The sequence below is a fragment of the Callospermophilus lateralis genome, chromosome 6, assembly GCF_048772815.1.
Source record: "Callospermophilus lateralis isolate mCalLat2 chromosome 6, mCalLat2.hap1, whole genome shotgun sequence".
Taxonomy (NCBI): Eukaryota; Metazoa; Chordata; class Mammalia; order Rodentia; family Sciuridae; genus Callospermophilus; species Callospermophilus lateralis.
This window is the reverse complement of record NC_135310.1, coordinates 13,486,386-13,558,474: the sequence shown is the minus strand read 5'-3', so window position 1 is coordinate 13,558,474 and position 72,089 is coordinate 13,486,386. Positions and strand designations below refer to the sequence as shown.

General features: G+C 38.5%; 1 protein-coding gene across 1 annotated transcript; it reads left to right on the top strand.

Annotated features, from left to right (window-relative positions):
* Positions 1–34,646: 34,646 nt before the first annotated feature.
* Positions 34,647–71,868, top strand: Oprm1 (opioid receptor mu 1). Its single transcript, XM_076858106.2, has 4 exons — positions 34,647–35,114; positions 67,697–68,049; positions 68,825–69,345; positions 71,824–71,868. The coding sequence occupies exons 1-4, from the start codon at positions 34,825–34,827 to the stop codon at positions 71,866–71,868; spliced, it is 1,209 nt and encodes a 402-aa protein (XP_076714221.1). The 5' UTR covers positions 34,647–34,824.
* Positions 71,869–72,089: the final 221 nt, after the last annotated feature.

Here is a 72,089-nt window from a genome sequence, read left to right as displayed (position 1 = left end):
ACCTGTCCTGATGCTTATCTACCAGAGGCCCTCTAGTCACCAAGGAAGTGACCGGGCATGCCATGGACCATGGAGTCATCAGGAATGCTTCCCAATGGGGCAGTGACAGAGGACCCCGCCATGCCAGGTGGGCACACGCATGCCTGGGTGCACCTTCCGTTGCGTCTCTCCTTCCCGGCACTGGCTATGTTTCCACAGCTCTGCACACCCTCCTCCTTTGTCCCTGTGCTGAGTCCCTTCACCCCTGCCCAGGACCCTTCAGGCAGGCCCACCCTGCCCGCTGTCCCATCTCCCTTCCCTGCACACAGTATCATGAAGACGATGCCATAGACCACTGGGGTCTCCCAGGCCTTGTCAGAGGTGATTTCTCCAAGAGTTGCCACCCACCCTGTGGAGAATGCTCATGGTAGAGACTCCCTCTACACAGGGACAAGGAGAGCCAATATGTCTGAACGAACTCAAAGCACATGAATGCTTAATACTGATTCAAGGACAGTGAGCCCCTATCTACACTGCAGAGGGAGGCACAGAGGTCCAGGCCTTGGAGAGGATGGCTGATAGGCCCCTGCACTCAGCCTGAGGCTCCACCTTTCTTTTCATCAGCCTACATTTTAATCTTTGGAACAAATGCTATGATCCAATTTGTCTGAACCCAATTTATTAAGAAACATCTGAGAAGAATGGGGGAGAAGAGAGAGGGGCAGGGCGAAGTGCCCCAGGCAGAACGGTCTCTGAGGTCTTCCGCAGGTGGGGGCAGAGGAGAGACGGCTGTCCGCTGGTGCTGTCTGTCTGTCTGGCTCTCCACTTCCTTGGAGGCAGGCCTTCTATGGATGTGGCATATCTCTTCTCTGTCACATTGGAGCCACATTATTGCTGACACGTGGCACGCAGCAGCAGCACAGGGCTCGGACACAGGCAGCGATCCTGCTCCTCACCCGTTCCCAGCCATTGGTGTGGCCAGGGCCTTGCCTCCGGGCTGTGTCCTGGGAGGAGGAGCTGCTGTGTGCCCTGGACCACCAGACGAGGACCCTGGAGGGCTTGGGGCTGGGGAAGCCAGAGTCAGACCGGGAGCAGCTGCGGAGAGTGGGGGCCCCTGCAGGCGGGCAGCGCAGAGGAATGGCAGGCAGGCTGCCACCCCTGATGGCCCTGTGCCCTGGCTGTTGGGCGATCTCGGGCAGCGGGTTCTCAGAGGGCAAGGGGAAGGTGCGCAGGGCAGGCTGGCTGGCGCTCCTCTGCGGGAGGACAGGCACACTGGAGAGATTCTCGGGGCGCTGGCGAGGCCTAAGCCACTGAGGCACAGGCTGCCCCTGGAGGCGCTCCCTACCCCCTGGCCTTGCTGGTGCTTCAGGATGAGGTACGTGGCCATCACCACATCAAACCTCCTCTTGGCCAGAGACACCCAGGTTTGGTAGGGATCAAAACCCAGGTCAAACAGCATGGTCAGGATGGCAGGGTCTGGGCGTGTGGGGAGGGCCTGGCTGGAAGGATGGGGTGCACACGGCTCACCCTGCCGCAGCCATGGGTGCTGCAGGATCTGCTTGACTGTGGGTCTATGGGTATATGTTATCAGTATGAAATTTTTATTTTTAAAGAAATAATACAATGCTGAAAGCCCAGAAAAACATCAACTTCATAGCCATTCTCCAAAGAAGAGTTTTCTAGTTTAGTTAAAAGTTTGTGCAAATGTCCCTAGGCAAGAATATGCAAGAAATATTTTATTTAATTTAAAATGGCTGGTATAGTCTTAGCAAAGTGTAGGTGTAGAAGTGGAGCTAGTCAGGTATACCATAGAGGAAGGACACAGGTCCTATGATAGCTCTGGGACTATTGAGGGTAGGGGGAAGCTGAGGAAAATTAGTAAAATTTTGAATGTGTTTGAAGGTGGAACCAACAGGGTAACCTGATAGTTGGGAGGCAAAGTGTGAGAGAAAATCAAGAGTTAAGAATTCTGGACCATGGAAGTAAAAGACTGGAGATGGGAAAGGGACAGGTGTGGGAAAAGAGAAGTGCAGGCTGGGCTTCCGATGCCCAGCGCGTACCAAGGAATGATGTTTATTTGGTGGATACATGAGTGTGAATTAAGAGTAGACGTTAAAATGAAGGAATAAATTTGAAACCTTGAATGTACAGAAACTGTTTAAAGCAGCCTAAAGTTTAAAATTAATTTAAAGGCTGAACCATGTGCAGAATTATGAAGATATGAGGCTAAACAAAGAGAAGTAAAGTGTCAGGTACTGAACCCAGGGATGCCCAAGGCTCAGGAGCTCACAGAGAAGAAGAAAAGAAGCTGATAGCGAAGACCAAGAACCACAAATACAGTAAAAGGAAAATGAATTGAGGGAGACAAATTGAAAACACTTTGTATTCCCAATGTTTTTAGCAAATCAGCAAAAAAGAATTGGAAACAAACTTTGAATCTGAATAAAATTCTCAGAGTTGGAGAAAAGCATCTGTTGGGTTTCCATGTGCCCTACATGTCCCAGAAAAGGAAGGTAAAAGGAGGAAGATGGAGCTTCCATACACAGAGGGGTGGCCGTGCAACCAACAGAGTGTGGAGAGTTGAAAAAGTAATCAGCAGGAGAAAGAACACGAGGAAGTTAATGCTTCAACAAATAGTGGATGTAGAGGAAATAAAGAAACATTGGTTAAAACACAAGGGAAGCACAGTGAGAGGGTGGGAGAGACTGAAGATGCAGTGCTGGGTTAACATTGAGGAGGTTAAATGCTGGAAGAAAGGAATGATCGAAATAGTCAAAACACCAAAAATCAAATGAAAAAACATGGATTTTCTTTAGTTAAAAATAAACAAGTAACAAACAACAAAACAAAAGTCATCATTTGTGCCGAAGGCAAAGAATAATTTTCAGTGGACTTAGAGCCAAGCAAAATGTCAGTGTGCTGCCATTGAAAAGAAGGTGGATCTCCTGAGAAAGAGAAAGCTCACAAGTGTGTGTGTGTGTGTGTGTGTGTAGGCAGAGGGGAATAATGAGGGAGGGAAAAAAGGTGAAGAAGAAAGAGACAGAGAGAAATTTCTCAACTTTAAAGAATCAGATGAGAAATTAAAATATCAGAACCAATAAACTCTGAAATAAGGTCTTAGAGCACGTAGGAGAAGACAGAATGCAAAGAAAAATGGATTTTGGAAGGAGACGGAGGAAAAAAGTCACAATATGTTCAAATAATAATAAAATGAGAAGGAACCATTCTATCATTCTGAAAAAATGAAAAAAAAAGCAACACAAAAAGCTAAAAATTTAGAATAGACACGTGGGAAAACTTTAAAACAACAACAACAAGATTTGAACATGTCTAAGATTAATTGAGGAGTACTCAAGTGACAAAGGACACTGCATCCCAGCACCACTGCCAGAACACTATTTGAAATCTTCCAGCAGAATTTCAGAGAGCCTATATGCAGATGCAAAGAAACTAGGGTTGTGTGTGACTCCCCGAAAATAAATTGGGTAGACAATTAAATATGGCCTACCACAAGAACTGCCACTAAACCCAGGTCCAAGCTGTAGGGGTGAAAAGTCCCTGTGGGCCATTGCTACAGGGTCATCCAATTTCCCCAAATTCCATTTCCATCTTCTTTCTCTCATCTGTGATCAACCAGAAAGCCATTTGCTTGAATTTTATTTTAGCTTCCAATTTTATTTCACCTCATGTCATCTCCATTACACTTTAATGTTAACCTAAACCCCACTGAAGCCTCCATTCTTAGTCCTCAGAAATAAAAAAAAAAAAAAAAAACAATATCCAGAGAGCACAGGCACCAACAGCAACCACCAAATGTTCTAATGAAACTAGGAGTCTGAGGGGTCTCCACCAAAAGCTTCCTGTACTTATGGACAAAAAACTCAGTCATCTACATGCACCTACTGTTTGAGATTTTCCCACAATGCTTTGTTGTGAGGTCAGAGCTAGAAATGGCTCAGTCATGCCTGGACATAGCCCCAGTGGTCCTCTCTCTCTGGGGCCTCCAGAGCATTTTCCGTTTTCAGAATAAGAATAGAAAAGGACTCAAGAAGTTATTTGCTTCAGTGGGGGTGTGGAGACTGATATTCACTTGTTTAGAAATTACCATTTCTAAGTGGTAGCGCACTTGCCTAGCATGCATGAGGCACTGGGTTTGATTCTCAGCACCATGTAAAAATAAAGGTATTGGGTCCACCTAAAACTAAAAATGAATATTAAAAAAAGAAATTGTTATTTGTGCACTAGTTTAAAGGACTTGTCATTTAAAGTCTCAACATTTCTACTTATTTTGGGCTTTGGAAGACCCTACCTACCTGCACTCAAGGCATTCAATTCCTTTTTTATTCAAAGAGTTATCAAAAGTAGGGTAACACCTCACCAAACTTATGATGGTACAACGGAATGCTCTTCACTGAGAAAATGTACAGCACAGTTTTCAAAACTATAGGTTGAGAGTGAAGAGGCATCATCATTTCCACTAGGGTCCTCATAGATTTCTCCTTGGAATGCAAAACACAGTGGGTTGGTAGATTCAAAGTGAAAAAGGACAAAACGTGGAAGCCCAGGCAAAAGTGTCCTTCCCAAAGGAGGAGTCATTCCAAATAATTGGGAGCCTTCATGCTGCTATAGCAAAGTACTTCACTCTGGGTAATTTATTAGCAGGACTTAACTTCTCCAGACCTGTAGACCGAATGCATCACCCACCGTAAAACCAGGGGAGCTCAGTATTTACTCACATTTTTGGGGGCCGGCATCTGTCAGCCAGTGTAGTGAGGGCAGGTGGCCACTGAGGCCTCTGAGCTTGCAGATGGACTCCCTGCCTGATCCTCATAGTGGTAATTCTGGGAGTCTGTGCGCGGATTTCCTCTGCCAGACAAAAGACAGGGCTCACATCTGATTAGGGCCATCCAGATGCCTCATTGAACTTAGTAACCCCTGCGTAGACCCGGTCTCTCCATATGGGCACACTTTGAGCTCCTGGGTTAGGACTTCAAAACAAGGACTGTGAGGGGCTAGGAGTTGGCTCATCACACAGATGAGGCGGATTCCTCCCCAAACATCAGGCCATTGTGAGAAGATAAGTGATCCCAGCCCTTATTTTCCAGAGGCCTTCGAGTCACTAAGGAAGTGACCAGGCATGCCATGGACTACTGGAGTCACCAAGAATGCTTCCCAATGGGGCAGTGACAGAGGACCCCGCCATGCCAGGTGGGCACACAGGTGCCTGGATGAACCATCCCTTGCGTCTCTTCTTCCCAGCACTGGCAATGCTTTCTACAACTCTCCACACCCTCCTTTGTCCCTTCCTCCTTTGTCCCTGTGCTGAGTCCCTTCACCCCTGCCCGCTGTCCCATCTCCCTTCCCTGCACACAGTATCATGAAGACGATGCCATAGACCACTGGGGTCTCCCAGGCCTTCTCAGAGGTGATTTCTCCAACAGTTGCCACCCACCCTGTGGACAATGCTCAGGAAGGCACTCCTGAGCATTACAAGGTCACCAAGTAAAAGTCATGTCTACACTGGCTCAAGGGGAGAGCCAGTGTAGAACAAATCTGTCTGAACCAGCTCAAAGCAACCCAATGCTCCATGATGGCTCAAGGCCAGTGAGTCTCTACCTGCACTGAAGAGGGAGGCACAGAGGTCAGGCCTGGGAGAGGAGGGCGGGTTGGACCCTGTGGGCCCTGCCCTCAGCCTGAGGCCCCACCTTCTTTTCATCAGCCTACAATTTAATCTTTGGAACAAAATGTTAGGATCCAATTTGAAACCAATTTATTAAGAAACAGCTGAAAAGAATGTGGGAAAGGAGAGAGGGGCAGGGCGAAGTGTCCCCGCAGGGCGAAGTGTCCCAGGCAGAACGGCCTCTGAGGTCTTCTGCAGGTGGGGGAAGAGGAGAGACGGCCGTCCGCTGGCGCTGTCTGTCTGTCTGGCTCTCCACTTCCTTGGAGGCAGGCCTTCTATGGATGTGGCATATCTCTTCTCTGTCACATTGGAGCCACATTATTGCTGACACGTGGCACGCAGCAGCAGCACAGGGCTCGGACACAGGCAGCCATCCTGCTCCTCACCCGTTCCCAGCCATTGGTGTGGCCAGGGCCTTGCCTCGGGGCTGTGTCCTGGGAGGAGGAGCTGCTGTGTGCCCTGGACCACCAGCCGAGGACCCTGGAGGGCTTGGGGCTGGGGAAGCCAGAGTCAGACCGGGAGCAGCTGCGGAGAGTGGGGGCCCCTGCAGGCGGGCAGCGCAGAGGAATGGCAGGCAGGCTGCCACCCCTGATGGCCCTGTGCCCTGGCTGTTGGGCGATCTCGGGCAGCGGGTTCTCAGAGGGCAAGGGGAAGGTGCGCAGCACAGGCTGGCTGGCGCTCCTCTGCGGGAGGACAGGCACACTGGAGAGATTCTCGGGGCGCTGGCGAGGCCTAAGCCACGGAGGCACAGGCTGCCCCTGGAAGGCGCTCCCTACCCCCTGGCCTTGCTGGTGCTTCAGGATGAGGTACGTCGCCATCACCACATCAAACTTCCTCTTGGCCAGAGACACCCAGGTTTGGTAGGGATCAAAACCCAGGTCGAACAGCATGGTCAGGATGGCGGGGTCTGGGCGTGTGGGGAGGGCCTGGCTAGAAGGATGGGGTGCACACGGCTCACCCTGCCACAGCCATGGGTGCTTCAAGATCTGCTTCAGTGTGGGTCGCTTCTTGGGGTTCAAGACCAGGATCTGGCGGACGAGCCTTCGTGCTTTGACGGGAACAGAGCTGGGCACCTGGAACCTTGCCAGAAGGATCCTCAGCAGCATCTCCTGAGGGGTGTCCCCCCTGAATGGGTGGCTCCCCGTCAACATAAAATAGAGAATGACGCCCAGGCTCCAGATGTCCGCTGGGGGGCCCTCATACTCTTGCTTCAGGACAACTTCTGGGGCGATGTAAGCCAGAGTACCCCATAAGTCATTCAGCTTCTGCCCGGCCGTGAACCTGGCGCTGAGGCCGAAGTCGATGAGTTTCACGTGTCCTCTGGCATCCAGCACGATGTTCCCTGGCTTCAGGTCTCGGTGCACGATGCCCTTGTCGTGGCAGTGGGCCAGGGCACACACGATCTGCCTGAAGAGTCTGCAGGCCTCCTCCTGCTGCATGCCACCAGGTGGGATGTGCTCAAGTAGCTGTCCCCCACCTGCGTACTCCATCACCATGTACAGGTTCTCCCTGGTCCTGATCACCTGAAAGAGCTGGATCACGTTGGGGTGCTCCAGGCTCTTCAACATTAGAGGTTCGGAGAGGTCCGAGATGTTCTGCGTCACCGTCTTCAGGACTTTCACTGCCACCTCTGCCCCCGTGAGGCGATGGCGGGCCAGGTGGACCTCACCAAACTCGCCATGCCCAATGGCCCTCAGGACCTCATACTGGTCCAGGAAGCCTGGCTCCTGGCAGGAGCCCGGCCCCCACAACGCTACTCTAGACTGACTACTCTGGCTAACCATGACACCCTGAGCAGGAACACCCACTAAGGATGCTAGCTGAAAAACAAAAATAACAAACCAAAACAACAAAACAAAATCAAAAACCAAAACCAGACAAAACAAAAAACCCAAATCAAAAAACCAGTATCCACAGACCACAACCACCGACCGCCAACCACCAAACGCACTAACTATCTGGGAGTCCGACAGGTCACCACCAAGAGCTTCCTGTACTTGTGGACAAAACCCCAGCCTCAGCCGCCCCCTTATATACCGGCTGTTTGAGATTCCTCACAATGGCTCCTTGTGAGGTCAGAGCTAGAAATGGCCCAGTCATGGCTGGACATAGCCCCAGTGGTCCTCTCCCTCTGGGGCCTCCAGAACTTTTTCCATTTTCAGAATAACAATAGAAAAGGACTCCAGATGTTTTTTGTTTCCGTGGGGTGTGGAGACTGATGTTTGCTTGTTTAGAAATCAACATTTGTACACTAGCTCAATGGACTTGTCATTTCAAGTCTCCACATTTCTACTGACTTTGGGCTTTGGAAGACCTTGTCCTATCTGCACTCAAGGCATTCAATTCCTCTCTCTTTGTAGAATTACTGTCAAAAGTGTGGTAACCCCTCATCCACCTTGTGATACCACAACTGAATGCCCTGTCCCCTGAGACACTGGAGCGCTCAGTCTTCACACCCATGGGGTTGGGAGGGAGGAAGGCGTCCTCATCATTTCCCCAGATGGTCCTCGTAAGACCTCCTCTTAGAAGCCCTGGAATGCAAGAGACTTGATAGATTCAAAGTGATAAAAGACAAAACGTGGAAGCCAAAAGTCCTAAAACAGGCTAAAGTGTCCCTCCCAAAGAAGGAAGAAATGGAGGTGTTCCTGAGGACTGGGTCCCCTCATGCTGCTGGAGCAAAATACCTTAGACTGGGCAATTTATTTGTGGGACTTTACTTCTCCTGGTTCTGTAGACTGGCAAGTTCAAGATCAAAGCACTTTGTTGCTGAATCCACACATGATGGGAGGGGCAGAGGATTTAACTGGATCCCTCAATCACCTTTCTTTTACTTTTGGAAGGGGAGACATCCTGGTGATTGAAATCAAGGCCTCACACTTTTCAGGTAAGGGCTGTACCACTGAGGTACATATCCACCTCCCCAGAGAAGCGATGGTTTTGGACTCAAGTAGAAAACAAACCTGGAGGTCACACATTATAATCACTCTGACTCCTGGTTTGTCAGTTAGAAAATATGCAGAGCTGCCCCTTTGTCCAAGGAAACCTGGCCAAATGAGTCCTATGGTCTTCACAGTCACATAAATTCATGTATGGATGTTGACCCCCGAATTCCTGATGTCTACCTTGCTGAGCACAAGTGGAACACGGTCAGTGCCAGGCTCGGCACCTTGCTTTGTCTCTATATCACTGATCTTGGTGGCCTCTTCCACCTTGGGATATAGAGCTCCATCTTTATCCCCCATAGTGCACTGTGACCCCTGTGATGGCATCCACTCTATTTAGACAGTTTCCACCAAAGTCTTTTCAGCAAAAGATTCATAATAAACTTCATTGTCTTCACTGGTGTACGATACAAAACAGTTGACAGAGACCCCAGATGCACACAGGGGCCATAGCCATCAGCTCTGTCTGTCCAGCCCTTTTTATTTTTCATTTGGGGACAGGGTCTCACTAAGTTACTTAGGGCCTCACTCAGTTGCCGAGACTAGATTTGAACTTGGGATCCTCCTGACAGAGCCTTCTAAGACCTTGGGATAACAGCCAGGCACCACCACAGCCGGCCAGAACTGTGTCGTAAAGTGGATGAGTTGGTGTTGTTGATGACCTGGTATTTGTTTGTTTATCCAGACATTCGCACTTTTCTCCCTTCATTTACCCTTTCAGTGGTATCTTCCAGGCTCATACTTGTCAGGTTCATTCAGTTCTCTGTGACTGATGCCATACGGCACAATAAGTAGAAAATAGGACTTCAACCCAAGAGGAGTTTGTAGCATAGCTAAAGGACGGAGATACCCAGCAATGTGACAGTAAAGCTAAACACTTAGCCACAAAGGCAAAAATTACAACAGTAAACATCAGTTTGTGAAAAGGTCTTTTAAAAGTTCACTGCCACACATTGGAACACCTGGAATGATTAGTGGCCCCAAGCGTGCACTGCTTCTCACAGGACAATGAAGCATACTTCTGTCTCAACTGTCATTGAAAGGTTATTCCCTGCACATAGTTAGAGATGTTATGAGCTGTAGTTATTCCGTTGGTGAACTTCTGAACCAGTTTTTGATCTAACAATTGTTATCAGCCTGTCTCACCTTAATGAACTCTGGTTACAGAATGTACTTTAACACTTGACTCATCCTGCAGCCAAACAGGCTCACATGCTTAACACTAATGGTCAGAAAGAGCGGCCAAGTTCTCTTTATCATTGACTTCAGAAAAAAGTCTAATAATCCAGGCTACCTTGCAGACAACCAGGGCAGCCTCTCCTATAGAATATCTGCCTCAAGGTATTTTGTGATATGTCTAAATATGAGTCTAAACTACAGAAAGAGAGGAAGGCCCATTTCCAAAGCAGCATAGTCAGTGATGCATTGGTTTGGAAACAGACTGATATTGTCCATTGACAGCCATGTGACATGTCTATTCATTTTTTTAAAGCCAACAAGAAAATCAATCCATCATCTCAGTAGCAGGAAGAACTGTCCTTCCATAGAGCAACTAGTGTCTGTTCTCTGTGAAATACATAACTGCGTGTTATTCTTGGAAGGAAAGGAGGAAAAATAAGCATCATATCTCTAAGCTACTCCCCTATGTTCCCCAGAACCTACCTGATTAAAGGGGACATGAGAATGACTCTAGACTGGAATGTCCCTATAAACATTATGTTGAAGGACACTGACTGTTCTCATGTGTATTGGGAATTAATGCAAGTTAGTCTTATTTGTCAAAAGCTCTTTTCTTCCTGCCAAGTTCCTTGGGAGACCGGTTATACAATGAGATAAAAGCAAGCTGAGCTGAACCCACCCTATAAATCTCCACCAGCAGCAGCACCCTCCCCACCACAGAAACTGGTATGGATCAGTGCACCAGAGAGAGGAGAGTGTTCTTCCAGCCTGCCACCAGCAGACAAAATGTGATGGGAGAATAGAGGCACTACTGTGGCAAAGCCCCTTAGGCACCCTGTGAAATGGAGGCATAACTGTGCAGTCCACTGGAAGTGGGGTTTTGGCAGTCTGTCACCTCTGGATGTTCCCTGTCAGCATTTCTTAATAAATCCTATGTCTCACGTCTCATCTCTGAGCGTCTTCTTTGGTCTCGTGGCAACCTATCTCACTCACTCTAGCACAGCTGGCCTTGGCTAGTACACTACTTCTGCTCCTCTTCCAGCCAGTGTGTCACGTTTTATAGTGGTGAAGTTTTGTGACAACTGGCCTGGGTCACAGCATCCAGATATGTGGTCGAACATTACTCTGGATATTTCTATGAAGGTTTTAGATGAGAGTAACGTTTGAATAAGTGAGCTGTGAGACGCGGAGAATGTCAGGCTTCATTCTCAGCTGAAGGACTGAATAGAACCTTCTCGCAAGAGAGGACGCATTCAAGGACTATGACATTAGCTCTTCCCTGGTCTACTTCCTACTGGGCCACTCTGCAGATTTTCCAGCCTCCATAATCAGAGGAACCATATATGTATAGAGAGAGCAATATTAATCATACTGAATTAACCACATTGGATAGCTAAAGTCCAATTCAGTATAGAAGACAGGCACAATCCCAAACTCACATGGTAAAACAGGGCAAAAAAACTTAACGGGAGCACAGGAAAGGTACACAAAGAGAAAACACAAAACAATAAAACTGGAGTGATCCAAATGCATCAAAAACAAAAGATGAGTAACAAAGAATCCTCTATCTGAATCAACCAGGAAAAAAATGTGAATAAATATACAAAGCAAAAGTCTTCAAGACACTGGTTTTTTGCTGGGAAAGAACTAAGATCCCTGAGCGAGGCAAGACACATAGTGAGCTTACAATTGCCCCAGGTTGGAGCCTTGGGAGTTCTCAGGCCACAGCACAGGAGAGAGAATCAAGACAGAAAATGTGAGTTGAGAGATTAAGAATCCAGGAAAAGAAGTTGACTAGAGTTCAATGAACAGAATTCCAGAGAGGAAAGGTCTGCATACAAAGGGAATATGCTGGTTCTCTCTTGAGACTTCAGCGTAGTACTGAACAAAACACGTGTAAGGAAATGGTTGGAGGCTGAGGGAAGAAACACGCAAATCAATCAGAGGGAACAATACCTGACACTCACGCAGTGCACAAGGATAACACCTGTTCCTACAGGCCAGATTGGGAAATATAAGATTTTATGGGGCATTGGGTAGAAAATTCAGGAGGTTCTCTAACCTGGTATTCAAAACCTCACAAAAGTACATAGTTTGGTATGCACCTTTGGAAAGGGAAATTATGTTCCTATGATCTTATTTATCTTCTTAAAACTTAATCTTTCCTTTCATTGAATTCCTTTATTACTTTTGTTTTACTGCCGTTATTTTCTTTGATGTGTATTATTTTATTCTCCTCCCTACACACCTGTTTTTTTGCTTACTCTGGAATTCATTTATTTTTCTATTTCTAATATCTTAATGTGATAACCAAAGTCATTAATTTAAGGATCTTTTTCACTTTGGAACTTTAATGCTACAAATTCCCCTCCAACTACTGCTTTAGCTACCTCACGTAAGTTTTTAAGTGTTTTGATTGTTTTCATTCACTTTGAAATACTTTTCACTTCTACTCATGAATTCTTCTTTTTCTTGTAGGCTATTTAGAAGATTGCTAAGGTTCCAGAAATACTTCTTTTGATTATTATTTTCTACTTCAATTCTATTGTATTCAAAAAACTTACCTTGTATGACTCAAACCTTTTAAAATCACTGAGATTTATTTTATGTTCTAGAATATCCTGAACATATCCACATTAACTTATAAAAATATATAATTTGGTCATGTGCAGAGCAGTTTTTATACAAGTCAATTAGATGAATGAGAGCATTTAAGTCTTCTACATTATTACTGATTTTCTGTCTACTTGACCTATCAACACTAAGTATTGAAATATTAAGCTGTAATTGTGAATTTGTAGTTCTTTCCATTTTCTTTTAGTGTTTATTCATATATTTTAGGTACTTTGAGTAAATGCATAAATATTTAGGATCACATGCTTTCTTAGTGAAGTGGTCCCTATGTTTCATGAAATGGCTCTCTTTATTGATGGCAATGTTATTATTCTAAAATCACTTTTTGATATTAAAACAGCCATCTCAGATTTATTTTCATTACCGTTAACATGAAAAACTTTTCCAGCATTTCACTATTAATTATTTTCTATTATATTTTTCATATTTCTTTATTTTTTCTTATCCTCTTTTCCTTTGGGGATTCTAGTATATATATCAGGCTGCTGTAGGATGCTATTTTCATTTTGTTTATTCTTTTTTCTTTCTGAATTTCACTTTAAATGGTTTCCATTGCTAAATCTATAAGTTCACTAACTTTCTTTTCTGCAGTATCTAAAATGCTGTTAAGTGTATCCAGTGTATTTGATACTTCAGTCCTTGTAGTTTTCATCTCAAGCAATTGATACAGGGACATATTTTTTCCATATCTCTCCCTAATATTCTCCATCTTTCTCCTCACTTCTTGGGCACATGGATTATAATTACAAAACTATTTTAACATCCTTGTCTGCTAATTCTATCAAGTGTGTTATTTTGCACTGGCTTTGATTGATTTGATTTTTTCTTCATATTGATCCAATTGATCACTCCTTTGGAATACCTGGTAATGTTCTGTTAGTTTAGGCCAACGTTAAGAATTCACCTTGTTAGGGCTGGGGTTGTGGCTCAGAGGTAGAGTGCTCACCTAGAATGCATGAGGCACAGGGTTCGATCCTCAGCATCACATAAAAATAAGATATTGTGTCCACCTACAACTAAAAAATGAAAATGAAAATGAAAGAATTTCACCTTGTTAAGAGCTGAATAGTGTTTATATTTCTATAAACATCCTTAACCTCTTTTCTGGGATACTCACAAGTTACTTGAAATAGTATGATCCTCCTGGGCTTTGCTTTTAAGCTTTGTTAGGCAGGACCAGAGCAGCATTTAATCTAATTTAATTTCCCCCTCCACTGAGGTAAAAGACTCATATACTTCTCGTAATGTCCCATGAATGACGAGGCCTTCCACACGGGTGGACTAGGAACTATTCTCAACCCTCATTCAAGTACTGCTGGCTCCAGTTCTTTCCAGGGGTTCTTCATCTGCCCTCAGACAATTTGCATGCATGTGCTTATCAGTACGCACCTGAAGACTCAAGGGAGACCCACGCAGCCCTCTGTGAGTAGCACTCTCCTCTCTGGCCCTGCCCTGACAACTCCAGCCGCGTTAGCCCTGTGGCCCCTCAGCTCTCTCCTCCATTGGTTCTGTCTGGGTTTTGACTCCCTGTGTGGCTTCCTGGGAATTCCTGGAGGAAGCTGGGACAATGTTCAGGATCACCCTATGTGCATCCCATCTCGCAGGAACCATGGGGTTTTGCTGCCTGATGTCCAAAATCTTGAAAACTGCTCACATATATTTTTAGTGTTTTTGTTTGTTTGTTTGTTTGTTTGTTTTTTAATAAGAGTCTAGTTCCTATGTTTCCATCTCTACTGGAAACAGAAGTTCCTGGATTGAGGTTTTAAATTTACAAAATGCTGAACCTGAGTTTAAAAAAAATAAAAAGCTAAATTGACATTGTGTACCCTGATTCTGGCAAAGTATTTAATTAGTTGTAAAAGAAGCTAAATGATTAGTAAGCATGATAAGAATTAGCATTTCCTTGGCATTTTTCTCAATGCACAACAAATGGAAAAGAAGTATTTCTCCACAAGAGCCGTCTTAACCTGCCTCTACTTCTATTTCCTAAACTGCTATGATCTATTAATCTTCCACCAGCTACATCAAAGGGAGAACATTTCACCAACATAGGGCCTAGAAAGCCCTTATTTCTTATGAATGTCTTTTTCTGCCCTGAGAACCATATAGAGGATCACTCTGGGAATCAGTGGAAGATCAGAGAATATGAACAGTGCTCAGTTGTGTTTCTTTTTTACTGTTTCTTTATGGACTTCATATTGTACTTGGATTGAACTTCATAGAGGTTTTAATAAATGTAAACCCTGGGAGCTCATAAAGCATGTCCTGAACTCCACAACTGCGTTTGTTCTTTATTTTCTTCTGCCCAAAGGAATGCTGGCACACACTGTATCTCAAAACAATTTTAACTGCATTTAGCTTATGTATTATTTAGTAAATATTTATTGAGCAAGTACTATGTCAAGTCACAGTGTAAGACACCAAGTATATAATGCATGAAAGAAAAAATAGTATTCTCTATGCTAATAAAATATGTAATTTAATGAACACATAGGAAACACAAGTGGTAAAATGAGTACGTGTTTAAATACAAATTGTGTTCATTTCTTTCAAGAAATGAGGCTTGAATAAGGGGCTATGTTAGACAATAAAACAGACCATCAATTTTGCAAATCTATGGAAGTCCTGTTGAAGATCGTACGCATAAAGTCACCTGCAAAAATGAAAGGAACCAGTCAGAGGAATAGCACAAGGGAGAGTAGGTAGAGATATCTGTTTGTGTTGTGACGATAACACAAGAACTGGTGTTTTGCAGAAAAGAAGAAGAGCTAGATGAGTTTGGAAAGCCACACAGTCCAAGGGTCTGAGTATAACAGTCACTGGACAATCTAAAGCAGGACCAGCAGCAGGATGCTACGTGTGCTCCAGATGGACACTGCACTGGGAGCAAAGACAATGGCACTGGAGCGCGTGGTGCTGATGGTGGTGGGAAGGAGGAAGGGTGATGACGATGATTTGGGACAGAGGTTCCTTTATGGATGGATGAGTGGGGATAAGAGGTGGAAGAAGCGGCTCAACTCTTAAGATTCTGATTTGGCAACTAAATGAACAGTGATTTCACTTAGTGAGATAGGAAAGTGACAAATGAGAAAAAAATGTTTCAGAGATGAAATCAGTTCAGTTTGGTGCCTCTGAAGTTCGGGAGGCCCAACTAGGAGTTTTGAAAATAAAGACGTTAACTGGTCAACTGAATAAAGGGAGGGAAACATGAGGTCGAGAAAGGGGTTTGTAAAGGCAGATGATTTTTTAGTATGTGTTTTAGTGAGCTATTCCACTGCTGTGACTGAAGGACCTGACCAGAGCAACTGTACAGGACCAAAGTTTGATTTAGGGCTCACAGTTTCAGAGATCTCAGTCCATAGACAGCCAGCTCCATCGTGGCGGAAGAGAATAGAAGCAGCTCACAAGATGATCAGGAAACAGAGAGAGAGAAACCACTCCTAAGATACAAATATATGCCCCCAAGTCATGCCCCAATTCCCATCTCCTCCTGCCACAGCCTACCACTTCAGTTATCACTCAGTTAATCCCTACAAGGGGACTAATTCGCTGATTGGAATAAGACTCTCACAACCCAACCCTTTCTCCTCTGAACCTCCTTGCACTGTCTCACACATGAGCTTTTGGGGAACACCTCACATCCAAACCATAACAATATGCTTATGTATCTTTCCTCCCATTTCTTCCTGAATTAGACTTGGATAATTTGCCATGATACAATTTGGGGTTTATAAAAAAAATAAGAAGGACCAGCCTTTGGATCTTGTCAAGGTTTGGACGTGGGGTGTCCCCCAAAAGGCCATGAGATAGTACAAGAAGGTTCAGAGAAAAAATAATCAGGTTGCAAAAGAATTAACCCAATCAGTGAACTGATCACCTGATGAAATTAATTGAGTGGTAATTGAAGGAACATGAGGGAGGTATGGTTGGAGGATTTGGGGCATTGGGGGCATGATTTTGAGATGTATATATTTTGTATCTGGTAAGTGGAGATATCTCTCTCTCTCTCTCTCTCTCTCTCTCTCTCTCTCTCTCTCTCTCTCTCTCTCTCTCCTTTCTGATCATCATGTGAGCTGCCTCCCTTCACCACTGTCTTCCACCATGATATTCTACCTCACCTTGAGCCCCGAGGAATGGAGCCTGCTCTCTATGGACTGAGACATCTGAAATCACAAGCCTCCAAAAAAACTTTTCCTCCTCTACAATTGTGTTGGTCAGGTCTTTCAGTCACACCCATGCAAAAACTGACTAAATCAAATCCCATCAAAACCTTTCCTGGAAGCTTGGAGCACAGAACTCTGATATCCTCTCACATTGGTACAGAAACATCAGTGCACCTAACAAAGCATGGACCAGGAGGTGAGGTTGATTTCTTTGGTGGTAGAAATCTTTTCTACTGAATTTGCTGGAAGGGCTACTTGGCACTCCTCTCTTGAATATTACAAATTCTACCTGGTCCTTGTGATGGAGGAGCAGGCAAATGAAGAACAATAAGCACAAAAGTAGTAATTACAATTTGGGGGAGTCAAATGATCATTTTTCTCAGTGTTGCTATGGAATAAATGCTACTGATGCCCAATTATAGTTTTATAGAAGTGTGTTCAGAGTTTCTTTGGTTACGTCTCTATTATATCATACATTTGGGAGTTTGAATGACTTATAAAGAAATCTAGGACTCCTAGCTGTAGAAATTAAATTTTTAAGAAAAGAAACAAAGGGCAGAAGAAAAAGATAGGAAAGCTTGAACACATGGAAATTTCCATAAAAGTGTTATTTTTTCAGTGTAAATATTAACCATCTCATAACTGCACACTTGTTGTGTACATGGATGTGAATTCACACAGGGTCATGTATGCAAAGAGTTTAGGTGCAAGTAACTTCAATTAAATTAATATAAGTCTCAATTATCTGAGTACTATAAGAAAAGGCAAAAACTACTGTGACCATAATAACATTTAAAATGATTTTAAAATTTCTCCTTTCACTCACATGTAGACTTTTTCTGAATATTTTTTTCCTATTCAAAAAAAATCATCTTGGCAGCTATCAGAATAAGGAACAAAACAGCCCCATTTGTTTATTTCTTTCACAGATGGACTATGAATACAGATGGCACTATTGAAATCGTGTCACAGAAATGTTTGCAGAGAAGTTGCAGAGGTTTCATTCAAACATGAAAAAATATTCATTCACAACTGAAAAGAATCATACTTGAGAATTGAGATGAGTCAACCTTCCAAAGAATTCAAGAAATGCTTCAAGTCTGAACTAAATAATTTCTTATTGAACTTCCTTTTCCAAATGTAAAAACTAATTCCAATTCTAGCCCATAAATCATGGTATCTAAAGACCTCGAGAACACAAATGAAGGAAATAACTAATTGAACTTTTAGCAATTAATTTAACAAATAACTGGTGGATGGGACCAACAGAATTGAGTATGTACAACCATTTCTTCAACAAAAGGCTTACTATGAGCTAAATAATAGAAGTGTAGCAGACTAGAGGAGTCTTTAATAAGTGGTTTGAACAGCTGACAAACTTCTGAAATAATCTCAAATGGGTAAGACACAGCAGAAATAAGCATTTGTCTTCTAATTACTGTCATGATGAAATTTTTCCATAAATTATGGAAAATTATTTCTCACAAAGGAATAGTAGGTTGATAATCAACCTTTGTTCTGAATGATGCTAGGATGCATCTGTACCCTAAGAGCTGTTGGGCAGTTTTACTGAAAATAAAAACTTTCAGAGTTTCCAGTTGGGTAGCACCATGGTCTTGATGGGGCTATCTTATTTTCCAAGCACACTTATTATCTCTCCAAAGGCTCAAAGTGGAAAAGACTGCACATTCCAGCACTCAAGTGTGAGCCCAGACTAAAGTCTCAGATACAAAGGAAGAATTTTAGCTGTGATTGCTCTGTTCTCAATTATATTTTGATCAATTAAAAAACATTTTTCTTGGCTAGAGATATGGCTTAGTGATGACCACTTCCTAGCAAGTTTGAGACCCTGGGTTCAATCTCTAGTTAATGCATACATGCATACACACACACACACACACACACACAGAGAGAGAGAGAGAGAGAGAGAGAGTCAAATGTTTTGTTTTGCTTTGTTTTGCTTTGCTGAGTTTTTGCACAGCAAAGGGCAAAGGAAATAATGTGGAGAGACTACAGAATATGAGAAAAATTTCCATCAGCTACTCCTCCAACAAAGTATTAATATCCAGAATATATAAAAACTCAAAAAAAACTCAACACCAAAAAACCAAGTAACCTATTCAACAAATAGGAAAATGAACTGAGCAACAATTACATGGAAAAAAAAAACAATCTTCTCTAGCTTTAGCCATCAGAGCTAGAAAATCTAAACCACACTGAGATTCTTTGTCCCTCCAGTCATTTTTAATGATCATTAAGAATACAATAATCATTGCAAGGATTCGGGAGAGAGGAACTCTTATACGCTTTTGGTGGACATGCAAATTAGTGCAACCACCATGGAGATCACCACATAGGTAACTCAAAAACCTAAAAAAGAGATACCGCAATATCCAGCTCTACCATTTCTTGTTATTTTTCCAAAACGATTAACATCAGCATCTTTTAGAGATCTACGCATACCTGTAATTCACAAGAATTATGTTATGGGATCAGCCTAGATATAGATTGATATATGAATGGATAAAAAATTGTGTACCTATACAATGGATTTTTATTCAACTATAAGTAAAAATGAAATTATGCCATTTGCAGGCAAATGATGGGACTGTAGAATATCATGTTAGGCCACACTCAGAAAGAGAAGCTTTCTCTCATATTTGGAAGTTAGTGGAAAGAGAAGGGGGTAAAAGGGATATTATGAATGTAGAAGGTAAACTAATAAGGCAGAAGAAAGAGATGGGGACAGGGTGGGAGAAGAGACCCAGGGAAGGAACTGGGAAGTGAAATTGATTATACTAAGCTATATGCATGTACCAGCATGCCACAATAAAACTTATTATCCTGTATAATTAATATGCGCCAAAAATTCTTTTCTATCTTTAATGGTATTAATTCTTAACACCATTTGGGAATAAAAATAAGTTCAATGAAGTATTTTCTAAAAGTTGAGGAACTATAATATCTAAGTTAGTTTGGATTGCTATATCAGGGTAGCATAGATTGGGTGTTTGAAACAACAAAAAACTATTTATCACACTTCTGCAAGCTCAGAATTCTAACCTCAGAGTGCCAACACAGTCAGGTTCTGATGAGGACCCTCTTTCTGGCTTGCAAATGGCCATCTTCTTGATGAATCTTCACATGGAACAGAGCAGGGAAGGAAGCCCTCTTCCATCCTCTAAGGACACTAATATGATATGAGAACTCACCCTCATGACCTAATTTCCTTCAACGACTCCACCTCTAGGTACCATCACACTGTGGGAAAGGTTTCAATGCATACATAGGAACATTCAGTCTATAACATATGAATGAATTTCTTTAGTAATATTTGTTGCTCCGAGTTCTTGATGATTTAGACCTACAAAAGAGAGGAAGAACAGTTTTCAAGTGGACATTAGATGTGCGTCTCAAACATTTTGATTTTCACCTTTTTAATTGAGCCAATAATCAAGAGAGTAATAATAATGAAAGAAGTTATGTTGAAGTACCAATCACTTGCAGTGGAAACCTTCCACAAAGTAATATAGAAAATTCTAAAGAGAATGTAACTTATTGATTTGCCTTTTGTTCTGTGTGACAGAGAGAATAAATTGTTTGAAAAATTCTATCACCCAAGCACCCAAAAGAATTAACACGTTAGCAGAACATACTGAAAGAATTTGTGAATGTATTTGTCCAATAAATGTTTATTAAAACAATTTCATACTAGAGAAAATGCCTGCCTTGAATATTACAAGGTAGAAGATAATGAATACACAAGTAAAATTTAATCAATTAAATAGTGATAAATGTTAAATAGTCTTAGTAAAATAAAGTGTTGAGGATGTTCATTAGTGCTGCTGCATTCAGCACATGTTCATTGCACATGAGACTGGGAACAGGCAAGAACTTGATTTTGGCTGAGGTTGGCTGGCTGTGGGTCGATCAAGGCTAACCTCAGCTAAGGTGATAGGGCAACTCTGCTCTAACCCACACATCTCAGTCTCCAGCAGGCTCAGCAGGTTCTCGGGGTGTTGGAAAAGGTGTGAGAGTACTTACAGAAACAGCCCAGTGTTCTTGAGACCTCATATTACATCTTGCGCTTTGTCATTTACAACTCATTCTGTTGGTCGAAAGATGGTGATGTTGCTGAACCTAGAGTTAAATAACAGGGCAGTTCACCCTACCCACTGGGAGAGAATGGTACTGTAAAGAATATAGACACAGGCAAGAATAAGATATAGGGACATGATGCCTCTACCATAGTGTGGATGCTTCTCTAAAAACAAAGGTCAATGGGATCATTGATCTTTTGATCCAATTGACAACATGTTCAGGGGAGTGAAGGTATGAGCCACAGAGACACATGGGTATTTCAAGTACTAAGACCAAGAGGCAATATGGAGGAAGTGAGGTGGAAGAGTGGGTAGAAAGAAGACTAGAGAGGATAGCTCAAGGTGCAGATCTTCTAGGACTTTGTAGGTCACTGAAACAACTGAAATTTAAGATGTAAAGACTTCTAACTATGATGAGAAGGAACGACATGATTTAATGTTTAAGGAATTTCTTACTATGGACAAAATTCTGGGCAGGCTCATGGTTGTCAAGAAAAATGAAGATCAAGAACCATAGAGAAATACATACCAATAATGATTGGAACTAATAAATTCTACATTCAAGATCATAAAGAAAAGAACTATATCTATATCGTGCCTTAAACAAAATGTTATGATTTTTCAAGGTAAGGTGATTTACAATTTGCTTATGTGGAATTTGCCCAGCTAAGCAGAGACTTCATTCCAAGGTACAACCTTGGATATATTACTGCGAGGCTCATTGAGCACAGATGTCCTATTATTTCTGTTGAATATGCATTTCTAAAGAGTGTTATGGAATTTTTAATTTTAAAGTGAAGCATTTTCACTGCCATGCTCAAAATACATAACCACATACAAAAACTAAATTGAAATACCCCAAAATAAAAAAAAAAAAATGTTGCCACGAATAATAATAAGGAAGTTGAATAAAGTCACAGGGTATAAAATGCTGACATAAAAAAAGCAATAGCTTGCATGTACATATGTAGAAGTTATAATGGAAAAGAAAACCACATTTATAATATCAAATATATAATAATAATATAAAACTTCTAGGCTGAATTCTAATATGAATAGGCCATATCTTTAAGAGAAAATCTTTGAAACACTTTTAAATGACACAAAAATAAATTCAAACAAATGAAAATATATTCCATGTACTTAGAAAAGGACTAACATTATAAATATATCCACTCTCCCTAAGGCAATTTAGACAGTTAACAACATACCAATGAAAAATTGTGGGGCTTTTTTTTTTTTAATTATACAAGTCATCCATAAAGTTAATTTGAAAAAAAAAAGCAAAAATATTAAAAAGAAGTGGGAAATGGATAATTGCGATTGTGTGGAAATACACTAGAGATCTCAACAATGGAATTTTAGACTTATGGAGCAGAAAAAAATAGAAATCAATTTGTTATGAGTACATGTAACATGTGTAATAGAGAAAGAAAAAGATGGCATCTCAAGTCTGAAGGAAAGCAATGATCTATTTAGTCTGTGGCATGGAGCTAACTAGATAGCCAGACGAAAACAAGATAATAAATAGAAAAAAACAAGATAATAATTAAAAAACAATAATAAAAACAAGATAATAATTAATTGAAAACAAGATAATAATAACTATGGCTTTCAATCTACATGAGCATAAATTCCAAAGAGATCAAAAGGTAGATTCCAAAATATTGTAGTCTTGTAAGTTGGCATAGGTAAATTCTTCTATAACCCATGCTACGGTTTGGATAAGTGTCCCTCAAATGTCCATGTGTGGAGGCACAGTGAGCGTGGACACTGCCACTGTGAGAGTGCTCTAACACATAATGGAGAAAGAGGTTGAGTCTGGGGCAGTTTCTCAACTGGAAATCAGGTGACCAGCCAAATAGGCAGAAAAAGATTCTTTGGCAACAACAACAACAACAAAATACCGATCATTATTAATTATATCTGGAAATACAAATATAGTTGGAGCTTATTTCTTTAATGACTTTGATCTCATTTATATAATCAAATGCAAATATCCTAATACATCTCTTAGTGGAGTACTTCATTCGACTACCAACCTGATTATGACACAAAATTTGCTTGTTTTCCTCCCTGGCACTTATTAACACCCGACATTACATCACAAACTAATTTTTCTTCTCTCTGTCCTTCTCTCCCTGCCTGTCTTTCTGTTTCTCTCCCCATGCCCCTTCCCTTCCTCCCTTTACAATGTAAGTGCCACTAAAGCAGAGACTTTGTCTTATTGATTCATTTAACCAAGTACCTGATGTTGGAGCCTAGCACATGGCTGATACCCAATCAATATTCATTAAATAAATGAATGTGTGGATATTATTCATTTATCACAGCCAAAACCTACCTCAGAATTGGTATAGTCAGAGGTTTGGGCATGTATTATAACCAGGTGATTAGGATGGACTGCATCTCTTCTAGGCGGTTAATGATACTGTTGCGTAGAGGTGCCTGAGATCATGGCAGAATCCATGGGCTAAAGGGAATAGACTCTGAAGAAATTCCTTCCAATTTCTCATAGAGACCATTTTACACACCTGAGTAGAAGACTTATGATAGCCCAACTGGGTTTCTCCTGGTAGAGCACCGAACTCAGAGTGTGAAACAGTCAATTCCAAAGAAAACAAATGACTTATTCATACTCATAAATTGTGAGATGGAATGAAGAAAAGAAGTCTGAAGGGGTGGTGAAGCATCCTCATATCTCTTCCTCAAGTCCCTATTCAGCTATTTCACCTACATGTGAATGTTGATGAAATGATTGGGTCATTGGTCTCTGAATTTTAAAAAAATGGGAACAAAAGTATTTTACATTCAACCAAAATTCAAACTAGACCATGTAAGTGAAGGAGTTCAGTTATTATATGACTGGTCTTCTGTCCCTGGTCTTCTTACCACTCAGTTCACTTAATCCACTAAATCAGATTCTCAGTCAATCAAACAGCAGAAAGTATCTGTGATCACACACCTCTGAGAGAAACCAAACCCTCTACCCTGAAGGGTAATGTGGCTGTCCCTGGCACTTCCCAGGTAAGTTGCAGATAAAAGGTTCCCTAACTTCTCCCAACTTTTGATTTTTATCTACTGTCACCCAGGTGTAAACAGAGATTTTTTTTTTTTCCTATAAGGAATGTATCTGTAAGTTTAAAGTTCCTTCTCCTTTTATATCATGCCCCAATAATTTGCATTCTTTTTTCCTGGACCAACTTGTTGACAGTGTGGGAGCCTAAAATCTATTTCTAGTTCTAGTAAATAATACTAATAGATGAAGTCTATTTACATTATACCAGGAGAAAGCATTAAATCTTCTCTTGTAAGTAAAATATCTTTCTCTTATCTAATCTGTAGGTCCAGAAATGAGAACTCAACTTCTAAAACACCTACATCTTCAGATCAAGGTAACCTTTCTCTTCATGGTTCTACATCCCTGAAAAATAAAGCATTTTCTATTGGGTGAAAAGCCCACCTCCTTTACAACCATTATTAGATTCTGCACTTAAGCACCATACCCTCTGCCCCATTAAATCCCTCTTTTCTCTTTCTGAACACAAAATTTGTCTGCCACAGTGTTTTACTCACTGTCTCTCGATTTCTCTTAACAGCATCACCATCTCCTGTGGGCCAGCTTTCAGCTCCCTTGTCTCATAGGGATCTTTGCTGAGCCCAAGTATCTATTCAACATTTAAAAGGGCCTCCTTTGGGCTTTTATCTTCCCTTAAAACGTTTGAATATAATTAAAATTGACATTTTCTAAGGTAATATACCTGAAATATGATAGCAAATGAAATGTTCCCCTTTAAAAAAAAAGAATAAGTAGCTTAGAACATAAATATTGAAGTGAAAATTGACTTTCAAATTTGTAATTTTGTATGAGTATATATTTCTAGAAATATTTGCTGCTTCAAGAACCAATCTTAAAACCACCCTAAAAACTTTAAAGGCAAAATTTTTAAAGATTTATCTTCAAACTTTTTCTGATTATTTCTTAAATTATTTCTTAAACCCAAAATAAAATCATACATAAACCTGCTTTGAATGACTTTTTATTATTTCAGGGAATAAATTCTACCCTCAAAGGATGAAGACTTGCAGATAAATTAAAAAACATGCCAATAATTTTAAGGAAGCACACCTCCTGATGATGTTTTCTAGGAATACTAAGGGCTATAATTGATGACTGTAGCTCCTGCTAGGAAATCTGGAAGAGAACTCATACCCCTCCTACAGCATATACTCAAGAACATCCCCTTAAAGAGTGAAGTAATACCTGACATACTGCTTGCTTCTGAGCCTCCCCTCTGTATAAATTTACATTTAAGAAGAAAAAATTTTGACATACTTCCAAAGAAGTATAAATTCTGTTTTTTTTTCCTTGTTAGGTTCTTAATTTGATTAAGGAGAAAAAAAAAAAAGACAAGCATTGTGGAGATACTTGGATTTCAGAACATTATTTATACCCAGAAAATTTAAAAGGATTCAAAAGAGGGCTATGTTCCTTTAAAAAGCTAAATTCATTATAGCAGAGCATTGTCTAGAGTGAGATCAGAAGGGAGCTTCCTTTAATCCAAAGTCTTACTGTTTGCCTGGTCTCTTTTAATAAAAATGAGGAGAAAGAAAAATACAAGCAATAAAAAAAGACTAGATAATATTAACCAAATATATGAACTCAAGTTTGGGTTTTTTTTGTTTGTTTATTTTTAAAGCCAAGGATTGAACTTAGGGGCACTTAATCACTGAACCACATCCCCACCCCTTTTTTATTTGTTTTGTGGCAGGGTCTCCATAAGTTCCTTAGGGCCTCACTAAGTTACTGAGACTAGCTTTGAACTCATAGTCCTCTTGCCTCAGCCTCTTGATCTGCTGAGATTACAGGCATACACCACAGCACCAGGCTGCATGCAGTTTTCCCACTGGGAAATTCATTTTTAATAAATATGTGTGTGTGTGTGTGTGTGTATTATAGACACATAGATAAATAGGTATGTAATATATATATATATATATATATATATATATATATATATATATATATATATCATCTCCCTTTTTTACAAATTTTGTGGGGAAAATATTGTGTTATACCTATATATATACATGCATATATGTACATACACACATACCTATCCATGCATGTACATATGTATATACATATACACATACTCCATGCATGTACATATATATTCATACATGTATCAAATTTATGTGATATCTGTACTGAAAAGAATAAACATTCTAAGAAGATAAAAAGGATTCAGAGTGGAAAACATTAAAATGTGTTTGCTGCTTTCATTGTTTCTATAAGAAAGGGGTCATGGATCAAACAAAAAGCAAGGCAAAGTTATGCACAGCTGTGTCCACCTGCAAATGGATGCCGATGAGGGCTAGAATATATAATCCAAAGCAATGGGTGGAAATTTCTGCCACAAAGAATCTAAGTTAATTTTCAGGTTATCAAAGGGGTTCAACTCATGTTTATATTCAAACAATAATAAAAATTCTAAATTCCTAAATTAATTTAATTCAATCAAAAGCTCTGTGAGCAAGGGTTTGTATTTCTTGAAATCTTATTTCAAAAAGGTAATCCCATCTAGTATGAGAAAAAGGCCCAAAAGGAGCCACTGGGTACAAATGACAGGGGAGAATTCACTTAAAGTTGATGTCATTGTGATAATGATAATGGAGACAGGTCAGGCTCAGAACTAACTAGCCCTTTGAATGCCACCTGGAAGAGAAAAGATTAAGAAATAGTTTTTGTATATGCCAATGTCTGATCCCTATCCTGGGAAGAAATTTTTTGTGTGGATTTCATGCACAGATCACATTCATAAGGATTGTTTCAGAATATGAATTTAAGAAAGGGTCTGAAACTAAAAAGACTAAAAAGAAAATTATAAGTATGGAAATATTTTAGTATAAAAAATTAGAAGGTAAATGAAAGATTTCTGGATGAGAAAGTATTTTGTCTGATAAAGTAATATTCTTGTGCTAAAGTTCAAGATGAAAGAGGACAAAACTAAGGATGTAAAGAAGTTGTGAATGTTTAAGTAAAATCACAGAAGATTTGCAGACTATACATCTCAAAAAGATTGTGGTTGTTATTAAATTGACTATAATTAGCACAGTCAGTTAAAGTTATTTGAAGTTTAATGTACTGATATGAAAGCAAAGTCTGAAACATTGATCTGCTCTTATCTATCAAAAAAAACTTTCTTGTATTTGTATTTGTTAAGTTTTATTACTTGGGAAAACTATGTTTAAAGGAATTAGGGTTTTGTATCTGTTTTAAAGTCTTAAATGATCACTTTGTAATTGGTTAAACAAACAATTTTAAGTTATAACAATATTGTTGATACTCTAAATATATGTGACTAGGTATATGTATTTAAAGTTTACTGGAAAGATAACCAATAAGTGTTCTCTTCTATACAAGGTATCTAACATAGAAGTGTCACACTGTGATTTGAAGACCTTATATTTGTTTGCTTTGATTAAGTCAATTTCTGATCATTAACACTGTTTCCTAAATGTATAAGAAACATAAAGCTACTCTTTGATTTTTGCTAACTCATGGCAGACCTGTGTTTATTGCTACCATCCATACATTATGGATTCTAAATTATACTTTAAAAGTTAAACTTAGAGCTTAGGCTCTCCTAAGCTTACTTTGCCAATTAGCTGTTCTCCAGACTAAAATTATCTGAGGCAATAATCTCAGATTTGTATAGAAATAACAATTTTGGTCGGTATTTGTTCATATCATTTGATGTTTTATAGCTGGGGGAAGTAATCTGTTGTCAATAAGTTATATATACAATTTGGTGTTACTCTTCACATTGGAATTGAAATTTAAATGTATCTTTGGAATGTAATAAAGAGAGCCTAATCTGTTTAAAGATGGCATTGTAAAACATGGAAGCATTTTGCCACTTTTTCCACACACAAAAAAAATTAAAATCTCTCTTAGCCTTTGTTTGATTCATTTTTTAGATATAAGGTTGTATTTTGTTATTCATCAAGAACCCCACATTACCTGAGATCAAACTCTGCCTCCCACCTTATTACATTTTAGAATGACTCCAAAACAGGCTAGACTTGAGCTCATTTATAGTTGTGCTCAAAAGATCAAATTCTGTGGTAAAGATAACTGTGATCTCAAAATTATCAGGGATATAATATATAACTAAAGGTTTAAGATTATAAAAATCATTTTTCCTGGTTCATAGCTGTTACTCAAAATGAATATGATTTTGCTCTGTTAATTTTATTTTGTATTTTCCTTGTGAACTTTATAACTGTTGCCTGTTAGTGTTTTTGCAGAGGTACTGCTTCTAATAAAACAACCTGAATTGTTGCAAGACAATAAGCCATCACCTATAGGACAGATAGGACATAAGCATGCCTTACAGTAATAACTAACCCAATTAAATGAAAGAGGTATCTGTAAAATTATAGATACTGCAGTTATAACCTGTTACTCCCACTTTAAAACTGGCAAAACTGGCCTACTGGATGTTTAAAATCAAAAACTTGGAGATGTAAGTCAAGGAAGTGAAAGTGCCAAGGAAAGAGCAGCCAACATTTTGTTCCTTGCCCTCTAAAGTCAGCCAGGACTCAGAGAATGACAGAACCCCTCTCTGAAACTTTGATGAGACACCTGATCTGCTGATCAGAGAGATTGAGAGGACCCTAGAGAACAGGAAGCCAACTAGTACACATTCTGCAAAGAGGAGGGTCATTGTAGATGGAAATGTCCCTGATGCTTCTAACAGAAACCATGAATGATCAGCAGAACTCTGACTCATCATAGTAGATGGCACCACTAATAGAGAAAAGATAAAGGGGCCAAAATGTTTTGCACACATCCCCAAGGATGATCTCTGAGGAATCACAGCTGACTCTTAAGAGTAGATAAGAATAGGTCAGTTTTCACCAACTTAGTCTTAAGGACCTGGCAGGAGAGTATAGCCTAAGCAGAGTCCTGTATGGACATTTAAAAGGAAAAACAATGTTGTTGTTGTGTTTTTTGGGGGGTGGGTACTGGGAATTGAACTCAGGGGTACTTGACCACTGAGCCAAATCCCCAGCCTTAGTTTGTAATTTTTTAATTTAGAGACAGGGCCTCACTGAGTTGCTTAGCACTTCAATTTTGCTGAGGCTGGCTTTAAACTCACGATCCTCCTGCCTCAACCTCCTGAGCCACTAGGATTACAGGCACATGCCACCATGCCCAGCAAAATGTATCAATGGTTTTTAAACTTAAGATGTACACTGTGTCAGCCTTACCAAAAGTAAGTAGAGCTGGAGGCTACAGAGGAAGGGTTCTTCTGTGGGAGTGCCTGATAATAATGATCACAAAGAACTCTAAAGTCACAAATTTGTCCTGAGCTAATTTGAGCCTGATCTTCCCAAACCTAAACAAATCTTCCTAACCTCCTACATTGATAAACTTAATCTGTTTTCCACTGACATGACTATGAGTTACTGTCTACATGGTTTTCAGAGACTGGCTAAAATACTAATTGCTTCTGTGCTAATTGCTTACAAAAAAGTAATACTGTCTTGTTTATTGTTGGCTTGGCATGATTCCTGCCCTATGTATACCTTATCCAGTCACCTGCCATCTGACAATGTGAACCTCTGGACTGCTATGATGGTGAATACCCTTAACTGTACACATCTCACCTGACAGAGAATAAGGAATTTGGGTTATTTCCCCCAACTTTATTCTCTTTTAGCAGGAAGCACCTTGGAAATGTCATCACCCATTTTTCTGTAGAAATGAAATGTGGAAATTGACAGTGGAGAAATGTAACAGTGGTTCACTTTATGCTTTGAATGTAGCCCTTGCTGCTCTGCCACTACTACTTATTTTAAAACGGAAATATTTCTTTCTCTTCTTCTTTCTCTGATCCTCCCATATCTCTCCACCTTTCTAATCTCAGAGGAAACAGGATTGCCTTTCTTCCCCAACCTAGACAGAGATATCTGTCCTTGAGTACATACCCACCAGAGAAAGGAAGTAATCCAGACTTTGAGGATGGCATCAGAAGATCTCAGAAATGGCTATCTCACAAATTAACAAGTAAATTACAACTGCAACAGAGAACACATGGAATGTAGCCTTTGAACCACCAGTTTAAAAACCCCCTGTTCCTGATGATGGGCAGAATCACAGCCTCTGGAACAGGAGTCTCCTGGGTTTCACCTTTGCTAGCAAAGTAATAAAATTTCCTTTTCCTTTTTCTCAAAAACAAGGAGGTGAGTAGTCTCAATAATAACATAAAAATGCTGGCAGTTAAGCAATTTTAAATTATTGTCTTACTAAAGATACCTAAAGGAAATTATGTGTTTGGCACAAGTCCACAGATTCTGAGATCTTCCTCACCATATGTCTACTCAATGGGTCTGTACCACTGTCTACCAATTGGTAGCTATAGAACTGACTGAAGCTCTCCTATATTATGAAAGGAAACAATGCTCATAGTCAGAAAATGTTTCTTAAATATCTACTGTGGGCTAAAGAAAAAAAATGAGCAAAAACAGAGGCAAGAGAGTTTGGCAAGCTCTTTAGTAGCAGGTCAGTATATTCATGGGGAGCAAACTATTAGCTCTTCAGTCATTAAGAGAATAAAATGTAAACAGTGAGTATCCAGAGATTCCGTTAGAAAGGTAGGTCATGAAAGCCCTTCGATATCAGGAGAGTCAACTTTATCCTGCAAATTGTGGAGAGCCAACAAGCATGGTCAGCAATGGAACAGTCTGACTTCCATTTTTGAAATCTCATTTTAGCAATAGTGTATAGGGTAAATGTATGGAGAAGGAGTAGATCACCCAAGAGCTTACTGCATAATTCTGTATGGACTTTAAAAGTGTAAACTAGAAAAGTGATACCAAGAATGAGAAGAAATTTAAAAGGCAGAATCAATTATCATAATTGGATGCTGGAATGAAAAAGGAGTGAACACAGTCAATGACTTCATTGGATAAATATTTATATCACCTTACATGTGCTGAGGACTCTTATAAATGCTTTATTAAGAAAAACTCATCGAATACCTATTAAAGCCCTATTAAATAGACACTACTGGAAATAATACTTTAAAGATGAAAAAGACCATCAGCAAGTTAGCTAAGTTGTTCATGGTCTTACCAGTTTTTCATGGATAAAACAGGATTTTACCAAGAAATGGAAAGTAGAATTTATGGTGGTAACCACTATGCAATGCTGCCTATCTAGCAGTGCCAAGGACAGCTACAGACTCTGGCTTGGGAAATTAGGGGAAAGCAATAGTGTTATGAGAAGTATTTTTGGATAGGAAGGTAACAATAGTTTGGACATGTTGCATTTCCGGTGAAAGTGCATACCTAACTCTTTAAGATCCAAGGCTTTAAATAACAGTCAAACATACAGATGCTGGGTGTGGTAGCACACACCTAGAATCCCAGTAACTCAGGAAGCTGAGGCAGAAGGATCACATGTTCAAGACCAACCTTAGCAACTTAGCAATGCTGTCTCAAAATAAAAAATAAAAAGGACTGGGGATGGTGCTCTGTGGTAGAGTGCCTCTGGGTTCAATCCCTAGTAAGCCCCACTTCCCCCCCCCCACACACACACACAAAGAATCCTAGGCTTAAAAATCCTGAAACTCTTTATCTAAATATAAAGAGATTAAGAGAATATACTAGGGTAACAGCAAACCTCTACAAACAGAAATTAAAGAACAATACCTAAATGAAAATGAGGTACCAAATATTAAGAAAGATATTTAGAACTAAGGATTACTTAAGGTACTTCTTTAAATGCTTTACTAAATAAGTTGATTGAGTGGGGTACCACCTTCAGCTCCTTAAAAGAATCAATTCCTAAAGTCAGTTTTGTATCATTTATGTAATTTAATGTTGCCAATAATTCTTCTTGATAATTTGCTGACTACATACAACAAAATATTTTTTTCAAAATGCAAAAGTTAAGTTCTTTCATATACTATAGTCCTGAAAAACTCCTTTATTGTTGATGCTTACATTTTTGCTTTACAGAAAAGGAACCAGCTATCAACAAGCATGAGTAATTTAAGTCACAAGAAAGTAAATAGCAGAGCCTGGATTCCAAACTGCCTTTTGATGTAAAGTCCAGGGCTTTTGTCCACTCTCAGATTCCTCTCTCTTAGCTTTAACCAGTGGAGGTTGCTGAGGATTTTTTTTTTTTTTTGCTTGTTTTGTTCTTATTTACTTACTTCTTTTTTACCATGTAAATGAAAAAAAAATGTGGCTATTTTATTTTACTAAATAATTATGCAGCAATCCAGTGATCAAGGGTAATATTGTGTCATAATACAATTGCCTTCTCATTAGCTCTCCACGTGTAAACCTGAGATAACAGAAAATATCCTAAAACAAATACATAACATATTCTTCCAATCAAACCTTGGATGCCCCTTTTTTTTCTGGGCTTCAAACCACTGTACTTGTTTCATGCAGAGAACCTATGCTTCTGTTCCTCATTAATTGCTGTTAATCATGTGTTTCCTTAACAGACACTCAAAAAAATCAGGGCCTAGGTATTAAAATAAGTGTAAGATGATGACAAATGCATAAAGAACAAAAGCCAGTATACTCTGAAACTCAAGGAAGAGGAGTGACTCTTAGCATTTTCCTGGAATCCATCCATGTGATGACTAAATGCATTGCTTTGAAATTTACTATTTTCATGAATAATGTTTTATAATACAGGCTTGATCCCAATGATCTAGACTGATAGATAATAGATTATTAGATATTAGATAGATTATTCTTACTTCAAGTTGAAAGTCTGGTATAAGCAAGAAACCTCAACAAAAAAAAATCAGATGTTCCTATTATATGGATAAACTATTAAGGTTCAGGGTATTAAAGTTCATGTGGTTAGAATCTAGGTTAGAGTAAACAATTAGGATTATAGTTAATCAACTCATTTATTCAGTCCACCTCATTTATGAAAGACTCAAACTTTCACAAGATTTTAGACCACTCTCATAGGAAATATGGAGTTATGAAGAAAACTAATAAATAACAGAAGCTGGAATTTGAGATCTTTTCATGCTATACATTGATGGTATTAATATATTATTTTTATATAAATTTTATCTGGGTTTCTCAACACTATCTTAGTGCATGTATTTGGAAGAGAAATTAAATTTGTTCTGTATATTCTCAAATGGTATATTGAATGGTTAGGAGATACTGAGACACATACATTAATATAAATTAAGGGAGGACATATGATAATGCCCAGAAAATTTGCCTTAAAAATAAAAGGATAATAATTATCCTCAGTGGACCATGAGAAAGAGCAATAGAAGAAAAACATCAATCTCAGTTGAGAATATATGTTGAAGCCTAAAGTTCAAGTTCTTACTTTGATGAGAAAATTATCACTCTTAAGATGAAGTAACATATTCAAATTTATACAGTCCCCAAATTACAAATCTGTGTCACAAAGTAATTTAACTCCAAGGGTAGGGCTTGCTGCAGAATGCCTGTTTGTCTTTCACATGAAGTTCAGTGTAGACTGGTTTTGGGTTCTCAAGGGACTGGATGGGTGAATAGCAGGTTCAGTACAAGTGAATGGATACATTGTTTCAAAGGAGAATAAGACATTTTTACTAGTCTCTAGGAAATCTCTGAAACATTTTATTGTTGAAATTATACCCTTTCATGCAAATGGATAAAAATATTACTGAACACTGACAAAATGACCTATGATTAATACAGTTTACCTATGAGTTATCTGTTTTTAAGACAAATGCCTAAAAATAATACTGGAATTAAATGTTCCTTCCAAGCTTCCATCCTCCCTGCTTCACAGAGTACAGATAACTTTCCACAAACAATTGGGAATATTTATTTCCAATGTTTATGTTTAAAAGGTATAGATATGTGCAAAGACAAAAATGTGTAGGAATGAGAGTGAGTTCAGAATTAGTGAATATTAACTTCACAAAATACCTTACTCCTGTAATACTTATAAGTTTATTTCTAAATAGAAGCACCTGTGAACTTAGAAATGAGATACAAATCTAAAAATCCATTAGTGTCCCTCAAGGACCTTGCTGTGGGCCACTTTGGTTCCAGTAACCTATGTAACTCCTCCTGGAGTTTCACACTAGAAAACACACTGAAACAGTGCAGATTTGTTGAATTGTATCGCCCTTCTTAGAAGCATATGTCTCTCTAGTAAGTCTGTTCCAAACAGGTCTTGAGATTTAAGACGTGGAGCATCAACATTCTCTTTAGTGAACCTGGGTTTTGTAACCAGTTCTTGTGCCCCTTTCTCACTAAGACAAAATCGAAGACAAAAAGAGCTTTCACTCTAGGAGACATTGGAGAGTTAGGGGTAAAAGCAACATGTTTCCTCAACAAAGTTTTTTTGTTTCTTATTTCTTTTTCAGGAAAAAAAAAAAAGATTACTCTTGTTTCAGAAAAGTCTATAAGGTTGGAAATTTAAGGCTCACCATTTTCCTTTTTTCAAATGTAAGGGATTGGTGCAATAAGAATATCACAAGAGGGGAAGTGGAAGTAGAAATGGGAGAACATTGAGGCTTGGGGTGTAAGGGCTGTTAGGGTTGCGTGGGACAGTGTCTTTCCTGTCTGATTATAGAGAGAGAAAACGGTGCTGGGAAAATGGAGTGATGTCAGCCCCCTTTCTTATGCTTTACAGCTGCCAAGAAACCCTGTGTCTCTCCCCAGCCTGTCTCCCCAACTCCCTTCTGCATTCTGCCACCGCCCCCTTAGATGTTAGAAGTGTTTGCAGAGCACAGTGCCCAGGGAAGAGCTGGACTCCCTGAATTGCTTTGCGCAAAATCCGCCCCTCTCCTCTCCCTCCTCTCCAGACTCCGCATCCCACACAGCCCTCCCTCCCCGCGCCTGTCGCTGTGGGGTTGGGGACGTGCCTCTGTGTACTACTAAAGTGGGAGGGGGCAGCAAGCGGAAGATCATGTCAGATGCAGCTTCCCCCTTCTGCCTGACGCTCCCCTCCGGTTCCGCCAGAGTTGGTCCCTGTAAGAAATAGCCGGAGCTGTGGCAGCGGCGAGAGAAAGCGGCTGAGGCGCGTGCGAAAAGTCCGGGAGCTCCGGGTTACCTCGCGTCCTGGTCCCCAGCAGGCCGTCAGCACCATGGACAGCAGCGCCGTCCCCGCGAACGCCAGCAACTGCAGCGACCCCTTCCCGCGATCGAGTTGCCCCCCAGCACCGAGCACCAGTTCCTGGGTCAACTTGTCCCACTTTGATGGCAACCTGTCCGACCCATGCGGTCCGAACCGCACCGAGCTGGGCGGGAGCGGCGGCCAGTGCCCTCCGTCCGGGAGTCCTTCCATGATCACGGCCATCACCATCATGGCCCTCTACTCCATCGTGTGTGTGGTGGGGCTCTTCGGAAACTTCCTGGTCATGTACGTGATCGTCAGGTAAGGAAGGCTCCGAGCGCAGACTGAAAAAGGGACACTTGGAGCCATAAAGCGGGAGGGTGAGAGAGGGGAGTTAACAGGGGCACCGGTGGACAGAGTGATGCTGTCTGTGTATCCAAAAGTATTTTCCTATTTTTCCCTCCCTTGGATCAAGAAAGAGTCCCAAATCCCAAAAGCAGAGAAGTTCCTTTGATAAAAGCTGTTAAAGGTCTAACAGTGGGGTGGGGGTGCTCTTTGGTAAAGCCCTCTTATACTGAGACAAGGGGGCTCTTGGTATAGTGTCCTATGTATGGTCTGCCCTTCTGCATGAGCTATGGATAAATAAAGTTGGTGAATAATGGGGGTGGAATTCTGAGGAGTTTTTCCCTAATTGAGTTGCCGAATTTTCTCACTTGTTTAAAGAGATGCACCTTGCCAACTTTCCTACACTGGCTGCTTTAGGATGTACTACAGCCCCACCCCTTCTCCCCAGTCATAGAATCCTGCATGTCCTTCTCTCTGCATCTTGAGGCCACACTAGGGAGAGGGAGTTTCCCTGGCATTTCTTTTTGGTAGGTAGTTGTACTTTGTTGTAGCAAATATGACAGTTGTGTTGCCTAGATGAGTTTGCAGTTGCTAGCTGCAGATCTATTAGAGGAATGATAAATTGCATCTGGAACACATAAGATGGTTCAGAAGAACTGCAGGACAAAACTATTTTTCAATGTCTCCACAAGTTGAAGTGACTAAAAGCAGCAGAAATCAGCATTACAGACTATTATTAGAAAGTTGTACAAGGTGCTTTGGGGAATAAAAAGAAAGAAAGTGTATTTATCTAATAAAATTATTTCAAAGGAGTTAATGGTCCATGTTATTTGCCCAGATGTTCCATGTGTGTTTGGCAAAGTGTGTACAATCTCAGTTTTGAGACTCTCAATACTTGGATTGATGCTGATTGTGTTGACATTGACGTGTCTATTCAATTCTATATGTGAATGTAAAATATTAACACATTCACTTTTGTTAAAGTAGGTAAAATTTTAACACTTCAAAATGGCTCCAGATTTGAGTTTTTCCTTCCACTTTGGGTTATATGTACATTGTGAACATGGCATTGTCATATTTAGTTACAATATTTGCTTCATCTTTTCAGCAAATACTGCAGATTTAGATGGAGCTCTTGAATCATTTATCAGTCTCCCCATTACGCTTTTATCCCCAAGGTGCTGTAAATTGCATGCAATTGAGTCTTTCTACTTTCTTTCTGCTTCTATGTCTGATTTCTTTAATTAATAATTGTTAAAGAGTAAAGCAAATTTTCCTGATCTTTTGATGGGAAATAAGAACAGTAGTGTCTCTGAGAAAAGAGCACCATCTATTGAAAGGAAAGCTAACAACAGAGAGAAAAATACAAAAAAAAAAAAAAAAGGAAAAGAAAATTCTTTTCAAAGAATTTAGCTTTGAAAACATTTAGCTTCTGTAATTCAAAACAAACACTCATATCAGAGACTAAAACAAGTTTTATTCTGCAGTTATGACAATAAAAAGCATAATTAAAGGCCTGTCTTACAAAATAAAATGTTTCTTTTCATTTTTTCCGGAAAAAAAAAAAGACCTTTATAGAATCATAAGCTAACAGAAATAGAAGGGATGAGAGATCATCTATGATAGATGAGTAATCTGAGGCACAGTATAAATTATTTGTCCAAGAACAGATGTTTCATTAGTTCAATGTCACTGAATGTCTCTTAGATAACATAATTTTCTTATTTTATTATGGTAGCAAATCATGATTTGAGTTAATTCAACAATTAGGTTGACAGAGTGAGTTTAGTTTGCAGTAATAATGTGGGAATAACAAATAACCCCCAAATGTATGTATGCAATCCTGAATAACAAAAGCATGAGAAAGAAATTTCTAAAGCATCGAAAAATCATGCCTTTTGAAATACAATCTTTTATTTCTGTTATTACTTCGGGGCATTTTCCTTCATCATTTTCCTCCCCTTCAGTTTTTGTTTTGCTGTAAAGAGAGAACCCATAGAGCAGCAATCAGCTGAGAAGTAAGCAGTTTGGTCCCATCCCAGTGTCTAAGAGGTTGCTGGTTGAGTGAGTTTGCTTTAAAGGCATTAGCTGTCACCTATTGTTCACTGGGAGAGACATGGTGACGTTGCTTCCTCCTGGGAACATGATATTATGCTTTACTCTCTGTACTGAGAGTTCTGACAAAATGCAGTACTATTTGAAGGATCAACCCAAACACCCACCTGTGGCAGGCTGGGTGTTTAATTCCGAGGTCAGATAACCCTCGGGGAATTTGACAGTGAAACAGCAAAATGGGCAGTTCAGGGACAGATGAAGGGATGGACAAAGCAGCTGAGGACTGGAGGTCTTCGTCCAGTTAGCTGAGGATATCCTACTCATAGTATCTAGGCCACAGAGTTTTAACTACAAAATGATCAGCTCAGGGTTATTACGAGCCCTGCTAAAGGATGGAAATGTTTCTCTCTTTTGAAGTATTAAGGAGAAATGCTCATTTTTTTTTTGACTCCCTAACATTTAACAAATAATATTGGTTGATTAAGTACAGTTTTCAGGCCAAATTTAGGTAATATTTATAAGAATAACTTGATATATGGAATGAATCATGAGACTAAGATGACTATGGAAACAGGTACTGCAGGTACTACAAATGTGGTCAGGCCTCTGTGTTCTGGGTCTCCTAACATCATCACCATCACCACCGTCACCACCATCCCACCTTCATCAACAGTATTATTAAATGCTTCAAAAACTTAAATGGACTTTTACATAGTGCTGTTCTAAGTAATGTAAGAGAGGGAAAGGCATAGTGTCCTATGATCTAAAGACTTAAAATCCAGATGTTAAACAAAAGAAATATTACACCAGAATGGCAATATGTAAATCAATGGTTCTGCAACTGATGTGATTCTGCAATCTGTATATGGGGTAAAAATGGGAGCTCATAGCCCACTTGAATCAAAGTGTGAAATATGATATATCAAGAACTATGTAATGTTTTGAACAACCTACAATAAAAATTAATTAAAAAAAAATAAAATCACACTGGCAACATTAAAAAAAAAAGAAATATTACAAGTAGCCACCCTCTGAAAGTATATTGGGGTTTAAAGAGAAAAAAAAAACACTTTCAGGATAATATTATTAAGAAATGACACAAAGATTTGGGAAAATGTAAAGATAAAAATACTGTGAAAAGTAGCATTTGTTTTAAATGGGATGACATTACTGACAAGCATCTTAATAAAAAATATCAAAATACTATACAAAGTTATAGCCAACAGAGATGTTTTACTTACTGAAGATATTATGTGAACTATCGAATTAACTATAATTAAAAAACTAATAGAATTCCAGATGGGTTGGTGAGATTTTCTTTTCAAAGAGACTTAGCAAAGTACCTTTGAAATTGTTGTGCACAGACATCTGAAGATAATGGAGGACTAGAAAGTTTTAGTTCCTATGGACTATGGAAACTATTCTTTTTGTAAAATTTCAACAAGTCATGACAAAATGAACTGGGGGTACAGTGAATACAAAATCCTAGGTTTGGAGAGGGGGGAAAGGATTGTCAAATGATATTGCCTTATCTTTCAGATTGATTCTTAACTTGGTTAAATTATCAATATGAATAGACATCTGAAAATACCATTTAAAGCTATGAAAAAATGTCATTGCTATTCTCCTTTCCTAAAATATATTTCTAATTTAAAAAAAAATCTTAAGACTTTATTATTGCTCCATGTACTAAATATTTGGCTCAGGTTTAAATTACCAAAGTATCAGTCATGACTTTTTAGAACAAAGCATATTTTAGACTTAATTCATATCAACACGGCCAAGAACACAGGAATAATAATATTTCATTTGATTTAAGGATGTATGTGCACACATGCATATACATGTATATTTGAGTTAATTTAAATGTATGTCACTGAATATGTTCACTAGTGAATTTCATAAAATAAAGATGATTACTTATTTAAAAATTCAAATATTGATGATATTCTCTTTCACTTTGCAGACCACAAAAATATCTTAATTAGAAGATGGATTATAAAATGAATTTTAAAAAACTCCTAAATAAAATTCTAATTTTAACATAATAGTTAATATCAAAGTATGCCAACTTAATTGCATATCATTCATTCATCAATGGAAAGCTTCTGATATCTATTACATTTTTAACTTTGCTATTTTCCATAGAGGATATTAATTCTGTAGGGAACACCTCACCCTCTTCCTGGAAGTCTCCTGAATACATTGAGTTGCTTTTATTTTCCTGAGTTGGAAACTAACTTTGTCATTTGCATAATTAAGTTTTCTAAATTCTTCTTGCTCTCTCAATTATTTTCTTCCTTCAAAAAACTACCTTATATTTTTGAAATGTTTTGAACATAAAACAGTGTTAATTATATAATGACTCTCCTGTACTGAAAATTACATATTAGCTTAGTATGCCCAAGGCTCTGAGTTCAATCCCAGCACCAAATATATAAATATATTTTAATAATTTATGTATAAATTGTATGTATAGTGTTATGATTATATAAATTAATATTACTAATTATATTACATATATATTATTAAACAAACTATCAACAATTATATTAAATTTATATATATATATATAGAGAGAGAGAGAGAGAGAGAGAGCAGTTGAAATCTTTTCTTTGCTTTCATTACCCTCCCTCCCATGAGACTGCCACTATTGTGAACTTGATGGTAATTGTTTATATGCATATTTGTATTATATATCTGTATTTTCACAAACAAGTTGTCTTTTTTATACATTCTTATAACTTTATAATTGGTAGTGTAGTGAACACCAAAGTTACTAAACATAATTTTACTATTTACCCCAAGTAGTTCTAGTTTGATCAAATTAATGATAGAAGCTGGATATCAAACAGAACAAATATAAAAACCAATGACCAAACATTCTTGGTTATCATTTCTCCTGAAAACGTTCAACTGACCTACGAAAAATTGGTTTACAAAGTTCCATTTAATTTGATCTGGTGAAGCCCACTAACTCTCTGCATCAATTTAAGATGCAAAATTCAGAATATAACTAAGACATGAAAGCAAACATTTAAATGTTCCCCCATGAGTTAAAAAGAGAAGGGGCAGAAGGAGGAAGGGTGTGTGCCATGCCCTCCCCACCCTGGGACTATGCTCTTAGGCATCCATGCAGCCCTAACCTGGGGCCTCTGTTTACAGGTCTTCTTATTGAGCAGCCATGATGAGGTTCTTGCCAGGAACCTCCAAGGAAATATGGTCAGAGTTCTTACACATGAATCACTGTGTGAGGGGTTCTAATAAAAGAAGAGATCATTCTGTTCTAGGTGGGTTTCTATCCAGACATGAAAAATGTCAATAATGTCAAGTACTGTTCTTTTTTTTTTCAAATTCAATTAATGAATCACTCATTAGTTCTACGTAAATAGGTGTCTGAGTATGCTGCTCCAACAGAACACCATAAACTTCTAGGATAATCGTCACCAACAAATGTCTTACCTGGTGTGGGTCCACCCTGGGTTCACAGGCAGCTATGTTCTTGCTGTGACCTCAAATGGGAAATGTGGCCAGGGAGCTCTCTGGGACCTCGTTTATAAAAGCACTTATTATTCATTAGCTCTCTATCTCCATGACCTAATTACCTCCCAAAGGAGACACCTCTAAGTACCATCAGATTGGAGATGGTTTCCAAAACCTGTATTTTATGGAGATATAATTGATCTTAAAGTGATACAAATACAACCTTTCAAAAATACTAAGTATTAGTATAATTTGAAGTAATGTCTGAATAAATTAAATTAAACTGATCCACTCATTGTCTTCTTTTTTTATTTAATCTCTCTTTTTAACTTTTTCTCCTGTTTACTCACATTATTTCTCTACTTTTTTTCCTATCAAAATTTTTCTTATTTTTCAATTTCCAGCTATAATCTATTCCTTTAGGAGATTCACCACAGAACTCATAGGACCAACTTTCCTGTAGTGAAACCAAAAATATCTACTACTATTGTGAAAAAATCTTTTCATTTTCTCTAGGCCTTCTAAAATGTCACTCGATAGTCCATGAAGACTTGAACTACATATATATTCTCATGTTAGCTAAGAAATTCAACAAAATTGGCCAACATGATGATGCACCTCTAAAATACAATGTAATTCAAAGTTTTTCGAAATTCAAATTTACCTCAGATGAATCTGTTGTAAATGCTAATTCAGATAATTTTCCCAATTCATTGTTTTGTTCATACCTATTTAGTTTTTTTCTCACTTGTCATGAAAAATAATTCATATTGTGGATTGACGTTACAAATCAGAAACTCGAATACAGATGTATAAATCCATCTGTGCACCCGTATATAACTCCATAAACTTTGAATAAGGAATAGGTTGTTTATTTTTATAATGGAAACAGAAAGTAAAAGTTGCAACTTTTGAGCCAACTATTCAATCCTTGAATTTGTTTCATGTGTGTTTCTGTTTAAAGATCCTTATTGAATGTGGGTTGTTGATTTGATAATACTGAACTCAGCATCAATACTATGCGCCTGAATTTCTATTTGAACAAAGCTTATTTCACACACATACTTTCTCTTTAATGTGTATTAGGAACACTAGACAGAACTTTAACAATGTGCTCGGGGTTATTATAAACAGTGAAATCAAGGACAAAAACACTACAATGCAACAAACCTTGCAAAACCTAGATGGCAGAAAGGACGCTTGTTCCCAGTGTGAGGCAGAACCAGAAGACACAGCATGGCCCTGCTGACTACACCTGGGACCTTGAACCTAGAGCAGTTTAAACTGCTTTCACATGTCCACACAAGTCCTTGAATAAATGCAAAAGCCCACAAGTATTATTTTGGAATTCCAAATCATTTTAGTCAAGTCTCAAATACAGAATCCTCATATGATATGGTTTGAATATATACACAACAACTTTCAAGGAAATGTAGGCAACTCTTGGTATCCATGGCACTTTAGTCCCAAGACCCCTGTGGATACCAAAATCCTCAAATGATCAAGTCTCTTACATAGAATGACATTTACATAAAACCATGTGCATCCTCCCATATACTTTAAATCATCTTTAGATTAATTATAATATCTATAATGAAGTATAAATGCTATGTGAATATAGTTGTGTTTTATTGTTCAGGCAATAACAAAAAAAAAATCCTGTACATGCTCCATATGGACACAACTTTTTTGCAAATATTTTTGATCTTCAGTTGGTTAATTGCATGGATTTGGAACCACCAGACACAGAAAGCTGGTTGTATTTTTTAAACACAACTGAAGAAGAAAATCAGGAAGTTATTCTTCACATTAAATGTGGCAGCAAATTGATGACTTTGGAAAGTTTTATGTTTTTAATACCATTTATTATAATCAGAAGAAATAGCTTGAAAACCAAATCCTTTTTCCAATGATTCACTCGTCAGTTTACCATCAGACACTTGGGCACACCACAAATTTTAAACAGGTATGGAACATTGTAATAAAATTGGAAATTTTATTTCCATATTGAAATAAAATTCTCAAGATTAAGTTGATTCCCTTATTCTAGTTTTTATAGTATACCAACAAGGGCTCTGTCTACAATTTAATGACCCCAGGTCTGCTGATTAGCATCCTTCCCAAGAATGCACGAATAACTAGGGATTCAATCTGGACCATTAAAATCTATTTTATGTAGAAAATACTGTCATTAGCTAAAGCAAAGTTTGAATTTAAATGACTTCAGGGTTAGAATCTCACCTCATTTTACTCCATTTTGAAGTACCTATGACTCACACACATTGGATGAAGAGTGATCACCTTGCTCAATATTTCCTATAAAAGTCCAGAAAGTAAATATTTTAGGTTCTTGCAGCCGGATGGTCTCCGTCATAGTAACTAAGTCCTGCCTGTCAATCAGAAGCAGACACAGGCAACACATAATGAATGGGCACGAATGCATTCCAGTAAAACTTCGTATGGACACTGAAATTTTAATTTCTGCATAATTTTCAAATATTTTGAAATATTTTACCTTTGATTATTCTCCAACCATTTAAAAATGCAGAACCCTTCTTAGCTGGTAGGTCATAGAAAGAAGCAGTGGGTTAGATTTGAACCGTAACCTCTCATTTGCCAAACACAAATATAGAGGATCCAAAACAAAACTTATGTTCTTGCATGGTCATGGAATAAAAACATAGTATTTTCTTTGGCAATTTTGATTACACGTTGTCTAATGGATAAAGATAAAGAATTTTGTTAAAATGACCTTTCAACAACTTCCAGAATTTTTCAACTTCAGAAAATAAAATACACATATGATGTTAATACAAACCAACAGTTATCATAGATTGCCTGACACAGAATATTGATTTTCTAGAAATTGATGTTAAAGTTGAGGTCTAATAGCAATGACACAGGATTCTTCCTACGTTTTTCCATGACCCTATCTCTAATCCCTAGTTTTATATTTGGCCCAGATTACTAGCAATGTTCATTATTACCCCTAGCCAGGGATTAAGGAACAAGTCTTAGGAAAGAGCATTTCTGAAGAATTTCTCTCTATAGAATATGCTTTGTGCTTATCTCAATTCAGTGCAATTTTCTAGGCTTTCTCACAGTATTTTCTATCTTCAATCATTTGGAAGTTTTCACACACAAAAAAAAAAGCTGAAACATCTGAAAATGCTTATTAACTTTTTCGCATATACAAAATCTGTCCTCGAAGCCACCTATGTCTGCCCACCAGCCATGCTGCACCCACCACATGCACCCACCACATGCACCCACCACATGCACCCAGGAAGTGAGCGGCAGTTTGTTCTCACTTAATCTCTCTTTATGCCATTTCAAACACAAGAGCTCATTGCTTGGGAGATTTTTTTTCTTTTTCTTTCTTTCTGACTTAGATAACTAACTTGTTCATATTTTAAACATTTATTTTCTGCAGTTGTCAAAAGATGCCTTGAAAATTATTATTTTCCTATATTTTGGAATTCAGACTGTCCAGATGGATCAAAACAAGCTCGAGGGTTGGCCCAAGTGCTCTGAGGATGTGTGTGATCTCTTGGCTTTCTGTTCATGGTTTTGTTTAATGTCTTCACAAAAACCCATTGAAATCTCCTTCCTGCCTGGCTCCACATCTTTAATCCAACCCCCATCCATCCCTGTCTAAATGACTCCTCTTTTGATCAATGGTACTCAGAGAAAACCGTCTGGCATGTACAGAAATTCTTTAGATTATCCAGATGGCCTCCAGGAAGAAGTTTGCAAGGAAAGCCAAGTTGAAGGAGAGTTTTAACTGGGTGACATATTATCCACTGAAAAATTCTATCATTCCTAGAATCTCTTAAGTGAGAATCAGATCCAAATTCTAGCAAGGAAACCAGTCTTTATAAAATGAATGATAAACTTTGATATTCCTACCTACTGGAGTATCAGAGTTATTGCATAAATTTTTAAAGATGCTTAGACACAGAAGGAGGGACTTCCCGCATATGCTGGAGCAGTGGCTGGTCTCTCTCCTGCTTGTTCACTATCATGACCTCGGAAACTTAAAAATAAAGCAAGTCAGCCTCAGCTAATTAAATCAGAATCTCTGGGAATAGCTTCTGGGCATAGGTAGGTATAAAATTTTCCCAGTGATTCTAACATGCAACCAATATCCAGAAGCACAGGGTAGGCTTGACCCTATCCATTTTATTGATGAAGAAAAAAATGAGTCCCTGTGAAGGAGATTCAAAAGACATGATGATATATTTTATTGCTCTAAACTTTAAGAAGTTGTTTATAGAACAAGTAGGAAATTGCCTTTCAGAAAAGCCCATGGTCAAGATGTTTTAGACATATTCCTGAATTTGACTCACCAGCTGCCTTCAGAGGAGACCCTATGGAGCAGATAGGGTAGGAAACCTGGAATGAAAAGAGACGTTTGAATCTCTGCCCATTACTAGTTAGTTATAATAGTCAATGCATGCAAACTACCTCATTAGTTAACCCTCACAAAAGGAATAATAGCAATGTTCAATCTCACAGGGATTTAGGTCCAAATTAGACAAGCTATGTAAAAATGGGTGGTAAATTGGAAGTGCCGTATATCGGTAAAGAGTTCTGACTTGGCTCCCAGGTCCTCTTCTCCACTGCTCTCAAACATCAGTCACCATATTAATGCACCCAGGACTTTTGACTTTCCTTAGGTAAGGATTAATATTCATTATATTTAATTATGATTTATTTTTTAGAATCACAGTTTCTACAGTGAAAAAAAGACAGCACTATATGTTTTGGGGTGAAGGGGATGGGGTGTGCAGGGGGCGGTCCATTGTTTGGTTGTCATTTGGCATTCCCATCAGTGCTGTCCAAATGTGCAGGGCCATTCCAAAACCAATCTGTTGGTGGCCACAATGATGTGAAGAAATTCTAAGGATGAATAAATGCAATTTATTTGATCCCCTAGTGATAAGTCTTCTTACATTTTCTAATAAATTCAGAAGGAAAGAGATGCAAACCTTTTTTTTTTTTTTTTTTTTGAGACAAAACAGCTATTTTCGTTACTTAAATCTTTCACTTTCAAATGGGTGTTGCAGTTAAACTCCTATTTACCCAGCAATGTTGTTTCATTGATTCAGAAGTTCAGTCTTCTCTGAACTCTGGCTTTAGAAATTTAGGCATTTAAAATTCCACCCCACAACTCATCATCCTGACCTATGGTGAGTCTGATTCTCTAATCAAAGTAAAGTTGGTCAAAAGATGGAACTCACCATGAAAGATGATGAGTGACAACCCTCCGAGTCTACATGTCTGTGTCTTCCTAACACCTTCATAATGGATTTTTCCAGGACTTGCAAAACCATGTCTGCCAACTTCCAAAATCACAGCAATAAACTCTGTGAATAAAACAAGTGCAGAGTGTCAGGCAGAAAAGACACCCCTGAGGCTTCCAGTGCCCTCTGAGAACTAAATCTCTTCCAAGTACAGAAGCTGTGGGGAACAGGAGATCAATACAAGGGAGGCCTTCTTTGATTCTAAACACTTTCCCACTGCAACACTGGGTTCAGGGCCAGTGAGAGGTTGAGCTTTTTGTGGGGGAGGATGAAATGTTAATTGAAAAATGTTGCCAGCAATACAGCCCAAACATCAGAACCTGATTGTGCTGCCAAGAAGAACAAGGGAAATTATTATCGACAGACAGTATAATTTTATACTTACTCAACCCCCATCAGCTCTGGAAAGAAAACCACATGTGTCGAATAAAATTAAACATGAGCTTGCTTCTTACCATGTTGGTGATCTAAGTCCACTGAAATAAGTGGTCCCATTAAAAACAGGCAGCACTAATTGAGATCTTCGGAATAGTCTTTTCCTTCTGATAACAAAAAGAAGCTTAATTAATTTCTTTGTAAAATAAACAAAGCCAATATCTCAGGACTAGAGATACTGCTTAAAATTTCATACAACTTTAAATTTTTCATTATATTGAGTAATTTGATTCTCATTAAATTTTTGTGAGTATAGTCAGGGAAGAAATTGTTAACCAGACTAATGCTAAAGAAGATTGAACACATTTGCTACATTTGTTGGGCACTTTCTTATGTGTTCCATATACAGAGGTAAGCAGAATAGACATGGCCCTTCCTCCTCCAAATGCTCAGTCTGGTGGAGAAGATGGTTAAGTCATGTCACCAGCTAATAGATGCCAGAGATAGGACTACATCCTTGCTAGAACATTAGGTTCTTCCAACCACAGTATCATAAAAACCCTATTCTCAAGATGGTTGATAGCTCAAGATGTAGTTCATCTTCCTCCATTACCAAGCTCATTAATGGGATCACTCCTCTATCAATCTTTATCTGAGTTCCAAAATTTTGTTAAAGATTTTATTTAGAAATCAGAGACTAGACAGGAAAAATTAGTGGAAAGGGCCTTGGTTAATTTTCATAGAAAAATTAAAGAGAGTATATCAACCATAATTTATAAGTATTCTTCTCAAAATCGAAATTGTAAACATTTTACAAATAAGTGTATTTCAATAGAATAATAGAGAGTACTGATTATATGGAACGCATAAGAAACAAATCTCAAAATTTAATCTTTTGGGACATTCATTAATTAGCACATCACTCTGTTGAAACAATGGTCAGCCTACTTGTGAATACCCTGCCCCGTGAACACAGGCAGGAGAGGAGAAAAGATCCATCTGGAAAACAGACTTGAAAATTCTGTTTTTAAAATTATTTTATCAGTTTTGTGAAACTTAAGATATAAATGTTAAAGGAAAAAAAATCAATGCCATCTTTTAAAAAGGGATTCTTGTTCTTAACAAAGGAGAAAGAGCCTGCACATAAATAAATGCATCATATTTTGAGGAGACACTGTCAATGCCACAAAGAATAATGTATACACACAAACCACACCAATGAGCATCCCACAAAAGAGCATTATTCTCAGCAACTTAGGAACTTCAAATAATAATACATAAATGAATACATACCCTTGTTTTTAAGTATCTTTTAAATATATTCTACCTTTATTCTTACTTTATACTTGATAGGCCATATCAAAAATTATTCTAACTCTAGTACCATGATAAAAATGTGCTTTGGTGTAGCTGCCGTGTTTAATTCACACAATGGTTTGAAGTTTATATTCAAAGCAAATGGTGTTGGTTAGCATTCTAGTTGAAATAGATGAAGTCATGGAATTTAAAAAAATCAAAATAATTTCTGAAAGATAATTGGGCAAGAAGTCCTTTGAAAACAGCTGTGGTTTCAGAACAATTACATATCAGGTTGTGTTAACTATCTTTAACACACATGAATAACATCTATTGACAATGATATAAAACCAAAACAAAAGGAACATTCAGTAAATATAGTTATGGGCCTTTACTCTGAAGGCAAATAAACATGAGCCAAATCAAATACGTGGTTCCTAAAAATCTGTCTTGGAGAATGTGTCTGCATTATTAAATTAAAAACTCACGATAAACATCATCATCATGGCTATCATCATCATCATCATCACCATATCGTTGCCATCATTAGTTTTGGGGAGTTACTACATGCCAGACTCCACACTAACAATTCTTAAATACACTACCATTTTAAAATTCTTCATCCTAATAACAATGATTTAATGAAAGTGCTAATATTTCCCAACTATTATAGGTGGTAAAAATAGGATTTAGGCAATTTAAGTAGTAAGCCCATATCTGTCTAGCTAATGAATGATGGAACTAATATTCAAATCAAGGTCAATATGACAGTAAAACGGATTGTTCAAAACGGCATGTTTGAGTGTATCACAGTCATTCCAATTTTATATATGAAAACAATGTAGTAATAAATAATAAAATAAATCAAAGAAAGACCATTTTAATATAGAAAGGGAAGCTGGGGAGGGAGACAGGGAAGGAAAAATAAAGTGCTAGAATTTGAAATGGAGAAAACAATGTTATATGCATTTATGAATGTCAAAATTAATCCCACTATGATGTATAGCTCTAACACACTAATAAAAATTATAGCAATAAGAGAAAAAAAGCTTAAAATCTATTGCATCAAGGAAAGATTTTCAAGCCAATTATTGAGAATTCATTTGAAGAACTGACAGGTATATTATTTACAGCTTCTCTATCTTACTCCCTAACAGGCAATCTGTTATGACTTTCCATTTATTGATAGGACTGCTTCACAGAAATGAGAATGGAGGAAATAGGAAATCTGTCTTCTTACAAGTCTAAATCTAGAGTTTTTTGTTAATATCAGGCTATGACATTTTTAATTGACCCTTTGTCTTGGGTAACTAGATCTAGGCTTCTAATTGAATCTGCCTTTCTGCCTAGAAAAATGGAAGCCATTAATTATTTGCGCAGCTTCTAGTTACAAAAGCTCAGTGCGATCCAAAGATACTCTCCTACTCGTAACTATCCCAAAGAGCATCATTTCTTGTGCTGTGACAGAGGATGCTAATAATTCATGTTAATAAACTGGTCAGAAGGCAGCCACCATGCAGGGCTGGGTGCTGAGGGCTGAAGATGTAGTCAGGCTCTCTGAGTCCACTATTCAGCCAAGCACTCTGACATTTTCATTTTTTTTCCTTTTACATCAGTGATGCATTTCTAGATTATTTGGAAACAGAAAATTTACACTTTGGAGAATGTAAGCTCCTTGAGGACAGACACTGTATTTTTGCATTTCCACTCTAAGAACCCAATAGAGTAATAAATGCTCAAGGGACAGAAGGCAGCTGAACTGATCTGGTATTGAACTAATTATAATGCTGCATTTATTTAAGCCCTTATATCTCACAATCCTGTTTCTGGACTATGAAAATATTACTGATCCTCCAAAGCTGATAGCTGAAAGAAACTGGGAATTCTCAAAAGAAAAACTCTTACAAAAGGACTAGCCACCTATTTGGGAACAAAGGTAAATTCTTGTGCTATTTTCCACATTCACACTGAGAGGAGAAAATGAGCCCGTAAAGTATCTGCCATTTTCTCCCCCTACTTCATTGTCCCAATGAGTACAAATGGGAGAGAGCTCTGAAGAGATAATACTGATTGACAAAAATTGAATCTGCAGAAATCATGAAGAATCAGTCTGAAAGAAGGGGAAAATTCACTCAAGGATTTTTCTAAAGCATCCACCCGATTAAATTTGAAGAAAGATTTTCTATTTCATGCTCTTGCCTTTGTAGTGAGCAAAACACCAGATGGACAAGCTGGGGGCGACTTGGCTGGAATTATTTCCAAGAGAAAGTCACGGGGCATGTCTGTGCCACTCCAGAGCATAAACAGACATCAAAAGTACTTGAAATCTTTCTTTCTCACTCCTGCCTCTTACCTATAACTGTTTTTTCGCTTCTCAAATGGTGGGTGGAGTCACTTGGGAAACGTATGGAAACATAACTTTTCAAATCCCAGGCTCATTCTTGCCATAGACTATTCCAGTTCATTCTGCATTCCATGGCTGAGAGGCAGATTGGAGAAAATGTGGTATCTGGGGATATTTTCATTAAATGGGATTCTGCTTTATTGCATCAGTATGATAGACTGAAAACTGACAAATATTGAGGAAAGAGTGCTTGGCTGTGAATTTTTCCCCCTGGATTTATGCCTCACCAGGAGAAGGAAGATGGGAGTGATGTGCCTTAAAGAGGGATAATAGAAAAGGGATTCTTCCCTAGGAAATGGGAAGAGAGAAGTGGCAAAATAATGTGTGACTACAGAATTTAGATTCATCTGAGAGATATATCACACAGGAGGCTACACTAGGTGATGAAGGAACTTTCTAGCTTCTACTGTTCACCAACCATTTCACAAACATCTAAACGTGCAAAATTTAAAACAAGAAAAGAAAGCCTTCCTTCACAGAGCAGAAAAGGTACTGTCAGGAAAGTGTACTAAAATTTCATAATCAGAGAAATGAGTATTAAACTGTGTGCATTCAAATATATTTAACAGATGTTTAGTTTGTTTCTCGTAATTGAACAATGACAAGCTAATCAGAGAAACTAGATTTACATTTGTTTCTGGAAAACAACAATAAATGGGCTTATTTGGAGTTGATCTTGGCTTCCTACCATCCTACAGACAAAGTTGGCATACTGGGTCAGACATATGACCCCAAGAAGCAAACAGAATATCTCTGGGCCTTCTCCATGTAATGAAAACAAATTTTAATAATTGCAAAATTTCTACCACCTAAATGTGGTTTAGCTACTCTGCTCAGCCTTTGCTTATCTCCCCCCAAACTTGGAATAATATCTAATAAACAAGTTAGAAATAAATTGGTTCTGATCTTTCAACAAACTGCTCACAGGCAGCAGAACCTATCTCATTTGAGAGCCAATGTCCACCAAAAATGAAAGTAGGAAGGATATTTAGATAAATATCTGACTCAGTGTAGGCACTAAGAAGATTTCATGGGAAACAAAAGTAATTATAAAAATGTTTACCTTATGAAAATTAAAAGCATGCCCATAATATTTAAGATGATTTGTTGTGTACATAAAGTGCAGTAAAAATTTGATCTTTCACTAGAAGTTGTGAAGTTTATAACTTTAGTCACAAACCCAGATATTAAGTATACCAAGATGTTCTCAGAGTTTGTTCATGTTAACAGGGATTTATATTTTAGTTTTATATAGTTCAGTATTTTTTCAAATTTTCAAAAATGAACGTGCAATGATATTATGAGCAAAAGAACACAATTAGTTACATGAAAACAAATAAAAGGGGAATTTCAAAAATAGTAGTTGATACTAAAAGGATATAAAATATTGCCCTGGATAGCTTTTCTAGAAAATATAAATCAAGGACATGTTTGAAGTTTTTACCATTAAAAACAGAGTTACATACTTTAATTTGTGACTGAAAACTTTGTTAGTGCCAAATGAGTTCATTCCAACTTGGAAGACAGCTCTATATTGATTTAATAACCCTTATTGCACCATCAGACTAAAATTTCAGTCTTTAAAAACTAATGGGACTTATTTGCATTGCTAAATTGCTAGTTTATACATGAATTATATTTTGTCCTAACAAATGCTATTGAATTCACCACAGGGGAAGGAAAATATCTTCCAAAAAATGTCTCTGTTTAAAAGTACTTAGAAAAAGATCTCAATTAAGTTGTTTCTGTTTCCTAGAAAAATCTCAGGTCAGCAGGAGAGTTCAGTTATAAAGGATTGTATAATTCTTGGATGAAAAACAGTCCTCATCAATACACAATTATGAATAAATCAAGATCTGCAGGGGCTAATTCCATTACTTTTATTTTTCTTTTGACTGGACCTGAAAGATTTCAGAAAGCTCCTGTTGAAAGCATTCATGCAATGCCAAAATATTTATGTATCAACAGGTACCATGGCACACACAAAAAAAAGAATAAGAAGGTAATTCTCAACCATTTCTGCAAAAAGAATTTGAAATTAAGTCATCCTGGATCTTAATTAAAACTCTCTTGCAAAACTTAGCAGCAATGAGAACATTTTTATTTCAATTTCACCCCCCTGCTCATCTATCCTGATACATAATTATTATCGTGTGTTATTATTAAATACAGCACATGGCTGTAACTTCAGGACACATAGCACACACACACGTGCCCATGCACAAATTAAACATCTTGATTACCCATATATTTTGCTTGTATAGCAATAAACACCATCTATTTTAACATGCAATGTTAAACATTCTTGTTTTTGAAAATTGTTCTATGCTTCAGTTATTTTCTTTTTAAAGAAGAAATTATAATCAGTTGTCTTAGCTACTGCTAGGGTTTGAGAACATAAATTTGTACAAATGTACGGAGAGAAGTTTGTATACTGTATTTTTTTAAAAACTGTCTATCATGGAGCTCATGTCTCACACAGTACATATGTTGCAGCAATTTCACTATAGTAGTAAAGAACAAAACCTGGTGACAGATATGCATTTAAATTTTGTCTTTGTTATCACTTCTTTTCTTTTCACACAAACACCTCTGTTGTTGGAGTAAAATATATACAATGTAACATTTGCCATTGTGAACATTTTTAACACAGTATCTATTGGCCTTAAGTTCATTCATTATCACCAGTGCCCCCATCATCACCACCACAAATAGAACTCACTTCATCTTCCAAAATGAAAGCTCTATTCCCTCAAACAGTAATTCCCATTCTTCTCACAGTCCCTTGCAATCACCATTTTACTTTCTGCAGATTTGATTTTGACTAGCCTGTGTACCTCATGTAAGTGGGATCATTCCATCTTTATTTTTCAGTCATAAGTTTATTTCCTTTTAGCATAATGTCCATCACATTCTGCCATCCTTGCTAATCCCCTGCCTGCTCCCTTTCCCTCACATCCCTCTGCCCTATCTAGAATTCATCTAATCCTTCCATGCTCTCCCTCCCTACCCCACTATGAGTCAGCCTCCTTGTATCAGAGACAACATTTGGCATTTGTTTTTAGGGGGATTGGCTGACTTCACTTAGCATTATCTTCTCCAGTGCCATCCATTTACCTGCATTGGAGAAAAGATAGCATCTTTGACAAATGGTGTTGGAAAAACTGGAAATCCATATGCAACAAAATGAAATTAAACCCCTATCTCTCATCATGCACAAAATTCAACTCAAAGTGGATCAAGGACCTAGGAATTAAACCAGAGACTCTGCATCTAATAGAAGACTAAGTAGGCCCTAATCTTCATCATGTGGGATTAGGCCCCAGCTTCCTTAATAAGACTCCTATAGCACAAGAATTAAAACCAAGAATCAATAAATGGGATGGACTCAAACTAAAAAGTTTCTTCTCAGCAAAAGAAACAATCTGTGTGCAAAATAGAGAGCCTACATCCTGGAAGCAAATTTTTACCCCTCACACATCCGATAGAGCACTAATCTCTAGGTTATACAAAGGACTCAAAAAGCTAAACACCAAAAAAAACCCAATCAATAAATGTGCCAAGGACCTGAATAGATCCTTCTTGAGCATCTATAAGACAGTTGTTCAAATTTATTTTTTCTAGTAGGTCTGTGATCTAGTCTCCCTCAGTGAGCTTCACTCATTTTGTTCACTAATTTTGTGTTTTCTTTTTTCTTTGAATAGGTCATACTTTCCCATTTTTCAGTATACCTTGTGATTTTGTTGTTGTTGGAAAAAAACCTGATTTTTTAAATCTTTGGGTTCAATCCTCAGCACCACATAAAAAATAAAGATATTGTATCCACCTAAAACTAAAAATTAAATATTTTAAAAACCTGACTTAAATATGATAAAGAGGTCACTCTGAATTCCAGAATCTTTCCTCCCTTATGGTTTGCCATTTAACAAAGCAAAGGTTTGCTTTGTCTTGATTTTGATCCTTGTAGGTTATCTCTGTAAGGATTAGCCTGAACTATAAATTTAAGATCTATTCATGTTTTTCTGAGCCTGCACCTTTCTCTGGGCATACAAAGTGACTTTTCTTATTTTCCCTGAATATGCAGTTGTGTTTGAAAGTCCTCATCCTTAATATATAGTTCCCAAAGGGGGAGTGAAAAATAAAACTAGAGTTGAGGGGAAACGCCTTGACCCTTTAAACCTCCTGGAAGTTGCTTCAGCTATAAGGAACTTGTAACATTTGTTCCGAGGGTACAATGATAGCTGTCTGTCCCTGTGCCTGCGCCTCTCTGATCAGAGGAGCTGTCAGTCATCAGAACATAGTCTATGATATTTGGTGTCTAGGGTTCTTATTGCCTAGCCTGACTCTTCAAAAGCTATGTGCAAGCTGGTCCTTCAGCTTATGCCTACCACCAGCCTAAGGGTGGGAGTTGGGAAGCTGCTGGCCCGCTAAGGGCTGCAATGGACCAAAATTAACTACAGTTAACTACCCAAATGTTCCTCTCTGGTAGTTGTAAGCTTTCAATGTGCTCTGAAGTTCCAAAATATTTACATAAGACAGATTATGCCAGTGCGATTGTTATCTAGGTGGGGGAGAGAGATTCTTGGTGCTTCCTACTCAGCCATCTGCACAGATTCCTTGCCACCATCATTCCTGAGCCACTTATTTAGTCCCCATGAATCTTGGTTTGTTCATCCACAAAAGAAGTGATAATATGTGTCTCATAAATTTGAAACAGAAATTAAGAAGGAAAATTTAAGTCAGCTCCTTAGAGCAATGCCTAACACAGTAAAGCAGTCAACAAATGTCGCCTGTGATTATAATGCTCCAAAAAAAAAAAAAAAAAAAAAAACCAGCATTCATCTCCATCATCATGTAGGTCACTCTAGTGACAACATTAGTGGTAATACAATCACCTTATGGTTATGGGAATAGAGGCTCAGCCACTCAGCTAGTGTCACAGACAGTGTTCAGAACTATGTATTCTCATTTCAAACCCAATGTTCTTCCCATTAGACTATACCAGAGTGTTTTATTCCTAACTTGATTAAGAAGCCAAATTAGAGGAAATTTAAAAAATCAGGGTAGTTTTTATTACTCCCTGTCTCTGGGTTCATAACACTTGAGTGGGGCTGGCCTTGATCTTAGAGTGCAGCTAGTATGACTCAGGCAATGTTTCCACCTTCAAAGGTATAGGTTTTTCGTCTTCAGTCTCCCAACATTTAATATTTTATTTAATGAATTATTAGAAAGTCACTGTAAAATGTAAAATATCCCCAGAAGGTATCAAAATTTCTCCCTGTAAATATAATCTGTTGATCCTGAATGAGCAAGCAGGTCTTCATTTAAATAATATCTCCTTCCTTCCCTCTCCCTTTGCTATGGGAATTTCATCAAATTTCCTGTGATGACTTCTAGGGCTAGAGCCCATCAGCTAACACCTGACAGGATGCAGTGCCTCATCCTTGAGCATGTTCTGTACCTAGCCCCAGCACAGCACAGGGTCATCAGCTCTGAAAGAGAAGAGCAATTCTTAAAAAAAGTGAAATAGTACATAACACTAGCTTTTATAACCCCCATGTCCACCACAGAAAGACCTTGGGAGGTCTAGGTGCTAAGATACCAATCAAACAGCAGCTTCTGGACCTGTCACGCCCCTCAGTGGCCTGTACCTGTGGGTGAACATCACTAGAAAATTCCTAATGCTTCACTCCAATTGTAAACTTAGTCAGCCCGCTGATGCTGGTACCTCCTGATCCTCATTGTTTTCTCCAAGTACACTCTACCATTGATACTCACCAGCCAAAACCCACAAGGAATATGTCCATAGTCAAGGGGGAAAATAGGTTTACTGAGCTTGTTGAAGAAAGGAAGACAGAGAGCCACAGGGATTTAAGTATATATTTGATGATCTGGAACCGAATTGAAGGAAGCAAAGTTCTATCTAGATGGGACGTTGTCCCAAACAAGGGTAACTTGATGAATGGTTATCAACAACTTCTTATCTAGGTCTAATTAGAAGACTAATTAGTATTTATGGTCATTGTTGCAGGCCTGCTCATAAAGTCGACTTGTTCTATCTTGTCACATCACAGCTATGGAGAATCCTCTGTATATTCTATGGAAAGGAACAACACAGACTCTCAGCAATTAAGTTTTCTTTTTCTATTACTCAACCTCACTGCCATTATATGTCTTCTCATATTCTCCTCTGGCATAGAGAAGGGATAAAAATAAGAATCCACGCAGCAGTGGTAAAATGACATGGGATGGGAAGGTAGGATTCTTCCTATAGGAGAAAAGTCTTTTAGGACTATGTGATGATTAGGAGTATCATAATTCAAGAGAGAATAATGCAAGTGTCAGGGTCAGGAGAACATCATGGCAATCAGGTAGTGATGCAGGTAGGAAAGGGCAGGCTGAATGGAGTTCTGCAGTGCAGATGATGCTTATAGACTATGTGACCAAGCACATGGGACTACTGCCATTGTTACATACACTGCCCAGCACTAAGATTTCAAGTGCAAGCAAACAAAAGTTGAAATATATTCTCAAGTTCATTAATAACACAAGATTTGCCTTGGTTTACTATTCAAACTAAATGCTTATTTAAAGTTGATACAATTTTTCACTTTTAAGAAAACTCTGTTCTTGGGCCCTCAAAGTCCAAAATACCTTAAAAATTATTTTTGAAGGAACATAAATTAATGTATCAATGATATCTATATATAAATTTATAAAAACGATGAAATAAATTCTTATTGGATGGTGTGGCATTTTACAGGGCACTCATGAAGGTTATGCCTGTTTACACTGCCAACGTTTGGACCAATGAAGAGATGACAATACACCATCTTTGAATAATTTGGGAAATATCTCATAATGAAAATTCTTCAACTGATAGAGCCACCATATGACCAGCTATACCACTCCTCAATATTTATCCTAAATAAGCAAAGTCAGCATTCCAAAGTGATACCTGCATACCCATCTTTATACAGTACAATTCCCAATAGCCAAACTATGGAACCAGGTGTTCATCAATGCATGAACAGGTAAAGAAAATGTGATATATATATATACATACATACACACACACACACACACACACACACACACACACACATACACACACACACACACCCTGTAGTGTTATTTCCAATTCAACCATAAAGAAAAATGAAATTTTGTTATTTGCAGAAAAATGGATGGAACTGGAGACCATTATGTTAAATGAAATAAGCCAAATGCAGAAGGTCAAGTATTGTATTTTTTCTCTTATACATGGAATCTAGAGGGGAAAAGGTAAAAGAAAGGAGAGGATCTCGTGAAAATCCAAGGGAGATCAAAAGAGGCAAAGAACCAGGGGGTAGGAGCTAGAGAGGCAGCAGGGAAATGCTGGAGAGAGATACTGGCCAGATTATAGTGTTATATCATGTGTTTGCATGAATAAGTGACAATGAATTCCATCATTGTGTACAATTCTAATGCACCAATAGAAAATGTGGGGGAAAAGAAAATGTCTCAGCAAAAACTAATCTATGGTATCTCTACATTTTTGAGAAACACAAGTGATGAATGCAATGCATTATTATTTTAGGCAATAAATGTATTTGGCTATGAGTGAAAAAGAAAAAGAGAAGACAAAATGAACTAGTAGATGGACAAGAAATATCAGCTTTTCTATTGATATATATCTTTCTGGTGTATGTGGCTTAGTTGTGCATGATAAAGGCTTCTCAATTCTAATCCCAGAGTGAAATACACTAACCCACCTGTCACAAGCCTGGACCACAGGTAGGAATACAACCACTGAACCGGGTGACTCAGGTAGCCCTCTATTATCAGAAAAGGAGAGTCCTCTGTGGTCTCCTAAGGACAGCCCAGAGAATGACTTTCCCTCAGAATGTGAGAACAGACAACATCCATTCTAGCATGGTTAGGAATGTTGAAAAAATGAACATTGTAAATACAATCAGCAGAAACATCACATAAACTGAGGCATACCACAAAAAATCATAACTCAAATCTGTGATTATTAAAATGGAAATTCCACGAGATGATATTGCTAACTAAAAAATTAAACTCAAAAATAATATATAAAGTTTGGCCATATTTAAGTTCAGAATATTAACCATGCAGCACTGCATATTTTCTGTAAGTACATATATATGTTTACAGTTATTTACAAATGCAAAATAACAAACCAGATTCACAATGAATGTGTGCGTGTGTTTGGAGGAAAATATCCACATGATATTGAACTTGGGGCTAAAATGGGTCTTTAGTTTTATTTGGAGCTTGTTTCATAAATTAATTAAAATTAAACTTTAAGGTTGGATTTAAAAAAGAATAATAATACTTGTTTTTCAAGAATTACATGTGTTAAGGAGATATCATAAACATCTAACAAAAATGCAAAGCAGATTTAATGGAAGGAAGAAAAGCAGAAGTAGGAAGAAGGAGAGAAGAAAGAAGAACAAGAACAAGAACAAAAAGAATAAGCAGCAGTAGTGGCAGTGATCACAGAAGCAATATTAGGAGAACAGTGCAGAGAAATTTCACAGGATTTATCAAGAGACCTCAAGAAAAAAGTCGTATTTGAATTGGCTCATTCATGATATTTTATTCTAGTTAAATTTTGGATCAGCCTCCCATATCACACCCTAGAACTTGTCATCATCAGTAACTCCAAAATTCCCCCTTGAGAATGGCCCCCTTTCAGTCCAGCAGACCCTCTTCTGATGCCCCCTCCCAACAGCCATTTCAACATCCTAAAATCTAGTTTTGTAAACTACAAACCTCAAATGAACCCTTAATACTGCCCAACAAATGCTTCTTTGACCAATGTATTTTCCTGTCCTCTTCCGTTTTGGACATCCCTCTTCCTTGCTTTACCACCTCCTTTCATTGATGCTCTAGGGAGTGTCTTCATTTTCTCATTTGACCAATGTTTTTTGTGTGTCTCCACAATAGGATCCAAGACAGTGAGTATGGATTCTTTTTAGAAGCTTTGCTGGGGGGAAAAAATGAACAGAAATGGGAATCACAAATCAGACAATAAAGTCAAGAGAGGGCTTTCAATAATATATATGTATGTGTATATATATATGCAAAGAAGTGGTTTTCTGGGCCATACATTTAGCCTTGTTGCCATTGATAACCAACAATGACCAACCACTCAAACCACCTGTGCCATGAATCCCATCTCTTTTCAGTCTCTCAAGGCATCACTCATACTAGTATCCTCAGTTTTTCCTGGTTCATCAGTTTTCCACCATTACATCATTATTCCATAGCATACATACATCTCTAGTATATATCAACTCATGCGTCAGATTTGTCTCTTGAAGTCACAGTTATCTCTTCCCTCCTCACGCCAAAATACTTGAAAGTTTTCTAGAGCATCCAATTCCAGGTACTCACTCCCCATTTGATTTTTAACTCAAATCTATTTATCATGGATTTGATAACCCACCACACCATAGAACTTGTCAAGATCATTAATGGTGTGCATTTTGCTAAAGCCCAGGGACCTATCTCTGTCAATATCTCAATATCCCAGGGACCTATCAATATCTCTGCAACATTCAGCACACTCGACCACCCTGGATTTCAAGAGACTCTTTCCTCTTTGACTTCCTTGACCCCAGCTCTGGGCTTCTTATTAAATTTTCTGGTTGTTCCTTTGTTACTTCACCTGGGCCCTCCCCTCTCCATTACATACTTTCTCCTTAAGTGTTCTTTTTTTCTTTTTCTTTTTCTGTTTTTGGTACCAAGGATTGAATCCAGGAGTGCTCAACCACTGAGCCACATTCCCAGAACTTTTTTTATATTATTTAGAGACAGGGTCTGGCTAAGTTGTTGAGGGCCTCTCTGAATTGCTGAGGCTGTATTTTCTCTTAAGCATCCTTTCACATTTATAATGAGAAAACGTCTCAAGATGTCCTGGATGCATTCAACATAGCCATCTTTGAAAAGAAGATAAAAATGCTTGGTGCTCTGGCCTTGGCTTAGCTACACAGTGGGCAGAGTTCTTCTGGGATAAGCTATTTGTAACATTATTGGCAAAGCACTTTCAGAAATATGCATGGCTCACAATAGACTATAGAAGATGTGTTTCAGTTTCAGATGGAGTCTGGAGAAATTGTGGGGGCAGAGGGGTGCTGTGAATATGTGTGGCTCTCTGGGCCTCAGGGCCTTTGCCCCCAAATACAGTGATTAGACAAGAGGTCTAGACCGTCATTTGGATCCTCCCTCTCATCTTTCTATGAACTTCCGTGACCAGAGGAGTTGGTTTCTTTTTTTTTTTTTTAACTTGACCATGGCTTATCAAGGTCAAAAAAAAAGTCCATTTTTCTTTTTACTTCAGAAGTTGCTGATACCCTAAGAAATACCTGTTTAGTTTTACCACAATAAATTTTTTTGGGAAAAAAAATCTTATTCCTTTCTTTACTCAGTTCCAGTCAACCAGCATTTATTTGCTGATACTATTCTTGTGCTAGTTTTTGTGCCCAACAGATAAGTACCCTTTGTTTTTGTTTGCTTTGATGTTCTATTTATGCTGCTGTTTGTTCTACTTATATGGACTGCTAACATCACTGCCAAACTATGATCATCACCAAACAGGATGTTGGTACCATGTTATCACCAAAAGTATATCTGAAGCCTTGTGTTTGTTAAATTAAGTTGAAAAGAAAGTTTTATGGACAGTCTATGCTTTCTAATATGTATCATCTACAGCATACATTTGAGCTTCAAAAAGCTGCTACAAAAATTTTCTGATATCAGTGTTGGTATTTTTTTAAAAAAATTCTGTCAATATTTCTGGCATTATTTTATCATATGCTTTAAAAACATCACATTTTTTACTGTTCCTGAAATATTAAAGAAATATTCAGGAAGATGCCATTACTTGAAGTTGCTGATAATGTACACTTGATTATTTCTTATGTGTAAAACTTTCATATCCTAAAATATATTTCCTGTTCTCTTAGAAGTTCTAATTTTGAAAGCTGTATCTAAGTTCTAAAAGACAGGTCTTTAGAATAAAAGCAAAACATGGTTATCCATGAACCACAAAGCTCTAACTCCAGAAATGAATACTCTGATGCTGTTTTCAAAGTCATTTAAACCCAAAAGTAATAATCTATATATTTACAAACAAAAGCCTAAAGTCACAGATAAGAACATTTCATGCACTTATAACTGTTTGTATCCATCAGAGAATATAACATAGTAATGCCTTTCTATAATATACAAATATCACAGAATACAGAAATCAAAGTGGCAAAACATGATTATTCATATCAATTTCTAATGAGGCAAGTGCTAGTCATGTCCTGATGTAAAATTTTCAGAAAGTAAATAAAACAGGAGATGGGCTCTTCAAAGAACAGTTTTGGGGGGTCTTGGGGCCTAATGGGCAGAGTTTTTCCTAAATTCCTTCCCTATGTCCAAGAGGATGGTATATTGACATGTAGACATGTGCCCTCCCCAGCCTCCAGCCAACTTCCAATTCCAGAAAGAGGGCATCAAAAAAGGTATACAGTAAAATAAAAATAAAGGAATTGAAGAAAAGAGGCAAACAGAAACCAAAAGAGAATTGAGTGGTGAAATTAGCAGGAGAGTGAGTATGACAGCAATGTGCACCATTAGGTTCTTCACAATTATTCAGAGGAATCAAATTTTGCTGACTTTTTCAAATACCAAGTACAAAAATGAAAATGTGATCAATTGTTCATTGTACATTTTCCAGGTATAAAGCTCATCTTTACTCCAAAAAAGCACAACATTCCCCTGCTCTGTCTGAAAGATAATTTTCTCATGACTTGTCAAAAATAGACAGAGAAGGAAGAAAGTAGAGAAAATAGGGAGAGAAAAAAAGTTGAAAAGGATGTAGATAAAGAGAGGAACACTCGACTAAGAAGACTATCGACCATCCACTCTGGTGACACACAGAGCTCAGCTAGTTGACCTCGGCAAGGTGGTTCCTCTGCGTCTCGTTTTCTGGAAGGCTCTACTTTCTTCCCTTCTGAAGCACACTAGCAACTTTCTTCTCCTTTGAGGCAAACGGGCAAGCAATAACCACTTTCCTTCTGCATGGCTCAGGTGTGTGAAGCCACTGCTCTGGTGACGACCTTTGCTGGTGTCAGCTCCTTGTGCTCAGTGGTAACACGTGACACCACTTTGAAGTAAATATAAATGAAATCTGTCTGAATATTTTACAGCAAACTGCGAAATCCTCTCTTCCCTCCATCACTGAGTTAGTGAGAGCACAACAGAAAATAACAAACTAATATATGGTCTCTTTCTGTATTAATAGAAAATGAGAGTATAATCATTAGCTGCTTTTGGATTTATTATTTGGGGGTGCACACACACACACACACACACACGTGCATCACACACACACTCACACACACTGTGCACAGACACAGAGATACCTGGGATATAATATGGAGAAATCAGAAAGGTACTCATTTGAGCACATTCTTCAGGAATGTCCCTAAAATGTAGGACAAGCACTTTATTAAAATGGATTTCGCCAACTAATCATGAGAATTAAAAAGATACTCCAGAGAGGGCTTTCGGCATCAAAAATATGGTTTTCTATGAGAAGGTAAGTGGACATAAAAGTCATGGCAGCAATTTGCCTGTCCAAGGACAATGCAGAATATATAAAAGAGGCTCATTGAACCCTTAGTAAGTGAAATATCTTTCTTTTTCACTCAACTAGGTAAAGATGTGAAAGGGCAGAAAAAGCACAAGGAGACAGTCTCGGATATCCTACGGGCTAAAATGTAGTTGAGCATGAAGGGCGTGGTTTGGTATAAAACCACCAAGCTGGATTCTCAATCATATTCTCTCTCTTCTAGGCTCCCTTTGTTAGTTTTGTTATTGAACTGAGATAGAGTCATCAAAATTAGGAGAATTAGCTCAAAAACAAAACAAAATTAAACTGTCCATTGGTAAGACCACATAATTTATTCAGTGGAATTTCATTCGGTAAAAGTTGGTCAAAATCAATGAATTTTTAGAAAGTAGGAATAGTTTTGAGAGATTGTATGAAGAATGAATATAATGATAGATAGGAATGATTTGATAAACACATAAAAAGGATGGACATCTCCAAGCGTACTGGTGAGCTTCCAATGAAAGAGGCTTCGAGAAGCCTCTTTCCAACATGGCACCTGTACTCTGTACAATCACTGGATCAAACATTGAAGGTCCTAAGAAGAACCCAAGGTTGTTTTGTTGTTTTTTTTTAAGAATTATTTGGTAATTATTTGGGGTTCATAGAACAAAAAAGTTAATCATTTAAAACAAACTTAAAGAAATATCTATTATAAAAAATTTTAGTGACTAAAAAGTAGCCTGGGCCACTGCTTAGAAGGCCCAGTTCAAGCGGTATAGTGGGAGCAGCCAATGCCAGGAAGGCTCTGGGAGTAGCACAATACTTTCCAAGAGGGGAGGAGTGGGCACAGAGGATGGAAATCTCCAATGGTTCTACTCAGACCCACTCAGGTAAGATGAACACAAAATCCTATGCCCACTTGCTGACACCAAGTGTATACCCTTAGGACATTTTTTAGTGGGTCTTCATCATGCATCTAGCTTCCCAGGGACAACATTCCCACCACCACATCAGAGCAGGGCAGAACAAGAAGCCTGTGTGTGCTGAATGCCGTTTCCCCTTGTCCAGTTGAATTCCTAAACCTCCCATCTTGTATAATTCTCTTTTACCTATTTAGAAAACAGCTTAGCTTTCTTTAATATATTGCTAAGACTCAAAGCATGTGTAATTGGGATCAGTATGCTTAGAGGAAGGCTCTATGGATAACTTGAGAAAAATCAGCATTGTTCCTATAAAATGATCACTGAAATAGTTTCAATAGATATTCACTTTGTATTATTTTATTTTTAATTAAAAGATAAAATTATATATATATATATATATATATATATATATATATATATACACAATATGACATTTTGAAATACATTTGCATTGTAGAATGTCTAAATTAAGCTGATCAACATACGCACTCACTCACTTTTCCTGTCATCATGGGCCCTATCCTAATTTTGTTTCATAAATACCTCATTCCAGAAGAAGAATTGATTTTTATTAAATTGAAATAAGCATACATTTTGAAGACCTCAGGCTCAGACAAGCCAAAAGAGAAGGTTCAAAGTCTGATGAATCAAAAAAAAAAAATGACCCTAAAGAGCCCAATTATTTAACATAAAACATTCTATTGAAGATCAGATGTGAAATGTGAGGGCTTCTCAATAGGACGCCCACAAGTCAATTGTGGTTGATGATGCAGCTGAGTGTGTCTTTGGATCAGACAGGTCTACAATCAGTAGTAAATCTAGCAAGAGTGATTTATTTTACTTATTTATTTTTGCTTTGGGGAAGAACCATCTGTTTATAAACAAAATAAAAAATGTTTAAACTTCTTAAATTTCAAGAAATCTCAGTTGCTTTAAAAGCTTAAAGTCAGATTTAATTTTGGTTTCTGCTTATTTGTGTGTCTTGAATGATCTTGTCTAAATTATCTTTTTAGATTTGCCTATTTATAGCCCTCACTGAAATCACTTTGATTTATATCATCAAGTTAAATGACTTTCCCTACCTTTTCCCATTAAAATACTTTAAGGAAGTAAAATTTCTAAAGTAACTTACAAAATAAAACAAAAGAAAACCCCGAACTGAAAATCAGAAACCCCTCAGATGGTAAAGGCGACTTTCCATCCATGTATTGCAGCATAGACACAAGATCTGAGTCTTAGAGCTCAAGAAATAATTCCAAGCTCTTACCCCATAGGAGGTTCATGCAATCCATTATAATTTGAGTTCCTGGTGTTCACTGGAAACGAAATGCTTTCCTCGAATATAGAATTAAGATCTTAAACCAATGGGTCTACCACCTTGGGTTCAATGAGTTAAGATTTTTAACCTCATAATGACTTAAAAACAGTAAGCACTAGCTAAAGTTTAAAAGAATTTAGTGTATTATGCAAATAAAAAGTCTAAGGAAGACTGGGCTTCAAGTATGGGATTCTCTGTTGTTCTTTCAATTCTCTATCTTCTGGGTTGGGTCCATTTGCAGTTAGGCTTTTCCAGCAACTACATACCATATCTCCTATCAGGTTTGAGCCCTGTGGGAAAAACTCACATACTCTTTCTCTAGAAACCCCTTCAGAAAAGTCTTGTTAATTTTTTTTATTAGTACATTTTCCATGACTGTGACAAAAATGGGTAAAATATATATTTAAAAAAAGTTTATTTAGTTCACAATTTTGGAGACTAAAATTCCAAATAGCATGGAGTTAGCTGTGGCGGTGGCTTCTAAATGCATCACATCATAGCAAATGGCTATTGGACCCAAAGGAAAGGTCAGTTATGCTCATTTTTAACAACCTCTCTCTCTCTCTCTCAAAAACTAATCAGAGAACTGCCTTTATTCTTTTTGAAGCAAAACCTCAATTATTTAATTACTTCTCACAGACTGTATCTATTAAAAGTCCCACTGCCATTGAACATCACTGCACTGGGGACCAAGCTTCAGATACATGAACCCTTGGGCAGCAAACCACATCCAAACCATAATAGCTCAGCTGAGACATGACGCAACCACTCACTGTTGCTGTATTCACTCAATGTCTTCCCACCTGCACTAGTAATAGAACCTGTTACAAAGCACATGGTCTGAGAATGGGAGAGTGCTCCCTCCAGAGAGAAATGGAGGTTCTGTCACTGAATCGGGTTAAATAGAGGTTGACTGTAAAACAGAATAGATATTCAGTATTTGTAAGACATGTCTCCACCATTCTACATAATTTTCTATTGCAAATGTACCTGCTTAGCTTTCTAGTTGGTAGTTCTACTTTCTGCAGGCTTTGAAGACATAATACTCACAGACACTTAGCCAGAAAGGGGGGGGGGGAAGCATATGACTATATTAAGATCTGTACATGAATGTTCATAACAGTTGATATATAGTAGCCAAAAGCCATACACAAGTCAATTCCCATGAGTAGATGAATGGATAAAGAACTGAAAGGGATGAACTCTGGTGCATGTAACAACATGGTTGGACCTCAGAATAGTTACACAAAGTGAAGGAAGCAAGATTAAAAAAAAAAAACAAAAAAAAAAACAAAAAAAAAACCACACACACACATATTGAATAATTTTTAGTGAGAAATTCTAGAAAATGCAAATGTATATGTAAGTGATTTGTTTGGAAACTGTGGGGTGAGGGTTGAGGAGGGGAGGGGCAAGAGGAAGAAATTAAAGAGTTGCAGAGGAGGGCTAGTTTGTGGCTCGGTGGTAGACTGCTTGCCTGGCACATGCATGGCACTGGGTTTGATTCTCAGCACCACATATAAACAAACAAATAAGTAAATAAATAAAGTATACAATTTGATGTTTAAAAAAAGAGTTTAAGAGGAAACTTTTGGGGGCTGATATGCTAAATAACTGGGTCAGGGGCTGGCATCATTTTCTTTAAAGAACAAGATACTAAATATTTTACACTTTGCAGTTCCCATGATCTGTGCTACAATTATTCATCTGCCATTGTAGCATCAAACCAACTATAGATAAAATAGTACACAGAAACAGATGTGAGTGAATTTCAAAAAGCTATTTATGAAAAGAGGCAATGGCCCAATTGGATCTACAACCTGTAGTTTTCCGATCCCTGATTTTGATTATGGTGGTTTTACAGGTGTGTACATATGTCAAAACCCATCAAATTTTATACTTTATGTGTCACTAATCATATATCAATTACAATTCAATACAACTATTATAAAAATAAAAACAAAACAAATTTGGGTTCCCTATCATCAGCTGGATGAAGCATAATCTTTTACCATGGCACACACATCTGTGCACATCCAGACCTCCATATTCCTGCTGAAATATTCCTCTTCCTGGCGAAAGTTCACGCTCCTGCAGTGCCCAACACACACATCATGCCATTTCAACTCCACCTCTTTGTCAGGGTTCTCACTATTTTCTCTCTTCCTAAGATGACTTCCTCCCACCAACTTTCTAATTCATTTTCTTACACTTTAGACTAATCCCAGGCATGTGCACATCCAGGATGTCTTCCCTTCTACTCGTCTGATTTCCTTAGCCTGTGCTCTGCGGGATGCTCATCTCCATTCCCCATGATGGCCTGTGCGTGTGTATGTGCACTTGTGCTGCATATGTATGTGTATACACAATACTCTTGTACTATGTAGCGTTCAATAATTTTAACTATATATATGCAAAATGTTCTGTTAAGTATTTAGAATTATTGTTCAGTCTCTGCCTCTACAACTTGAAAGAGAGCTCTGTGTCAATTACACCTACGACAGGGACCACCACATTTAAAACAAACAAACAAACAAAGAAACCCTGCCAATGAAATCAGCATGTTTGCTATTATTATAACCACTTTGCAGATAAGAAAACTGATAGAGAAATTTTGTATTTAGCCCAAAGGCACAAGAAAGCAGTCAAGCTAGTATCTAAAATGTTGCATCTGTAATCTCAAATGTTCTCCACTAATCCATACAATCTTCTTGCTGGACGCTCACCTGAGTTTCAGGCTGGCATCTACACTGACTGTCACTGCTTTCCTTTCATCTCCCAGATACACCAAAATGAAGACTGCCACCAATATCTACATTTTCAACCTTGCTCTGGCAGATGCCCTGGCAACCAGCACCCTGCCCTTCCAGAGTGTCAATTACCTAATGGGAACGTGGCCGTTTGGCACCATCCTTTGCAAGATCGTGATCTCCATCGATTACTACAACATGTTCACCAGCATATTCACCCTCTGCACCATGAGTGTGGACCGCTACATCGCAGTCTGCCACCCGGTCAAGGCCCTGGATTTCCGTACTCCCCGAAATGCCAAAATTGTCAACATCTGCAACTGGATTCTCTCTTCTGCCATTGGTCTGCCTGTGATGTTCATGGCAACAACAAAATACAGGCAGGGTAAGTGGAGTTGCAGGCCTGAATGCAGTACAAGCTAATAGTTTGATATGTTGGCAGTGCCATGGGCCAAGTAGAATGGATGGAGTGGCCCAATGTCTTCCTCCAATTATTATTTTAATTATTCTTTCTAACAAAATTCCTTTAAGGAGGGAAGCCCCCCTGTAATTTTAAGCCTACTAAACATCTTAAAAAGAATATAATCTATTTGTTTCTGATTTCTCTGGGCTTACTTTATCAAAGTGGGAAGTAAATATGAAAGTAGCTCTCCCAAAAGTATTCCACTGAGGCTTGTTGTAGAATTTCAGGCAGTTGCCCACATGACAAATTTGTCTTTTAGACCAAACAGCAGAATAATGACCTATCTTCCTCAAAGTGGAATGATAATATCCATTTGCTGGAACCTCCTAGAAACTTCGGACAATGCTCGTATTTTTTACATCAATGCAAATCCCCACCGAGTGTCTAGTTTCTGGTGAAAGGTCCATAATCACTCACTTAATGAATGCATAATATGCCCAACGTAGACACCAAAATGGGAAATTTGCAAAAGAAACCCCCCAAAAATTAACTTTTCCCTGAAAATCAGCAGAGTTGAGTTTCTTGCACATTTCTTTCAATCTATCCTTGGTGGCTTGCTTAGTGATAGCCTCAACCCCGTTTTGCCTCAACCCAGCCCTGATCAAGGCTGTAAACGCATGAGCGGAATGGCAGTATTAAAAGGTGATGATAGACCTCGATGATGCGCTAAATTTTTCTTAAACCGCTTTTCTTCCAGGTTCCATAGACTGTACCCTGACATTCTCTCACCCGACCTGGTACTGGGAGAACCTGCTGAAGATCTGTGTTTTCATCTTTGCCTTCATCATGCCCGTGCTCATCATCACAGTGTGTTATGGACTGATGATCTTGCGCCTCAAGAGTGTCCGCATGCTCTCAGGCTCCAAAGAAAAGGACAGGAACCTGCGGCGCATCACCAGGATGGTGCTGGTGGTGGTGGCAGTGTTCATCGTCTGCTGGACGCCCATCCACATTTACGTCATCATCAAGGCCTTGATCACAATCCCAGAAACCACATTCCAGACGGTCTCCTGGCACTTCTGCATTGCTCTGGGTTACACAAACAGCTGCCTGAACCCAGTCCTTTATGCATTTCTGGATGAAAACTTCAAACGATGCTTCAGAGAATTCTGTATCCCAACCTCTTCCACCATCGAGCAACAAAACTCCACTCGAATCCGTCAGAACACTAGAGACCACCCCTCCACAGCCAATACGGTGGATAGGACTAACCATCAGGTACGCGCTTTCTAGCGGGTATACCTCTTGGGGTGATGTAAATATTATAGCTCTTGGTCCTGGTCCGAGATTGCGAGCCTTAGGACATCAGTAACCAGGGGGAGAATGGAGGAAGGAGGGAACACAATGGGATCATGGTGCAGAGAGGAGCTTTGTGGTAGAATGTGCTCTTGTGTTTGTATATGCTCATTTAGGCTAAGAAGTATGCCAACCAGAAACCCATAAACTGCTAAAAATCACTATCTTCCTGGCCTTTGCTTCTATGCAAAATTAATGACCTTTCCATATTGTGGAAGTGATCCTGATGTAGAAATCTGTCTCATTTTCTCCAGAAATATTCTGTATTTCAAAGATCCTTCCAGTATCCCTGTTGCTTCTCAAAAACTAGTCCTGCTGGGTTCTGTGGGTGAAAAGCCTTGTCCACATGGCCAGGGACACAAAATATTCCAGAAAAGCAGTGTCACAACAAAAGAGAAAAAATGGCCAACTCCCACTCTTGTTAGAAGATGTTAATATCTGAACTCTAGAAAAAATATAAAACATATTACCTAATTGTTAGAATTAAGTTATTTGTGTAACACTAGTCAAACCAGTCAGGAATTGACATTTGAAAGAATCACTGTATTTTGGAGGTATATTCTTAGGCCCAGGAGATGACAAGATGGGGTTGGCACAGAAGATTCAAAATTTACACACAGTATTGGAATCAGTAACAAGGAAAGAGAAAAAGCTGTCTCCAAGACAGTATCCCCTTGTTAAGTCACTGCTTTGCAAAATTTGACCTCTGACCTATAAAGTCGATCAAACACATAACTAAAATACTCATATTTATTTAAATAAATAAATGTTTCAAAAATCCCATCCAAATCACCCTTGAATCTGAAACTCACAGTAGGTATCACTTTGTAACCCAGAACTCAAATTCAAACTTCCGGTCAAGTAAATGTCTGGGTCAGAACTTTGGATAAAGTTCCTAGATGGAAGGGGCAGGGCTTGTGGGGACAGTAGTTCCATAAAAATTAATAGGAAGCAAGGTCTAGGAGGGGCCAGAGGGAGGCCTTGGCAGCCCTGGGCTCATCTCTCCCTCTCACTGTCTCCTTGGGTCCCCATTATTGCCACTCAGGCCAGCCCAGGCTCACCCTTCTAATGGACCCCAGGACTTACGTAATGAGGCCCAGCTAGATCTGCTCAAGGGACATTAATCCTCATACCCTGATAGGAAAGATGCTAAAACGAACCCAAGAACTGGCACCCTGGAGAGCGCGCCGTAGCGGTGCAGAACCACCTCCAGCCAGAAGGAAATGATTAACTTATCATGTCTCACTTTTAATTGCATCTCAGAAAAAAAAAAAGCCAGAAAGAAATGGTTTTCTACTCTGCTTCTCTTCTCTCATTTTTCCACATCAAGACCTCTAAACCTGCTCCTTTTTCTAAGCAATTCTCCTTTTCAGTGGTTCTCAAAATCTTAGGAGTCACTTGGAAGGATTTGGGGTCTCTGATATGGGGATAACATATAAAACAATTCGTCCTAAGCTAGGGTTCAGATGATTTGCTTTAGAGTACTATATTTTGTTGGGGCAAAGGATGTCAACTAGAAAGTGCTGGCTCCTTCTCCCTTAGTGCCTACACCTACCCCCTCTTTCAGACCCTTTAGGGCCGAGCTGCTTGGTAAAGTACCCCAGGCCTCTGCTGGGCCTCGGCCACCTCACTGGCCTTGTTCACAGGGAAACCGCCCCCAGCCCGATGCTCCCCTTGACTTCCTTCCAAATTCAGCTTTTCTCATCGGCGTGGCTCTTGCACAGCCAGACTGCAGCTAACTGGAGAAGTTCTGGTTAAGTAACTAAAAGGTTTGCTTTAAAAATACACCCAATTAAAACTTCTCTTCACTGCTGCCTCTGGGAAGCAGTATCATTATCAGATAACAGCAGAAACACATTAGCCCCGGAATTGGCCATTTCCCAAATGCCCAGCTGGGAGATCTGGAAAGAGAGGAGGCTGCCAGGAAAAGAGGAAGACACCCTGACATATTTGAAAAATCAAGATAAATCAAAGATCCCTTTCACTGATCTCGACTGACATGTCACCATTCGAACGAAGGCAGTTACACGCAGACAACTAGAACCATATGTAAGCCCATAGTGATCGTTTCAGGGCTACATTGACATAATTAGATTTGAAGGAGAAATCAGAGATTTCACGGTCTTGCCTCTAGGATTTGTTTGATTTGTTGTACCCACTCAGAATCTGATAAACAGGTGTTTGGTCTTCATTGTGGATCTTTTTGTCTGTTTGTTTGACATCATGAGCCGTCATGCAAGGAAACAAAGCTCGTTGGATTTGCGTTAACTTTTCAGTTGCGTGTTAACAAGTTTGCCGTGGTTATACAGGTTTACCTTCTGTGTTTGTATTTTCCCCAAGAAATACATTATGCTATATATGTCATGTTTCAAACACGTTAGTCGACTTCATATTCTGCAGATCAGAGGTCCAATATCAAACCTTCCCAGGGTGTCTGTTTTCTGACAACTATACACTGTGGCCACGTCCATTCAGCGCAAAGTGAAGTGGCGATGTGGCAGTTATCAAGGTAATTTGATAAGACATATGAGAAAATGCTATGCCCCAAATAAACTTGGAGTCAGACTTATGTAGGTAAAGTTTATGCTGCCTAACAAATCATTCCAACCTTGAAACTACCCCTTGTCTCGATTACAGTTGTGACGCATGAGTCACTTGGGCCAGGC

Excerpts from the sequence above, each read along its gene's own strand:
- Oprm1 (XM_076858106.2), top strand. The coding sequence starts at position 34,825 with ATGGACAGCAGCGCCGTCCCCGCGAACGCCAGCAACTGCAGCGACCCC. Across the intron at positions 35,115-67,696 it reads GTCATGTACGTGATCGTCAG|ATACACCAAAATGAAGACTG; the intron begins GTAAGGAAGGCT and ends TTCATCTCCCAG. Across the intron at positions 68,050-68,824 it reads AACAACAAAATACAGGCAGG|GTTCCATAGACTGTACCCTG; the intron begins GTAAGTGGAGTT and ends CTTTTCTTCCAG.